The 72,089-nt window shown below is 40.3% G+C and overlaps 1 protein-coding gene and 1 pseudogene across 1 annotated transcript; both read right to left on the reverse strand.

The window, feature by feature from the left end:
• Nucleotides 1-24,288: 24,288 nt before the first annotated feature.
• On the reverse strand, nt 24,289-24,915 carry LOC113305972 (uncharacterized protein Mb2253c-like). The gene has a single exon (XM_026554963.1). The coding sequence runs from the start codon at nt 24,913-24,915 to the stop codon at nt 24,289-24,291; it is 627 nt and encodes a 208-aa protein (XP_026410748.1).
• Nucleotides 24,916-28,957: 4,042 nt separating this feature from the next.
• Nucleotides 28,958-30,981, reverse strand: LOC113304585 (annotated as a pseudogene).
• Between the last annotated feature and the right edge of the window lie 41,108 nt (nt 30,982-72,089).

The following is a 72,089-nucleotide window of genomic DNA, read 5'->3' on the forward strand; positions in this document are numbered from 1 at the left end:
TAGGACACATGATTCCACCATTAATCATTCACACAATTCATATATTTATTCGAAACAATTGTAGCTCAAATCATAAGGACTCTCATTCTTGCCAAGGTAGATTTTTAGAATATTTATTGTATATCACTAGCATGACGCATCAAAAGCACTACGACCAAGCATACATCATCATACAATATCACAACCAATTAAGAAAAATCATAAATCTATTAATAAAAAGTGCAAGTAGTCAAAAAAAGAATTAATATAATTATCATATGCGTAAAGAACGGCTTCCTCCATCATCCCAGTGTTGGGGTTTAGCTAATCATAATAATCATGTTCTCAAAATATATATTTGATGCTCAAAGTATGATTAAAAGAGTCAAAAGTTATAAAACAGTGGTTCTGAGACTCACAAAACACGTCCAGAAAGAAACGATACCAGAAAACTGCCGCTAAACTGCGACACTTCTCCACTGCTGCTGGAACTGTTGAAAAACGACGGTCTTTGGCCGTCCGTTCTTCGTGTTCTTGAGATCCTCCTTCTTCTTCAGCAGCAGCAGGTGAACATTGCTGCTGGTTCCATTGTCTCGCTCCTCCTAGCTCTGGATCGACCCCAAACTCTTCATCCCCTTCTATGAGACCCTAGGATGCTATTTATACACAACAGGAGCAACGAATCACTCACAATAACTCTACATAATTCTCATTTACTCGGAAAATATTTTTTTCATTTTCTTCACTGTCAGCCGAGATACGATCTTTTCCACCTCTTATGCCTGCGCAAATGAGCTGTAATACTTCCATAAGTCACATACAAACTTTATAAGAGAAGATATCTTCCCCTGTTTGTCCACAAACTTTCCAAAATCCGCTCAAAGTGCACCCGATAATATCTTCCCCTGTTTAACTTTGATTTCCTCCCACGGCTTATCTGGCCCATTTTGATCGATCAAATTGCTTACAATAGCCCTGTTTAGCTCTATCAAGTTAAGCCCAACTGATTCTTGGTATTGAATCTCTTTAGAAATCTTCCAAAATCAAATCGAAAATTCAACAGCGTCTGCATGCATGTTTCCCGCCATTTTGAATTTTCAAATCGTGAAGAAGGGTGTCCCCCTAACCATTGTTGGGTGTCCCCTTAGCAACTGGGGGTGGAAACATCCTTTTTGGGGTGTAAATATCCATGGGGTGCCCTTATCCAACCAAGGGGTGCCTTTAGCAATTCTTCTGGGATATTTTCCGCACTTTTTCGGGGTTCCTCCGGGACATTTTCGGGGTACTTCCAGCACACTTCTGGGGCACTTCCGGTATACCGTCAACGGAGCTCCAAATGTCGCATTTTTAACCAATTTCGCCGCAAAACCTTATTTTTCCAAAAACACCTATAAATAAATAAAACACCATAATAAGTACAAAAACGGGCACTAACAGTATATACAAATGAGATATATTAGACACATAAATGCGTCTATCAAATATCCCCAAACTTATTATTTGCTAGTCCCGAGCAAATCAAAACTACAAAATAAAATCCTAACTCACTTTCGCAGGCATCGTCGATTGCATTTAGCGTATGCAATAAGCCTTTAAACCCCTAGGTGGCCCTAGCGGCCGAGTTATAGTCTCGGGAGGGCTTACCAGAGATATACCCACAAAATCATTACTCCAGACCCTAACTATCTACGCAAAATCTTGGAAAGCACTAAAGAACCTCCTTGGTTGGCATACTTATTAATTACAGGAGGAAGTACCCTGACGCGAAATTCCAATTGTTGTATACGAGTTTTCACTCAAGCATACTAAAATTCATAAAAGTGACAGAGCTCTACTAAGATAGTTCACGATGGACATCATACTCGGAGTCAGACTAATCATATGGATAGATTAAGAGATGGATATATAAAAAATATAGATGGTTTTGATGTTAACTAGGTGAACGATGTTTCTCATATCTGTCTGAAGGCCACTGCCAAAATAAACCTATCCTAAATGACTGAGATAGTCTGACTAATATCAAATCACTTGCATATACAAGGGAACCAATGTTCGATAATCCTAACTCTAAGTCAACACAACTGGCATATACAAGGGTTCCAGTGGTCGACTTTATTGAATTTTATTCCGTTTGGTCAAATGGTCTGGTCTAAAACTTTTTTTTTTTTAATAATTTGTTTTTTTGTTAATAATTTTTTTTTTCAATACTCAGTCACTCTATTTTACCCTAGCAGTGGTAACAACTTGAATCGTGAGCCCCACCTAATCACCTAGAGAAACATAGTTTAAAAATAAAAATAGAAACAGAAATGAAAAGGACTCAACGAGATATGGCGAAACTATCATGTTATTTCTAATACCTGAGCTCTGTGCTTTTATGAATAGACTCTTTAGATGTTTCCATCTAGTCAGATTGGTCCCTCAACTCCTAAAACCAAAATGCTTACATCCACTTAGATTGGTTAGTGCTATCCTAAATAAGCATAAATTTCTAGGCTCTGGAGTTTATTTATTATGCAACTAAAAAGTTTCTCCCATACCCCCAAACTTAAACCTAACATTTTTTAGGTTTAACCAATCTAATAAATTCCAGATCCTAAAAATTTATGCTTATTTAGGATGGCACTAACCAATCTAAGTGGATGGAAGCGTTTTGGTTTTAGGAGTTGAGGGATCAATCTGACTAGATGGAAACATCTAAAGAGTCTATTCATAAAAGCACAGAGCTCAGTTGTTAGGAATAACATGATAGTTTCACCATATCTCGTTGAGTCCTTTTCACTTTTTTTTTGATGTTGTTTTCTTTTTAAATATGTTTCTAAGTGATTTGGTGGGGCTAACGATTCAAGTTGTTACCAATGTTAGGGTGAATTAGAGTGATTGAGATACCATGAAAAAAAAAAAGAGAAATTGAGACCAGACCATTTGACCAAAAGGAATAAATTCAATAAAGTCGACCACTGGTACCCTTGTATATGCCAGTTGTGTTGTCCTAGAGTTAGGTTATCGACCACTGGTACCCTTGTATATGCCAGTGTGTTGATATTAGTCAGACTAGTATCTCAATCCATTAGGATAGGTTCATTTTGGCGGAGGCCTTCAGACAGATATGGGAAACGCCGTTGACTTAGTAAACATCAAAACCATCTATGATTTTCTATATCCATCTTCTTGATCTATCCATGTGATTAATTTTGACTCCGGATATTGATGTCCATAGTGCGACTATCTGAGTAGAGCTCTGTCACTTATATATGAATTTTAGTATGCTTGAGTGCAAACTCGTGTACAACAATTGGAATTTCGCATCAAGGTACTTCCTCTTATAGTCAATAAGTATGCCAACCAAGGAGATTCTTTAGTGCCTTCCAAGGTTCTGCGTAGATAGCTAGGGTCTGGAGTATTGGTTTTGTGGGTACATCTCTGGTAAACCCTCCCGAGATTAAGTCGGTCACTAGGGAAACCTAGTGAGTTAGGATTTTATTTTCCATATTAGTTTTGCTCGAGGACTAGAAAATAATAAGTTTGGGGTGTTGATAGACACATTTATGTGTCTAATATGTCTCAATTGTATGTATTGTAAGTGCTCGATTTCGTATTTATTGTGTTATTTTATGTCTTTGTAGGAAATTTTAGAGAAATAAGCCCTTGCGGCGTAATGGGCTCAAAAAGTGGTGTTTTACACCCCCAGGATAAAGTGTTAAAGGCACCCCAGAAATGCACTAAAAGCACCCGGAGGAGTTGTTAAAAACACCAGAAAAATTACTGTTTCAGCCCCAAAATTACTATTTCCGCCCCAATTGCTAAAGGGACCCCAGGAATGGATAAAGGGGAGGTCCCTTTCTTCCAAAATTTGAAATCAGAAAAAGGCGGGAAAAATGACGCATGCAACTGGCAAAACTTTGGGAAGAATTTTTTGACGTGTTTTAGTGAGATTCAATCGCTGAAACTTTGTTGAAAGATGTGGTATATCATAACAGAGCTGGTATGGGTGTTTGTTGCGATCAAATTTGGCTAGAAAATTCAACAGATGAAATCAGAGCAGACCCGTACGGGAGGAAGCTATTCACGGGATTTCTTGAGTTTTGTGGAATTTGAGCGTGTTCAGAACATGTGTTATGACTCTATCAATAGGCAGAGGCGTGACAGAGATAAATGAGGAGAGTTCTGCAGCTGTAATACGCGTGCAGGAGACGATAAGGGAAAGAAAATATTCCCAAAATATTTTCATTTAATGCCCGAGTAATGAAGATTATATGGAGTGAATGAGGGAGATTTCTTGCGCCTGTTGGGTATATATAGAGTTATAGGGTCAAAGGAAAGGGGGTGTCGAGAGTTTGGGGTCGATTGGGAGACCACAGGGAGGTTGCAGAGGCGAAGAGAAGAACTGCAGGAAAGTTTCCTGCTGCTGTTGAAGAAGAAGGAGAAGACGAAGAACAGACGTCCCAGGACCGTCGTTCTTCAACAGTGTCAACAGCAGCAGCTAAGTATCGTTGTTTTACAGCAGTACACTTCTATCGTTGATTTCTGGACGCCTTTTGTGGGTCGTAGATTCACTGTTTTATACTTTTTCACTCTTTTAATCAAATTTTGAGCATCAATTATGTATTTTGAGAACATGATTAATATGACGAGTTAAACCCCAAGCACTGCGACGACGGAGGAGGCCGTGTTTCATCCATGTGGTAATTTAAATTAATTCTTTATTTACTTTTTGCACCAATTTTAATTGAATTAAGATTTTAATTAATTATTTGTGATTTTATTTGATGGAGCATGCTTAGTCTTAGGGATTCTTGATGCACCATGCTCATAAAATACAAGTAATATTTTATAGAATCTACTTTGGTAAAGAATAGAGTTAATATTTGTTTTGTTTTGAACTACAATCGCCTAGAATTAAATTCTGAACCACTTGAAAATGAAAAATGGCCGAATCTTTTGTCCCAGTTTCTCGCACCAGTGTTAATATTTTTATTGTATATATTTTTTTTTATTAAGTTTAAAAAATTATCCTTCACAAGTCCGAGAGTTTGAACCTCATTACTACAACCCACGAAAAATCATTAATCATTTTGATGTTGATAGACACATTTATGTGTCTAATATGTCTCAATTGTATGTATTGTTAGTGCTCGATTTTGTATTTATTGTGTTATTTTATGTCTTTGTTGGAAATTTTAGAGAAATAAGCCCTTGCGGCGAAATGGGCTCAAAAAGTGGTGTTTTACACCCCCAGGATAAAGTGTTAAAGACACCCCAGAAATGCGCTAAAAGCACCCGGAGGAGTTGTTAAAAACACCAGAAAAATTACTGTTTCAGCCCCAAAATTACTATTTCCGCCCCAATTGCTAAAGGGACCCCATGAATGGATAAAGGGGAGGTCCCTTTCTTCCAAAATTTGAAATCAGAAAAAGGCGGGAAAAATGACGCATGCAACTGGCAGAACATTGGGAAGAATTTTTTGACGTGTTTTAGTGAGATTCAATCGCTGAAACTTTGTTGAAAGATGTGGTATATCATAACAGAGCTGGTATGGGTGTTTGTTGCGATCAAATTTGGCTAGAAAATTCAACAGATGAAATCAGAGCAGACCCGTACGGGAGGAAGCTATTCATGGGATTTCTTGAGTTTTGTGGAATTTGAGCGTGTTCAGAACATGTGTTATGACTCTATCAATAGGCAGAGGCGTGGCAGAGCTAAATGAGGAGAGTTCTGCAGCTGTAATACGCGTGCAGGAGACGAGAAGGGAAAGAAAATATTCCCAAAATATTTTCATTTACTGCCCGAGTAATGAAGATTATATGGAGTGAATGAGGGAGATTTCTTGCGCCTGTTGGGTATATATAGAGTTATAGGATCGAAGGAAAGGGGGTGTCGAGAGTTTGGGGTCGTTTGGGAGACCACAGGGAGGTTGTAGAGGCGAAGAGAAGAACTGCAGGAAAGTTTCCTGCTGATGTTGAAGAAGAAGGAGAAGACGAAGAACAGACGTCCCAGGACCGTCGTTCTTCAACAGTGTCAACAGCAGCAGCTAAGTATCGTTGTTTTACAACAGTACACTTCTATCGTTGATTTCTGGACGCCTTTTGTGGGTCGTAGATTCACTGTTTTATACTTTTTCACTCTTTTAATCAAATTTTGAGCATCAATTATGTATTTTGAGAACATGATTAATATGACGAGTTAAACCCCAAGCACTGCGACGACGGAGGAGGCCGTGTTTCATCCATGTGATAATTTAAATTAATTCTTTATTTACTTTTTGCACCAATTTTAATTGAATTAAGATTTTAATTAATTATTTGTGATTTTATTTGATGGAGCATGCTTAGTCTTAGGGATTCTTGATGCACCATGCTCATAAAATACAAGTAATATTTTATAGAATCTACTTTGGCAAAGAATAGAGTTAATATTTGTTTTGTTTTGAACTATAATCGCCTAGAATTAAATTCTGAACCACTTGAAAATGAAAAATGGCCGAATCTTTAGTCTCAGTTTCTCGCACTAGTGTTAATATTTTTATTGTATATATTTTTTTTTTATTAAGTTTAAAAAATTATCCTTCACAAGTCCGAGAGTTTGAACCTCATTACTATAACCCACGAAAAATCATTAATCATTTTGATGTTGATAGACACATTTATGTGTCTAATATGTCTCAATTGTATGTATTGTTAGTGCTCGATTTTGTATTTATTGTGTTATTTTATGTCTTTTAGGAAATTTTAGAGAAATAAGCCCTTGCGGCGAAATGGGCTCAAAAAGTGGTGTTTTACACCCCAGAATAAAGTGTTAAAGGCACCCCCAGAAATGCGCTAAAGCACCCAGAGGAGTTGTTAAAAACACCAGAAAAATTACTGTTTCAGCCCCAAAATTACTATTTCCGCCCCAATTGCTAAAGGGACCCCAGGAATGGATAAAGGGGAGGTCCCTTTCTTCCAAAATTTGAAATCAGAAAAAGGCGGGAAAAATGACGCATGCAACTGGCAGAACTTTGGGAAGAATTTTTTGACGTGTTTTAGTGAGATTCAATCGCTGAAACTTTGTTGAAAGATGTGGTATATCATAACAGAGCTGGTATGGGTGTTTGTTGCAATCAAATTTGGCTAGAAAATTCAACAGATGAAATCAGACCAGATCCGTACGGGAGGAAGCTATTCACGGGATTTCTTGAGTTTTGTGGAATTTGAGCGTGTCCAGAACATGTGTTATGACTCTATCAATAGGCAGAGGCGTGACAGAGCTAAATGAGGAGAGTTCTGCAGCTGTAATACGCGTGCAGGAGACGAGAAGGGAAAGAAAATATTCCCAAAATATTTTCATTTACTGCCCGAGTAATGAAGATTATATGGAGTGAATGAGGGATATTTCTTGCACCTGTTGGGTATATATAGAGTTATAGGGTCGAAGGAAAGGGGGTGTCGAGAGTTTGGGGTCGATTGGGAGACCACAGGGAGGTTGTAGAGGCGAAGAGAAGAACTGCAGGAAAGTTTCCTGCTGCTGTTGAAGAAGAAGGAGAAGACGAAGAACAGACGTCCCTTGACCGTCGTTCTTCAACAGTGTCAACAGCAGCAGCTAAGTATCGTTGTTTTACAGCAGTACACTTCTATCGTTGATTTCTGGACGCCTTTTGTGGGTCGTAGATTCACTGTTTTATACTTTTTCACTCTTTTAATCAAATTTTGAGCATCAATTATGTATTTTGAGAACATGATTAATATGATGAGTTAAACCCCAAGCACTGGGACGACGGAGGAGGCCGTGTTTCATCCATGTGGTAATTTAAATTAATTATTTATTTACTTTTTGCACCAATTTTAATTTAATTAAGATTTTAACTAATTATTTGTGATTTTATTTGATGGAGCATGCTTAGTCTTAGGGATTCTTGATGCACCATGCTCATAAAATACAAGTAATATTTTATAGAATCTACTTTGGCAAAGAATAGAGTTAATATTTGTTTTGTTTTGAACTATAATCGCCTAGAATTAAATTCTGAACCACTTGAAAATGAAAAATGGCCGAATCTTTAGTCTCAGTTTCTCACACCAGTGTTAATATTTTTATTGTATATATTTTTTTTTATTAAGTTTAAAAAATTATCCTTCACAAGTCCGAGAGTTTGAACCTCATTACTACAACCCACGAAAAATCATTAATCATTTTGGCGCCGCCGACGTAGATTTGTGCTTAGGTAGAATCTTTAGGTTTTTATTATTTTTTATTATTCCATTTGTTCTTTTTACGTCTCTTTGGTTGTGTCTTTGTATTACAGGTTTGAAGTTGGATACTAAAGACCTTGGAATCAAAGCTTAAAGCTAAAAGAGAAGGAAAAAAGACAAAGCAAAAAAATAAAGAAAAAAAAGAGAAAAAAAAGAGAGATTTTTTTATTTTTTTAAGAGACTTTCCATTTTATTTTTTTTGTAATTATTATTATTATTTTTTGTATTTCTTTTCATTGGACTGGACTTTGGACATATTATTTTAATTTTAAACCCTACAGAAGGGTTATATAAAAAAATTAAAAAAATAAATAAATATAAACTGTTTACAGGGAAGGACGACGATTACAATATCGTCTCGGCCCCTCGGGTTCGTACATGACATAGGAGTCGTGGCCCGAGTCGACTTCAACGGTTCATCCCCCGTCTGGTACGGGAGGTAAGTCCATTGAAACACTCGCGAATCTCCTGTAAGCGAGTTACTGTATTCCTTAAGGTTTGGATTTAAATTCCAAACCTTAAGGAATTTGAACTGTTTTTAAATTCCTAGTAAAGGGAAAGGCCTGGCCAATACAAGATAAGGGTTTGGATTTCATCACCGTTCCCTTCTTGCCCGCCTTAGGAAAACGAAACCAAACGCGAAACTAAGCCTAAACTTTTGACTAGAAAGAGACCGATAGGGTAACGAGCTTAATAGGAAACTCGTTCGAAAAATATTGGTTGCTCTTTAAGCACACTTCAAAGTTCATGATGGTTTCTGTGAGTTGAATGCGTGACTGCGCCGCCTTCTAATACGGTGAGGCCTTGGGTATCAAAGCTCTACTAAGCTTTCCTCGCCTCTATTCAACTTACTTTGACTCGGATTGATTCCAGAGGGGTTTGCTCAAATTGCAACGAATTCCCTTTTGAAAGATAGAAGCTGGTCTAGAAACAATCTAAGTGGAGCCATCATGCTTTTTGTTTGCTAGAAATCTTTAGGTTTGTTTTGGTGGAGTTGACTCGGCCTTGTTTGTGGTTGTGTAGAATTCCCTTGCAATTAAGAATGTCGAACTGGTATGATAGAAGCCAATACAATGAGTATCGACCTGATATTGAATATGGACATCATCAGTTTTATGACCATGGTGGGAATAGTAGTTGGGAACGCCAACCTTTTCAAGGTTATGGCTCATACCATAGTGAGCCCAATTACTATCCACACACGAATTGGTCTTACGAGCAAGAAAATCAGGAATATTATAGTACTAGTCATGCGTTTTTGGAAAATTACTTAAAAAATAGTCCTGATTATGACATTTCTAAACCTGTTCAGTCTCTAGAAGAAACCTACCAACAAGTTCGAAGGGAGTATGAACGTGCAGTTAGTTCAAGAGAAGAGAGTACACAACGGTCTAAGATATTCAATGAGACTTGTGAACGTATAAGTGTTACGCTCAGTGAAATTCAAGCACGTTTAGAGGCAGAAAATGAACAGTTAGCTAATGTTGCTCGAAATAATCTAAATTTCCAAAATAGTGTTTCCAATTCTACCCTTGATATCAATAGTGAATATTTTCCCAATCTAGAGGACGAGGTTAGAATAAAAGACACTATTTTAGATGAGGTTCATGATGATTATGATGAAGATATTATTGATGAAGAATCATACATTTGTAGGCATAGTGATCCGGAACTAGTTACTCCATTTGAGCTTCATAATGATAATATTATTTCTGGTTCAGATCCCAATAATTTTAATGATTATTCACCTATTCAAAAGGATGTGGATCTGACTAGAGATACCACCGTTTTAGACGATGTAGTTCATGATCCTTTAGCCTACAGAGTATTGGACAATCCATTATTTGATGAACTTATTAATGGATCGGAGGAAGTAACTTTGATTAACACCTTAGTTAATGAGCTTTTATTAGAAACTTTCTCTTATAATCCTTTATATGATGATGGTTTAGAGGAACCGGTTTATCTTGAGAATTCTGTTTTCGAGTCGAACGATTTGGAAACAGTAGTCTTAGATGAACTCGTAGAGATTAGTGAGGATGAACCTGACTTAGAAGAATCAATTGCCCATTTTCAGGAATCTGATGACCTAGAAATTAGGAAGATTGTGACCAGTCTATCTAGAGACGCCGAAAACTCTAAGTTTGGGGGTGATTATCGTTCTCCGTGTGCTTTAACTCTTAAAAAGGTCCCTCACTTGGGACTTGACATCAATGCCTCGACCATTCTAAAAGATTATCTTCATACACGTTTTCCTAAATATAATGGTGTCCATAAGGAAATTCAGTCTTTAGATCCCATCCTCTGGTTGATGTGGTTTACCCAGGCTATGATTCCAAGATCGATTTTGTTTTCCCACCAAAAACTTTTCTACCAATTGTGGGAACATATGAGTTTAAAATGTGTCAATTTTTAAGTTTTGAGACTAAACCTAATTATTTTAGGAGATTAGGGTCGACACATCTGTTTAAGGAAGACTATCACTCTCTGGCTTGTGGCAGTCTCCTTTTGTCAGCTCTTTTTGGTTTTGAATACCCACAGTTATTCCGATTACTGTTATACGGTTCGAGTTGACTAAACCTTTCCTAAGTCTGGCTGAAGACTTTAAACTTAGCACTTATTGGGAGGTAACCCAATCTCATGCAACCTGGTAATATCCTTCCTTAACTCTTTTACTTCAAATGGTAACAGTTTCTCCTTGTTCATGTTTTTAATTTTATCTTTAGAACATTGAGGACAATGTTAGATTTAAGTTTGGGGGTATTGGGAGAAACTTTTTAGTTGCATAAAAAAAAAACTCCAGAGCCTAAAAATTTATGCTTATTTAGGATGGCACTAACCAATCTAAGTGGATGGAAGCATTTTGGTTTTAGGAGTTGAGGGACCAATCTGACTAGATGGATACATCTAAAGAGTCTATTCATAAAAGCACAGAGCTCAGTTGTTAGGAATAACATGATATTTTCACCATATCTCGTTGAGTCCTTTTCACTTTTTTTTTTTTTTGATGTTGTTTTCTTTTTAAATATGTTTCTAAGTGATTTGGTGGGGCTCACGATTCAAGTTGTTACCAATGCTAGGGTGAATTAGAGTGATTGAGATACCATGAATAGACTCTTTAGATGTTTCCATCTAGTCAGATTGGTCCCTAAACTCCTAAAACCAAAATGCTTCCATCCACTTAGATTGGTTAGTGCCATCCTAAATAAGCATAAATTTCTAGGCTCTGGAGTTTATTTATTATGCAACTAAAAAGTTTCTCCCATACCCCCAAACTTAAAACTAACATTGTCCTCAATGTTTTAAAGATAAAATTAAAAACATGAACAAGGAGAAAATGTTACCAATGAAGCAAAAGAGATAAGGAAAGATATTACCGTGTCGCATGAATATTGGGTTACCTCCCAAGAAGTGCTAAGTTTAAAGTCTTCAGCCAGACTAAACAGGGATTAGTCACCACGTAGAATCATATAGTAACAGTCGAAATAACTGCGGGTCTTCAAAACTAAATAGAGCTGACCAAAGGAAACTGCAATGAACCAAGAAAGTGAACAAGACTAGCATGCCCTTACTTAGTTTCCTGATTAAGAAATTTATATCTAATTGTGGTTCAGGTTCAGGTTCTATGAAAGGGTCTAAATAGAAAATTTTCATTGGCTGCGTTTCTTCATAGGTGGGATCCAAATCATTAGGTCCTAGAGTCTGGAAAAACTCAAATATGATCTTAGAAGCGCACAATAATAACCTAAATAACTGAGGATCCTCTAAGTCAATAATATTTGACTTACATAATTGACCACAATGAGAGTAGTGGTCATTCTTAAGCAAATGTGTCGATTCTAATTTCCTAAAGCATTTAGGTTTAGTCTCACAACTTAATATTCAACACATTTGGAATATAAACGTTCCCACAGTTGGAAGAAAACTATTTGGTGGGAAAACAAAGTCAATCTGGGGATCATAGCCTGGGCAAACCACATCAACCAGAGGATGGGTTTCTAACAACTGAGCTTCTTTCTGGACATCATTAGGTTCGGGAAAACGTGTATGAAGATAATCTTGTAAGATGGTTGAGGCAAAAATGTCAAGTCCTACAGGAGGGTACTTTCTAAGAGTTAAAGCACACGGAGAATGATAATCACCCCCAAACTTAGAGTTTTCCGTGTCTCTAGAAAGACTAGTCATAACTTCCCTAATTTCTAGGTCATCAGATTCCTGGAAATGGTCAATAGATTCTTCTAAGTTGGGTTCATCCTCACTCATTTCTACGAGTTTATCATCTTCTAAGACTAGTGTTTCTAAATCGCTAGATTCTAAAACAGTATTCTCAGGGTAAACTCTTTCCTCTAAACCATCATCACAATCATATAAAGGATTATCAGAGAAATTTTCATATAAAGGCTCATCAACTAAGGTTTTAATCATAGTTACCTCCTCTGATTCACTGATAGGCACATCAAATAATGGATTATCCAACATACTGCAGGCTAAAGGATCATGAACTACATCGTCTAAAACGGTGGTATCTCTAGTCAAATCCACATCCTTTTCAATAGGTGAATAATTATTAAAATTATTTGTATTTGTATTAGAAACAACACTATCATTATAAAGCTCAATCGGAGTAACAAATTCCTGATCACTATTCCTACATATTTCATGTTCTTCATCAACACTATCCTCATCATAATCATCACTATAATAACATGAAAATGATCGAACCTTATCAAAACAAGTAGTATTACCAATTCTAACCTCGTCCTCTAAATTAGGAAAATATTCACTATTGATATCAAGGGTAGAATTAGAAACCCTATTTTGGAAATTTAGATTATTTCGAGCAGCATTAGCCAACTGTTCATTTTCTGCCTCTAGACGTGCCTTAATTTCACTGAGCATAACACTTATACGTTCACCACTCTCGTTTATCATCTCAGAATATCGTGTACACTCTTCTTTTGAACTATTCATTGCAACTAAACGTTTATACGTCCTTTCAATCCGTTGTTGGGTCTCTTCTAGAGATGAAACATGTTCAAAAATATCATAATCAGGACTAGTTTCCAAAAACGAGTAACCAGTACTACAGTGTTCTTGATTTCCTTGATCGTAAGACCATCGCGTGTGGATAGTAATTGGGCTCACCATGGTATGAACCATAACCTTGAAAAGGTTGGCGTTCCCAACTACTATTCCCATCATGGTCATAAAACTGATGATGTCCATATTCAAATTCAGGTCGATACTCATTGTATTGGCTTCTATCATACCAGTTCGACATTCTTAATTGCAAGGGAATTCTACACAACCACAAACAAGGCCGACTCGACTCCACCAAAATGAACCTAAAGATTTCTAGCAAACAAAAAGCATGATGGCTTCACTTAGATTGTTTCTAGACTTGCTTCTATCTCTCGAAGGGGAATTCGTTACAATTTAAGCAAACCCCTCTGGAATCAATCCGAGTCAAAGTAAGTTGAATTGAGGCGAGGGAAGCTCAGTGGAGCTTTGATACCCAAGGCCTCACCGCTATCACAAGGCGGCGCAGTCATGCATTCAACTCACAGAAACCATCATGAACTTCGAGGTGTGCTTAAGAAAGTAACCAATATCCTTCGAAAATTTTTCCTGATAAGCGCGATACCCTATCGGTCTCGTTCTAGTCAAGTTTTAAGCTTGGGTTCGCGTTAGGTTTCGTTTTCCTAAGGCGGGCAAGAAGGGAGCGGTGATGAAATACGAACCCTTATCTTGTATTGGCCAGGCCTTGCCCTTTACTAGGAATTTAAAAACAGTCCAAATTCGTCCTCAATCAATGAATCACCTTAAGGAATACAGTAAACCCGCTGACAGGAGATTCACGAGTGTTTCGATGGACTTACCTCCCGTACCAGACGGGGGATGAACCGTTGAAGTCGACTCGGGCCACGACTCCTATGTCATGTACGAACCCGAGGGGACGAGACGATATAGTAATCGTCGTCCTTCCCTGCACACAGTTTATATAATTTTTTTTTTTTTAATAATACCCTTCCGTAGGGTTAAAAAAAGAATAAAGTCCAATCGTCCAGAATAAAGTCCAAATAAAAAGTCCAAATTATGAAAAATAAAGCCTATTTACAAATTCTAAAAATAAATAAATAAAAGCTATATACAAAAAAAATAATAATAAAAATTAAATCCTAAAAAAAAATTATGTCTTTTTTTCTTCTCTTTTAGCTTTAAGCTTTTTGTTCCCAAGTCCTTAGTATTCCACTTCGAACCTGTAAATCAAAGACACAAAAAGAAATGTAAAAAGGAACAAATAATAGTAAAAAAAAAACCTAAAAACAAATCTATAAAAAAGTCCGCGTCGGCGGCCAAATTTTTTGTAGTATTTCGATTGCGGTAAATAAGGATTCGTTGCTCGGACTTGAAAAGATTTTTAAAACAAAAATATATACACAATATTTGTCACAGGATCAAGAGACACTAGGACACGGGATTCCACCATTAATCATTCACACAATTCATATATTTATTCGAAACAATTGTATCTCAAATCATAAGGACTCTCATTCTTGCCAAGGTAGATTTTTAGAATATTTATTGTATATCACTAGCATGACGCATCAAAAGCACTACGACCAAGCATACATCATCATACAATATCACAACCAATTAAGAAAAATCATAAATCTATTAATAAAAAGTGCAAGTAGTCAAAAAAAGAATTAATATAATTATCATATGCGTAAAGAACGGCTTCCTCCATCATCCCAGTGTTGGGGTTTAGCTAATCATAATAATCATGTTCTCAAAATATATATTTGATGCTCAAAGTATGATTAAAAGAGTCAAAAGTTATAAAACAGTGGTTCTGAGACTCACAAAACACGTCCAGAAAGAAACGATACCAGAAAACTGCCGCTAAACTGCGACACTTATCCACTGCTGCTGGAACTGTTGAAAAACGACGGTCTTTGGCCGTCAGTTCTTCGTGTTCTTGAGATCCTCCTTCTTCTTCAGCAGCAGCAGGTGAACATTGCTGCTGGTTCCATTGTCTCGCTCCTCCTAGCTCTGGATCGACCCCAAACTCTTCATCCCCTTCTATGAGACCCTAGGGTGCTATTTATACAAAACAGGAGCAACGAATCACTCACAATAACTCCATATAATTCTCATTTACTGAATTTTTTTTTTTTTTTCATTTTCTTCACTGTCAGCCGAGATACGATCTTTTCCACCTCTTCTGCCTGCGCAAATGAGCTGTAATACTTCCATAAATCACATACAAACTTTATAAGAGAAGATATCTTCCCCTGTTTGTCCACAAACTTTCCAAAATCGGCTCACAGTGCACCCGATAATATCTTCCCCTGTTTAACTTTGATTTCCTCCCACGGCTTATCTGGCCCATTTTGATCGATCAAATTTCTTACAATATCCCTGTTTAGCTCTATCAAGTTAAGCCCAACTGAATCTTGGTATTGAATCTCTTTAGAAATCTTCCAAAATCAAATCGAAAATTCAACAACGTCTTTAGAACTTTTTGTAGATCTAAAGACGTCTTGTGATAATCCATTGTTAACAGACTCCGTTCTGTGAGTGATTGATCACAAGAGATTCAAATTGTGGTGTGCGGGTGTTTATTGAAGATTTAAGAAGATTTGAAGACTAAGAAGATTTCTGATTTGGGTTCATAATATTTGGTGTGCACAAAACTTGATCGGCTGGGATCCAACTATAATCGGTTTATCCTCGATAGATTTGATTGATTAATTGCATAGGTCGGCATCAATATTTAACATATTGATAGATCCTATTATTGATTGCATAATCTAAACTCTGTTACTTTGGTAGTAGTTGGATATATTGATCTAAACCCGATAAAGGAATTTATTGGATTAAACAGAAGAGACTTTGTCTAAATCATATCACTGAGATTGAATAGAGTTGTTACCGAACAAATTTGTTGTTCTTTTACTGTTTGGAATACGAACCAAAGGAATTGTTCCAGTGCATGCACTTATTGAATGTCGGAAGCGCAGGGATACTGAACAAACTAGGTGAACTATAGGTTTAGTTGCTTGGTCTCAACTATACGAAGTTAGGTTGATTTTGTATAACGGCTTAATTCTGAGAGTATTCAAATATGGACTAGGTCCCGGGGTTTTTCTGCATTTGCGGTCTCCTTGTTAAAAAAAGCTTGCTGTGTCATTAACTTTTGTTTTCCGCAATTATAATTGTTGTTATTGTAATCTAATTTAAAGTACACAAACGTTAACTCCGTATTACTTGATAGTGATCCTATAGAGTTTGGTTAAGTCCGAACATATTATCAAGTAATCACACTTTGATAGTTGTATTGTCTCGATCTCATATCCATAGACGATCACACAAAGTGTGAATAACGATTCGTTGTATTTTCTCCACTCAATCCATAGACAATAACTTTCGGTAAGAGGACTTATAGGTGGAAAAGTTTAAGATTGTGGTATATTTGGGTACCCTCGTCTTTTCAAAACCTTAAAAACATTCAACAATGATGATAAGCCAGAGTGGACAAGATAAAAAAGAGTAAAATAAGAAAAGAAAAGAAAAGAAAAGAAAAAACCTCCTAACGCGACGACACATTGGAGAAGCAATAATAGCAGAAGGAATCGGAACAGTCAGAGCAACGGAAACCCACTTAGTAGGAAACAAAAGCGTGCAACCAGAACCACGAACCTGCTTAAATGTTAAGAAAATACTTGAAGGAACATATAAATGTATAATTGTACGCCCATAATCGACCAAGACGAAGATACTCAATGTTAATACCAGAATTCTCGTTGGGTTCTACCCGTCCTAGTGTACCAAGATGACCTCACTTTTCTGAGAATAGTATGAGAGAGAGATCCCTTTCCATTGTACCTTGTCCTTCCTTATATAGACTTTCCAAAAACCTCTTCTTTTTATGACATCTTCCCATGTGTCCTAAGCCTCTTTAATTACTACTAATGCCATCCTTTTTATAATATGACCCCCTTCTTCCTTGGTACTTCCTTTATTGTCCATTCCATCTCATGGATACTTCATTGGTGGACTTGGGATCTAGTCCCCGAGTCCCCATGTCCCACGTGTATCCTTTCCCTTCTTTTGGGGCACCCTAGCCCGGTTAAGGGGATTTATTTTTCATGTATCAACATTAGTCCCCTGACTATGAGGTTAGTCGTAAGATAACCTTATAGTCATACTTATATGGTCGAGTCAGCATACACATTTCTTTGCGCATAGAGAAGATCACCGGTTACTGCCTCGTGAATGGTGTCTCTCTCTCATATGTACATATATATATATACATGTACAGCTGGTATCTTCTCATCTCGTTCCTTGATTTATTCTTCCCTTTCCTTGTGAGCTACTCGGCTCGCATGACTGACTCTCTCCACGGGTACGTGCTAGTTTTAGCGCCTATTCCCGTGTTAACCTCTGTAATGTTCAAGCGTGATGAACTGAAGCGTCTACTGCTCGTGAAGACTGAAGTCAATGCGCTACGGGAGCGGATAATTAATAATAGACATGGCGTGAATACTAAGTTTAGGGAGGTATCTGAAGCTTATCAAGCCGAGCTAGACACGTAACCATCGGGTCATGTGTCACCGGAGACTCAACGCGCTCTCAATGATGCCGCTACCGCACATGGTGCAGCCAATAAGTTGTATGCAGATTCTCTGACGATGGTGGCTAAAATAGACCGGGATATTTCAGATTGTCGCCTCTGGATTTCCAACCTAGTAATGCAGACACTCCTCGGTCACACTTTGGTCTTAACAGTGACCACTTTGCTTGTTCCTCATCCTTATATTGAGGATGAACTAGCCCGTCTGCTAGTTATAAGGGAGGAAGCGGGAATGTTATGGACCCTTCGTTCATTCCATCGAGATAAAACGCTTAGAGAATATGATGAACATGAGGACACCCTTTCACTTTCCCAAGGGACTGGGGCCGAGGACAGGATTATTCAGGCTATCATGAAGCGAGTTCACGAGGCTGATCAAGATTTACTCTTGGCTGACCCACAAGTCAGCGACAGTCGCTTGATGGTGGAGGCTCTGGATGTAAATATTGCTTACTGTCGTTCATTATTGGAAGACTAGATTATATATATTTTTTTTACTTCTCCCCTTCTCTTTTTTTTGGTATTTCTCTAGAATTTTAGGATTTGAAATTGTGAGAGTATCCGATTCTCCAGAGACACGGTTTCTCGAGATTCGGTTTCTCGAGATTCTGTTTCCCTTTAGTGTTGTCCACGTGTCATCTATGGCTCTTGCGGTCGTTGTAACCGTTCGTATTTTCGTAGCTCTCTATAAATGTACAACATTGGTTTATTTAAGCTCCAACTTGTCTGCTTCTTTCTTTCACTCTAGATGGCATATGTTCTTCACGGTTACGTTCTTTTATTGTCACCAATACCCTCGTTGGTTGACCTCCGGTACAAGGAGGAGGAACTCGCGAGGCTTTTTCTAGTAAAAGCGGAGATTGAAGCGCTCAAGACGCGAAGTGAGGTTGACATAGATGCTAAAAGTGCCTAATTTTCTGACCAATACGATACTTTCCAGATGGCAGAAAGGGTTCAGGCGAAGGGGAGCGTGTACGTCCAGATTCCACGTGCATTAGACGAGACTATTAAGGTCCGTCAAGCTACAGATCATCTCTTTGAAGAGTCCGTTGTCATGACGACAAGTATAGATCAAGCTATCGCTGACTGTCGTCTGTCTATCTCTGAGCGGGCTTTTCCTCACTTGCACGGGTATACTTTAACCCTTGCAGCGGCTTCCGCGCTTGTTCTCTCCTTCGATATTCCTGGTGAATTGAGGCGTTTAATTCTTCTGAGGGGGTAGATAGATATGTTATTGGCTTCTCGGGTAGTGCATGTGGATAAGATGCGCACGATTTATCATGATCGAGAGAAAGAGCTAACTTCTTCTCGTAAATCAAAAGTTCCCAGCGAGATGAAGGGACTTGCTGAATTGGCTAATGAATCCGATTATGCATCGGCTACTGCTATTGATCAGCGTGAGGAAGCGCTCTTGATGGTGTAGTCCATAGATGCAGATATTCCTCATTGTCGCGTGTTACTATCAGATGATGAGTGACATACGACTTTTTTTTATAAAGTTTTTTAGCTTTCCTTTGTACTCGGGTGTTCATTCTATATACTGTATGTTTAATTAAGGATATGCTTATTTCGTACCCATTCCATCCCCCTCTTTTTTTTGTTAGCGGGATGTATGTTAAACGCGCCTACTCCCCCATTCGTTTTTCTTGACAGGGTTTGTGTGTGGGGTGTGGGGGGTGGGGGGGGGGGGGGGGGAGGGGGGATGTATGTTAAACGCGCCTACTCCCACTTCGTTTTTCTTGACAGGATTTGGGAGGGAGAGATGTATGTGAAACGCGCCTACTTCCCCCTTCGTTTTTCTTGACAGGGTTTGGGAGGGGGGATGTATGTTCAACACGCCGACTCCTCCCTTCTTTTTTCTTAACAGGGTTTGGGAGGGCGGGATGTATGTTAAACGCGCCTACTTCCCCCTTCGTTTTCTTAACAGTGTTTGGGAGGGCGGGATATATGTTAAACGCGCCTACTCCCCCTTCGTTTTTATTGACATGGTTTTGGGGGGGGGGGGGGGGGGGGGGGGGGGAGGGCGGTGGAGGATGTATGTTAACACGCCTACTTCCCCCCCCCCCCCCCCCCCACACACACACACACACACACATTGTTTTTCTTAATAGGGTTTGGGAGGGCGGGATGTATGTTCAACGCGCCTACTCCCTCCTTCATTTTTATTAACAGGGTTTTGGAGGGCGGGATGTATGTTAAACGCGCCTACTCCCCTTTTTTTTTCTTGACAGGGGATTGGGAGGGCATGATGTGTGTTACATTGGTTGGTTAAGAGCCATTGGCATTCCCGTAATATTTTTCCAGCTGATCGGGTGCCATTGGCACTCCCGCAGCCTTTTGTCAGTCGATTAGATGCCATTGGCATTCCTGCAACCTTTAGTAAATTTGTCAGCCGATCGGTTGCCATTGGCTCTCCCGCGGCCTTTTGTCAGTCGATCGGGCGTCATTGGCATTCCCCCAACCTTTTGTCAGTCGACCAGGCGCCATTGGCATTCCTGCAACCTTTAGTAAATTTGTCAGCCGATCGGGCGCCATTGGCACTCCTGCAGCCTTTTGTCAGTCGATCGGGCGCCATTAGCATTTTCGCAACCTTTTGTCAGTCGATCAGGCGCCATTGTCATTCCTGCAACCTTTAGTTAATTTATCAGTTGATCGGGCGCCATTGACCCTCCCGCGGCCTTTTGTCAGTCGATCGGGTGCCATTAGCATTCTCACAACCTTTTGTCAGTCGATCTGGCGCCATTGGAATTCCTGCAACCTTTAGTAAATTTGTCATCCGATCGGGTGCCATTGGCACTCCCGCAGCCTTTTGTCAGTCGATCAAGCGCCATTGGCATTCCTGCAACCTTTAGTAAATTTATCCGCCGATCGGGGGCCATTGGCACTCACGCAGCTTTTTGTCAGTCGATTCGAGCACCATTGGCATTCCCGCGACCTTGACAGATGTTACGAATCATATATCAAAAGTTGGTCTTTATTCGAAAAAATGGTTTTACATTGATCTGTTCATGCATAAAACTTCTTTAGCCATTAACCATTGATCGGTGACTTGATCTTCGTGCCATTCATGCGTCTGAGCTTATAATACCCGCTCTTTGCTACCTTTCTTACTCTGAAAGGTCCTTCCCAGTTTGCGGCGAATTTTCCTGCACTAGCATTCCTTTGCACATGAGGAGCGATCTTAAGGACCAAATCGTCTACCTCGGATCTCCTTTCCTTTACATTTTGATTATAATAATTTGATGTGCGCTTCCTGTATGCCTCAGCAAACCGTTCTTCCCGGGCTATCCTCTCTTCTATTGTATCTAAATGGGAAAAACGACTTACTTCGTCCGAAGTCGTATGACTAGCCATTGCTACCCTCGCGGATGGAATTGCAATCTCTGCCGGCAATATCGCGTCCTCCCCATAGATCAGAGAATACGGTGACGCCCCCGTGGAACTTCATTTCGAGATTTTGTATGCCCATACTGCGAGCGGGAGATGCTCATGCCACTCTCTGGGGTGGTCTTCCACTGTCGTGCTCAAGACCCGGATCAACGTCTTATTGCTCGCCTCGTCTTACTCTTTCTCTTGAGGATAGTAGGGGGTCGACGTATGAAGCCTCATATTATATTGATGTAGCAAATCTATCACGTCTTTGTTTACGAACGATTTTGCATTATCTGCCCTGATAATCATGGGCGCGCCGAATCTGCAGATGATGTACTCTTTGATAAATGCTACGATGGTCGCCTACTCCTCCTTCGTTTTCCTTAACAGGGTTTGGGAGGGCGGGATGTATGTTAAACGCGCCTACTCCCCTTCGTTTTTCTTGACAGGGACGCGCCTACTCCCCCCTTCGTTTTTCTTAACAGGGTTTGGGAGGGCGGGATGTATGTTCAACGCGCCTACTCCCCCCTTCGTTTTTCTTAACAGGGTATAGGAGGGCGGGTTGTATGTTAAACGCGCCTACTCCCCCCTTCGTTTTTCTTGACAGGGTTTGGGGGGATGTATGTTAACGCGCCTACTCCCCCCCACCCATTGTTTTTCTTAACATGGTTTGGGAGGGCGAGATGTATGTTCAACGCGCCTACTCCCCCCTTCATTTTTCTTAACAGGGTTTGGGAGGGAGGGATGTATGTTAAACGCGCCTACTCCCCCTCTTTGTTTTTATTGACAGGGGATTGGGAGGGAAGGATGTGTGTTAAATTGGTTGGTTAGGAGCCATTGGCATTCCCTTAATCTTTTGTCAGCTGATCGGGTGCCATTGGCACTCCCGCAGCCTTTTTTCAGTCGATCAGGCGCCATTGACATTTCTGCAACCTTTAGTAAATTTGTCAGCCGATCGGTTGCCATTGGCGCTCCCGCGGCCTTTTGTCAGTCGATCGGGCGCCATTAGCATTCCCGCAACCTTTTTTCAGTCGATCAGGCGTGGCATTCCTGCAACCTTTAGTAAATTTGTCAGCCGATTGGGCGCCATTAGCACTACCGTAGCCTTTTGTCAGTCGATCGGGCGCCATTAGCATTCCCGCAACCTTTTGTCAGTCAACCAGGAACCATTGGCATTTCTGCAACCTTTAGTAAATTTTTCAGTCGATCGGGCGCCATTGGTACTCCCACGACCTTTCGTCAGTCGATCGGGCGCCATTATCATTCCCACAACCTTTTGTCGGTCGATCAGGCGCCATTGGAATCCCTGCAACCTTTAGTAAATTTGTCAGCCGATCTGGCGCCATTGGCACTCCCGCAGTATTTTGTCAGTCGATCAGGTGCCATTGGCATTCCTGCAACCTTTAGTAAATTTGTCAGCCGATCGGGCGCCGTTGGCACTCCCGCAGCCTTTTGTCAGTCGATTCGGGTTCCATTGGCATTCCCGCTACCTTGGTAGATGTTACGAATCATATCATCAAAAAGTTGGTCTTTATTCGAAAAGATGGTTTTACATTGATATGTTCATGCATAAAACTTCTTTAGCCATATACCATTTATCGATGACTTGATCTTCGTGTCAGTCATGCGTCGAAGCTTGTAATACCCGCTCTCTGCTACCTTTCTTACTCTGAAAGGTCCTTCCCAGTTTGGTGCGAATTTTCCTGCACTAGCATTCCTTTGCACATGAGGAGCGATCCTAAGGACCAAATCGTCTACCTCGAATCTCATTTCCTTTACATTCTGATTATAATAATTTGTTGTGCGCTTCCTGTATGCCTCAGCAAACCGTTCTGCCCGAGCTATCCTCTCTTCTATTGTATCTAAATGGGCAAAGCGACTTACTTCGTCCGGAGTCGTATGACTATCCATTGCTACCCTCGCGGATGGAATTGCAATCTCTGCCGGCAATATGGCGTCCTCCCCATAGACCAGAGAATACGGTGACGCCCCCGTGGAACTTCATTTCGAGATTTTGTATGCCCATACTGCGAGCGGGAGCTGCTAATGCCACTCTATGGGGTGGTCTTTCACTGTCCTGCTCAAGACCCGGATCAACGTCTTATTGCTCGCCTCGGCTTGCCGTTCCCTTGAGGATAGTAGGGGGTCGATGTATGAAGCATCATATTATATTGATGTAGCAAATCTATCACGTCTTTGTTTACGAACGATTTTGCATTATCTGCACTGATAATCATGGGCGCGTCGAATCTGCAGATGATGTAATATTTGATAAAAGTTGCGATGGTCGCCCCGGAAAAGTCTTTGAGAGGTATCGCTTCGACCCATTTCGTGGTATACTCGGTGGCGGTTATGATGTTCTTATGGCGCTTCGAGGACATCGGGTTGATATGCCCTATAATGTCTAAAGCCCAACTGTGGAACGGCCATGGCGTTACCACGCTATGCAGTAGAGTGTGGGGTGTTCTGATTAGGTTCCTATGTGTTTGGTAGTTGAGGCATTTTCTGACGTGTTCTGCGGTATCATTTTCCATGGTGGGCCAGTAAAACCTTCCTTCATAGAGCTGCAGGTACAACTTCCGCATTCCTTAATGTTATGTATTGTGTGACCGAGTCATTACATTAGCAGTCTCCTCGTATGATAAGCACCTTAGTACTGCGTTACTGTAGCTTTTGCGGTAGAGGATCCCCTCATACATGAAAAACGCGCCATTTTCTTTTGATTATTTAGGGACGCTTGCCTGTCGCTGGGTAATTTTCCGTTTTGGATGAAATCCTTGTATGGTTGTCTCCAATACACCCCGTCAACTATGCAGACATCTGCGGGTTGTGGTGGGGCTTGGCAATCAGCAAAACTGTCTTGGAGGGCCGCTGCTTGTGCCGACATGCTGGGCCAGTATACCCCCCTCCTCTGAAGCTTTCTGTAGAGGTGAACCGCTGCGGTTTTCCCACATGTTGTCGCATGTAGCTCCTGGAGTATTTTTTCCGCTTCTCTCTTACCCACACATCTGACAAGAGATCTCCCTGCTTCTCGATAGTAAAGAGCTCCTTGGATCAATATGAACTGTTTCAAGTTTGGGTAGGTATTACACGATCCTCCTCTGTTTTGGTCAATTCGTCGATGTAAGTCCTCCTCCAATCATATGCTTCTTCGAAGGCCATGTCTTCTTTCCAGGTGTTGGGAAACTCCTTCCTTTGGACTGTTACTGTACCCTCTTCCTTATCATTTAGATGTATCTTGCTAGCTAGTGTTTCCAGGACATCTGCGTGTTTGTTCTTGCCTCTACCTGTATGATCTAGGGTCGACCCTGTTCGACTTATCAGGTTTTGAGCCTCTGCTCGATATGGGGATAAATGTGGTTGTTTGACGTGGAAGTCCCCGTTGACTTGATTGGTTACCAACCTCGAGTCGCCTTTTATCTCGACGCCTCCTAGGCCAAGCTCCTTCACCATCCTGAGCCCTATGATCAAAGCTTCATATTCAACGACATTGTTACTGCAGGGGAAGTCCAACTTGAATGAATATGAGAACAATTCTCCTTGTGGTGCTTTGAACACTACTCCCGCTCCTCCGACGGTATCATATGACGACCCATTGAAAAACATGGTCCAAGGCTTGTTAAAATTGGCGGCGGCTACCTCTCCTGGCGCTCGGTCATGAATTTCGTCATCTCCTTCCCCAAGAAACATGGCCATTAGATCGGCGATCGCTTTTCCTCGCACTCCTTTAGGTCACTGATAATCGAGTTCGAACTCTGATAATTGTAACAGCCATCGAGCCGTTCTCCCAGTCAGGACAGGCTTAGAGGCGAGATACGCTATGAGGTTTGCCGCGGCTACGACGATCGTCTTACGTGTTAGAAGATGCGACCTTAGCTTTTGTGTTGCTTAGATGAGAGCCAAGCATGCTTGTTCCACTCGTGGGTATCTCAATTCCGCGTCTCTTAAAACGCGACTCACATAGTAGATAGGTGATAATTCGTTTCCTCCCATATCTTGTGCCAGGATCGCCTTATGTCCGAGTTTGTGAACGTCGTGTATAAGTAAAGAGGCACCCATTATATTGGTGGTTTGAGGACTTGGGGGCTGACAAGGCATTGTTTCAGTTTTTCAAACGCGACCTGTTGAGTTTTTTCCCACTTGAAAATAGTTCATTTCCTTAGCAGGGGCAAAAACTCCGATATTATCTGGGCCAAACCAGGAACGAAACGCCGTATATAAGATATTCATCCTATAAACGCCTGGAGCTCTTTGGTATTAGCCGGTGGTACCATAGTCATAATCGCCTCGACCTTACTTGGATCCACCTGAATTCCTTCATTGGTTACAACGAATCCCAAGAACTTCCCTGATGTCACCTGATGTGATTTTCAATTGAGTTGTAGTAAAAAGTTCGTTGAGACTTGTGAAAGCAATAGATTTTAGACTTAATTTTAAAGCAAAGAAAATAAAGCAAATAAATGTTGATATGTTGTGAAAATTATGGAGAGGCTGGAGCTAGGATTTCACCATTCATCAATACTTATGTGGTTCTAAGTTAATTTATATCATGCAATTTAAACAATTGAGTCGATTCTAAAGTATTGCCAAAATCAGATTCCCAAAATATCAAATGTTAGTCGCAGGTATAACGCATCAAGAGTCTAAAACTAAGCATGCATCATCAAGAGAAAACACATTTGATTAATAAGAATCAATTAATTTATTTTTTATCAATGCAATTAATCATATAAAAATATTGCATAAATTTATAAAATAAATATTACCACATAATTCTTGAGAGAATGGCTTCCTCCGTCGCCCCAAGGATTGGGTTTAGATCATCATTAGGAAAACACGCTCAAAATTCATTTTTTATTGCTCAAAGGTGGTGTACAAATGATGAAATGGGAGAAACTATTATAAAACCGGGTTTGTAACAGTTATATGTGTTGCAAATTGAAAAGAACGATAGAACAGTACTGTCGCTGATTCTTGACCCACGCATGTGTGTCGTTTCCACTGTTGAAAAACGACTGTCTTGGATGGTCTGGTCTTCGCGTTCTTCAGATGAGCAGCAGCAGAAAAATATTTCTGGAACTTGATTTTCTCGACTCTGTGATGCTCTATAATCTCCCCAAACTCTCCGTCCCTTCTAAGATGCCAGAACACGCTTTATATACACAACAGCTTCAAAATACCTCGTAATAATGTCTCCAAATTCTCTCACAGCAAAACCATTACTCGGGAATATATTATTTCCAATGTTATGGTTTTAAATCCTTCTTTACATTCTTTACGGGTCTATTGAAACTCATAGTTCTCCATACATGTGCAGTACACGAATTAGAGTCCCAGCAGAACACGAAATTCTTAGCAAGTCCCATGAAATCTCTCCCACGAACGTGTTACTCTGTTTGCTTCAAACCCACGATTCAGTCAACTCTAACCGAAACCATCGACCATACCATCCCTGTTTGGTCCAAACAGGCCCAAAGCAGCCAAACCCAATGATTGATTCTCGCTCAAACTCCTCGGAATTCGAAACAGAGCTTTCCGTTTGAAGATAAACCCGAGATTCTGTTTTTCTTCAACTCCACTATTATAGCAAATTCTGGTCGAAACCATTGATCATACCATGCCTGTTAAGCTTAAACAGGCCTTCCCATGAAATTACAACCATTGAGTCTCCTTGAATCTTATCCAAAATTGAACTGTTGAAGAAGAACCAAATTTCCCACCAAAAACATAATTTGAATGTTGAAGATGAAGTGCCCTGAATCCGTTCTGCGGGTGCCTTTAACACCGGGTGCTCTGGGGGTGCTCTTATCCAAAATGAGGGTGCCTTTAGTAATTTTCAGGGTGCCTTTAACACCTTTTCAAGCCAAAATTTCCAAATATGTTTATTTCCCAAAAATACCTACAAACACATAAAACACCAAAATAAGTATGAAATAGAGTACCAACAATATAGAAAATTGAGGACAACTTAGAAACAAAAATGTGTCTATCAAATACCCCCAAACTTATTATTTGCTAGTCCTCGAGCAAATCTAATATAAAATGATTACACTTAGCACGTGCAGCAAGCCGTTAAACCGCTAGGTGGCCCTAGCGGCGTAGTGTTGTCTCCGGAGGGTTTACCAGAGGTGTACCCACAAAACCTTTACTCCAGACCCTAGCTATCTACGCAGAACCTTGGAAGGCACTAAAGAATCTCCTTGGTTGGCATACTAACATTGACTATAGGAGGAAGTACCCTGATGCGAATTTCCAATTGTTGTACACGAGTTTGCACTCAGCATACTATAATTCATATATAAGTGACAGAGCTCTACTCAGATAGTTTCTAGACATCATAACCGGAGTCAACCAATCATCTGGAAAGATTAAGAAGATGGATAAAGAGAAAAATAGATGGTTAAAGTGAACGGTGTTTCCCATATCTGTCTGAAGACCGCTGCCAAGATGATCCTATCTTAATGGACTGAGATACCGGTCTGACTAATATCAACACAACTGGCATATACAAGGGGACCAGTGGTCGATAAACCTAACTCTAGGTCAACACAACTGGCATATACAAGGGCACCAGTGGTCGAATTTATTGAATTTATTATGGTTGGTCTGATGGTCTGGTCTCAAACTTTTTTTTTTTATCTCAATCACTCTATTTCACCTAGCAATGCTAAAAACTTGAGTCGTGTGCCCCACCAAATCACTTAAGAAATAAAAACAGAAGGGATTAGGATTCAACGAGTTATGGCGAAACTACCATGTTTTTTTAATTCTAACACCTGACCTCTGTGCTTTTATGAATAGACTCTTTAGATGTTTCCATCTAATCAGATTGGTTCCTCAACTCCTACAACCAAGATGTTTCCATCCACTTAGATTGGTTAGTGGCAACCTTAATAAGCATAAATTTCTAGGCTCTGGAGTTTATTTAATGCAACTAAAAGCTAACAAAAAGTTTCTTCCCCACCCCCAAACTTAAATCTAACTTTGTCCTCAATGTTTCTAATGAAAGAGCAATACCAAAAAGTAAAGTAACATGAGGAATCAGTAAAGAGAAGTCGGAAAGATAGTACCTGGGTGAAGAGAGAAATCAAAAACTAATATACAACATACAATCGCCTCGATGGTCAATCAAGGGTAAACAGGGTCCTCCAGAGGGACCTCCTCAACATCACCTGTAGGAAAGGGCTCTAAAAAGGGTTTCAATCTCTGACCGTTAACCTTCGAAGAACTACTACCATCTGGTGTCTCGATCTCAACAGCTCCATGAGGAAAGACAGTGCGAACAATAAAAGGACCCGTCCACCGAGAACGTAACTTCCCAGGGAAAAGATGCAAGCGGGTATCATACAGAAGAACTTTTTGACCTGGAGAAAATGACTTTCTTAAAATATTCTTATCATGCACAAGTTTCATTTTGTTCTTATACTCCTTCGCACTATCGTAAGCATCTATACGAATCTCTTCCAACTCATTGAGCTGGAGTTTCCTATGGGCTCCTGCCTTGTCAAGTGAAAAATTTAGCTGCTTAACAGCCCAATAAGCTCTATGTTCTAACTCAACAGGTAAATGACATGCCTTTCCATACACAAGCCGATAAGGCACATTCCAATGGGGGTCTTAAACGCAGTACGGTAAGCCCATAAGGCATCAGTAAGCCTAGACGACCAGTCTTTCCGATTAGGATTAACTGTTTTCTCTAATATACGTTTATCTCCCTATTGGAAACCTCTACTTGACCACTAGTCTGTGGATGATACGGGGTAGCTACCTTATGTGTAATACCATATTTCTTCATCAAAAGCCTAAAAGGTCCATTACAAAAGTGCGACCCTCCATCACTAATTATAGCTCGCGGTGTACCAAAACGTGTAAGTATATTATTTTTCAAGAACTCAATCACAACCCTATGGTCATTGGTTTTACACGCAACCGCCTCAATCCACTTAGAGACATAGTCTACAACGACAAGGATGTAAAGGTTACCAAAAGAATTAGGAAACACCCATAAAGTCAATACCCCACACATCAAAGACCTCAACAACTAAAATAGGGTTCAAGGGCATCATGTTCCTACGGGAAATGGTTCCTAATTTCTGGCAACGCTCACAAGTAACACAGTGACTATGGGAGTCTTTAAACAACGAAGGCCAATAGAATCCACACTGCAATATCTTAGCAGCAGTCTTCTTAGCACTAAAGTGACCCCCAAGCATGATCATGACAAAAGGAAATAATACTGGACTGGTCACTCTCAGGTATACATCTCCTAATAATCTGGTCTGGACAATACTTAAACAAATAAGGATCATCCCAAAAGAATGCTTCACCTCGGCTAAAAACCTAGAACGATCTTGTTTACCCCAATGTTGGGGCATTCGACCAGTAACAAGATAATTCACTATATTCGCATACCAAGGTGCTTGGGTAACAAAGAACAGTTGTTCATCAGGAAAACTATCCCTAACAGGAGGAGAATCATTAAGGGTATCCACAACAAGCCTAGACAAGTGGTCTGCTACTACATTTTCTGCACCTTTTTTATCTCTAATGTCTAAGGAAAATTCCAACAATAGGATCCATCTAATCAATCTAGGTTTAGTATCCTTCTTGGAAAGAAGATACTTCAAAGCAGCATGATCAGTAAAGATTATGACCTTAGAACCTAAGAGGTAGGATCTAAACTTGTCTAAGGCAAACACAATAGCTAATAGTTCCTTCTCCGTAGTGGTATAGTTCAACTGGGCATCATTCAGAGTTTTGCTAGCATAGTAAATCACATGAAGTAACTTATTTTCTCGCTGACCTAGCACAACACCAATAGCATAATCTGAAGCATCACACATGATCTCAAAGGGTAGGTTCCAGTTGGGTGCCTGGACTATGGGGGCGGTAGTGAGTAAATTCTTAAGCTTCTCAAAAGCCTCTAAACAAGCATCATCAAAGACAAACTTAACGTCTTTTGCAAGCAAATTGCAAAGAGGTCTAGAAATCAAGCTAAAATCCTTAATGAATCGACGATAAAAACCTGCATGCCCTAAGAATGACCTAATATCTCTTACGGTTTTTGGGACCTGTAAAGTTTTAATAAGGTCAACTTTGGCTCTATCTACCTCTATACCCTTCGAAGATACGATATGCCCTAGAACAATTCCTGAACGAACCATGAAGTGACATTTCTCCCAATTAAGCACTAAATTCTTTTCCTTACACCTAGTCAAAACTAATGACAAATGATGCAAGCACTCATCGAAAGACGAACCAAACACTGAAAAATCATCCATAAAGACCTCTAAGAACCGTTCTACCATGTCAGAAAATATGCTCACATACAACGCTGAAAGGTCGCAGGGGCATTACATAGCCCGAAAGGCATGCGTCTATACGCAAAGGTACCAAAGGGACAGGTAAAAGTGGTTTTCTCTTGGTCTTCTGGGGCATAAACTGATTATAACCGCAGTATCCATCTAAAAAGCAATAATGGCTACGTCCAGCTAATCTCTCTAGCATTTGGTCGATGAAGGGAAGGGGAAAGTGGTCCTTCCTAGTGACCTTGTTCAATTTCCTATAGTCAATACAGACACGCCAACCCGTGGTCACCCGGGTTGGGATTAACTCATTGTTATCATTCTGGACTACAGTAATACCGGATTTCTTGGGAACAACCTGAACGGGGCTGACCCACTTACTGTCTGAAATGGGGTAGATAATGCCTGCATCTAACAGCTTAAGAACCTCGGTTCGAACTACTTCTTTCATATTAGGGTTCAGTCGACGTTGCATCTCCCTAGAAGGTTTGGTGTCACTCTCTAAATAGATTGATGCATACAATCAGTAGGACTTATACCCTTAATGTCTGTATGGTCCACCCTAAAGCTTCCTTGTTATTCTGAAGGACGGTCACTAGCCTACTTTCCTGATCACTATCCAAGTCGGATGCTATAATCACAGGTAAAGTTTCAGATGGGCCTAAAAAACATACTTCAGGGAATCTGGTAATGGTTTAAGGTCCAACTTAGGAGGCTTTTCTAACGAAGGAACTAGGGTAGACTCAGAAACGGGTAGAGGTTCGAACTTAGGTTTCCAGCCATTACTAGTGTCTATCAAAGGGGTTGAATCTAACAAAGCATTCACCTCATTAATCACATCGTCATCATCAAAATCAATCCCAAAGTGGGCTAGGCATTTCTCTAATGGATCTTCTAACAAAGTGTTTGGTAATGACTCCTCGACTAATGTTCCTATCATGTTCACCTCTTCTATGCTCGAGTCATCTAGTTCAGAGGGTAGCTTACTAATATTAAAAATGTTCAGCTCAATAGTCATATTACCAAAAGACAAATTCATAATACCATTTCGACAGTTAATGATCGCATTGGATGTAGCTAAAAACGGGCGACCTAAAATCACTGGTATTTGGTTCTCTGGGTCAGGGACAGGTTGGGTATCTAGGATAACAAAATCCACTGGATAAATAAACTTGTCGACCTCAATAAGAACGTCCTCGATCACACCACGAGGAATTTTAACGGACCTATCAGCTAACTGAAGTGTCATCTGGGTAGGTTTCATCTCACCAAGTCCTATCTTAAGGTACACATGGTATGGTAGTAAGTTCACACTGGATCCTAAGTCAAGCAAAGCTTTCTCGACACGATATTTACCTATTGTGCAAGAAATAGTAGGGGACCCTGGGTCTTTATACTTAGGAGTAGTGGTATTCTGAATAATGAAACTCACATGACTAGCTAGGAAGGCTTTCTTCTAGACACTAAGTTTTCGCTTTCGGGTACACATATCCTTAAGAAACTTGGCATAAGCGGGAATCTTCTTAATCGCATCTAACAATGGGAGGTTGATAGTAACCTGCTTAAAAACCTCCAATATATCATTAAAGTTGGACTCCCTCTTAGTTGGAACTAGCAGCTGGGGGAATGGGGCTCTGGGAACAAAGCCGGGCTCAGCATGACCCTCATTGGTCTCTTTGGAGACTCTATCAGTCTCCTCATTTTCTGGCTCAGAAGGGTGAACTACAGCATGTTCAATCAGGCATGGAAACCTTATTGTCAACTTTCTTTCCACTCCTAAGGGTTGTTATAGAATTCACATGATTGTACGATTTATCTCCCTTAGGGTTAGGGTCAGTTTGACTAGGGAATCTTCCATCTTGTCTTTCACTAAGAAACTTAGCTATTTGGCTGACTTGAAGTTCTAAATTAGCAAGAGACTGGGAATTATTCTTAAAATTCTGCCTGGTTTCTTCTTGAAAACCATAGTGGTTCTTTGATAACATCTCATGGTTCTTTGATAACATAGTAAGAGTTTCTTCTAAGGTGGAGATATTTTTCTCATTCTGAAACTGGGGTTGACCTGAAGAGTTCTTAGCATAACCAAAACCTGGGGGAGGCTGAGAATTACTAGACTGTCCTTGATTCTGACTCTTAGACCAAGAAAAATTAGGATGGTTTCTCCAACCAGGGTTGTAAGTCTCTGAGTATGGGTCAAACTTTTGTCGGTTCTCAAACCTAGCATTGTTATAGACAGCATGTGCTTGCTCTTCACTAACCTGACTGATAAGCACGTAAGTGCTACATTTTATACCCATATTTATATTAGCTAGGACTCGATATTATGGCTAACAACATTATTTTAGTGCTTTTGTAGAAAGTACGAGCAAATCGGATCATCCGAAGATAAACATCTAATTTGGAAGCTAAATGGTGTTTACGAGGAAAACAATTGGTTGGCCTGGTATTTCTTTATATCAGCAGCATGGAAGTCATTCAGTTTCCAAAGGCTCAAAAATGTCAGTTAAGGGAGAAAATAATTTTTCTTCTTTGCCAGGCACGTGCACCCTCTAGTGGAGTAAACAAAAAGCATCTGTGGCACTAGATATTATTTCCAGTGGTGATTGTTTCGAGTTCCTGCAGCAACAAACGAAAGCAAGAAATGTTGGTGGTTGTATATGGAGCTGAAAACTTATGCAGTAGTGTTGTTCCAATGTGTCAGCTGAAACTGGCGTCGAGTCTGGTGGCCGTATGGGAAAATTTCTTCCATGAAATGAAGATGGATTTGAAGACCTGCTCCAATAACATCAACATGAGATTTTGGATATGGATTTACTGGCTGTTCCCATGGGGTTTTATGGATGTGTTATATGGGTTTGTATTGAATATGTATTATGAAATTTATGTCGTTGCTGCTGTTAATTGGTTGCAGGGAGAACGGAAGCTAGAGTTAAGGGCTTCTCACAACAGTAACACATCAACAGATATTGAGTTGAGTGTTCAGTTGGCATAAGTGAGACAAGGTATGAAAGGAAATGGAATTAAGCTTCCATTCGAGTGATGATGGGTTTTGACGTGAACTGTAGATGGCAGTGATGAGGCTCAGATGCCATGGACAGATGGGGTCGAGTTCTGGCTGCTTATCAAGGAGTCGAGAGTTGGGGGGAGCCAACAGAAAGCTACAGAGATCAGCAAAAGAAGTTGCAGAGAAGGAGTTTCTGATGGTATAGAAGAAGAAGCTACAGAACATAAGACACACAGAAAAAGTAGCAGAGAAATATCGTTGTTCAACAGCAGTACAAACATATCGTTTATAAATAGCAGTTACATTAGGTTTTTAGCCAATATTCTTCTTTGTAACAGCGACGTCTGTAACATCATTACAGCGTTGCAAATCTCTGTGTTATACAATTTCTCCAATAAAACACCCTTTTGAGCTATGGATTATTATTTTGAGCATGTTTTTGATATGAGGAGCTAAACCCCAACACTGGGATGACGGAGAAAGCCATGTTTCATGCGTGTGGTAATTATATTTAATTCTTTTTATGACTTTTTGCATTAATTTAATCGTTTTATGATTTTTCTTAATTAGTTGTGAAGTCATATGATGATGTATGATTGGTCTAAGTGCTTTTGATGCATCATGCTAGTGATTTACAGTTAATCTTTTTAAAATCTACCCTGGCAAAGAATTAGAGTCAATAAACAAGAGCTATAATTGTCTAAGAATTGATTTTTGAACCACATGATATGAGGTTTGGTGGAATCCTGAGTCTCAGTAATCTCTCGACATTGTGACAAAACTTGTGTATATATTTTCTTTATTTTTATTGTTTTCTATTATTAAGTCTGAAATCGAGTCTACACAAGTCCGAGTTGAACGAACTTTATTTACCACTATAAAACTACATCAATTTTTGGCGACCACTGGTACCCTTGTATATGGGTCAAACTTTTGTCGGTTCTCAAACCTAGCATTGTTATAGACAGCATGGGATTGCTCTTCACTAACCTGACCTTCCCAAAACGAGTTATTGGGTTCTACTCCACAACTAGACACTTTAGAGGCTCTAAACCTATCATCAGGTTCAACAAGAGACCTGTGTTTAGGATGATTCAATTTCAAAGCTTCTAACCTTCTAGACAAAGCATCAAACTTAGCATCAGACCCGAAGCTTGTATTTACCACATTGGTGCTACTTCTATTCACCAAGAGTATTTTGGAGGGTTCAACACAAGACTCCCACTGTTGGGATTTTTCAGCGACAACTCCTAAGAAGGTAAAAGCATCATCAACACTTTTACTAGTGAACTCACCAGCGTACATAGACTCAACCATGGATTTGGTTGAATAGTCTAAACCATCATAAATAATCTCTACGAGTTTCATCTTATCAAATCCATGGTGAGGACACTGGGATAGGAGATCATTGAATCTCTCTAAAAACCTATAAAGAGACTATCCCTCTTGTTGCACACTAGCACTAATTTTCTGCCTAACAGACGCAGTTTTATGCTTAGGGTAGAATTTCATATAGAAAGCAGCAATAAGTTCCTGCCATGTTTCAATGGATTCAGATGGTAGGTTGTTCAGCCAGGTCTTGGCTTTATCTCTCAAAGAAAAGGGAAACATCTTAAATTTCAAGACTTCATCAGTAAGGTCTTTTATTCTAATTGTCCCAAAAATTTCCTCAAAGTCCCTAATATGAAAATAAGGGTTCCCATCATCTTTCCCTAAGAATATAGGGATCATCTGAAGAATACTAGGTTTTATCTCGAAATTAGCCGTAGTGGCTGGCAATTTAATGCACGAAGCTCGGGTGGACCTAGTTGGGAACATGTAATCTTTCAAAGTTGCCATCGCTGGCACAGATGAAGTACTATGGGTATTTTCCTCACGAAGAGACAGATTCTCAAAACTGAAGTTTCCAAAAACAGGTCTCTCAAAAGAAGAGTCTTCGAGCTCCCTGCTTCCACAAGAAGAACTACTAGGTTTTTCACTAGTCAATCGACCTAGAGTATTTCTTTTCCAAGCCCGCTCTTTAATAACCTTGGGCATGCACTAGAAAAACAAAAGAAAAAGAAAGAAACCCTAAAAGGAAGGGAAGTTCTATGCAAACATAAACAAGGATGACTCCACCACAGCAAACCTCCTGATTTCTAGCAAACAAAAAGCATGATGGATCCACTTAGATTGTTTCTAGACCAGCTTCTAATCCTTCGAAAGGGAATTCGTTACAATTTAAGCAAACCCCTCTTGAATCAATGCGAGTTTAAGTAAGTTGAATCGAGACGAGGTAAGCTCAATGGAGCTTTGATACCCAAGGCATCACCGTCGTTACAAGGCGGCATTTTAAACTCACAGAAACCATCATGAACTTTGAAGCATGCTTAAAAGAGTAACCAATATTTTTCGAATGACTTTCCTATTAAGCTCGTTACCCTATAGGTCTCGTTCTAGTCAAATTTTAGGCTTAGGTTCGCGTTTGGTTTCATTTTCCTAAGGCGGGCAAGAAGGGAACGATGATGAAATCCGAACCCTTATCTTGTATGGCCAGTCCTTTCCCTTTACTAAGAAATTAAAGCAACCGTTTTCAGATCCTCAGCATATATGTAAACGAAGGAATACAGTAACTCGCTGACAGGGGACTCGCGAGTGTTTCGACAAACTTACCTCCCGTACCAGACGGGGGATGAACCGCTGAAGTCGACTCGGGCCACGACTCCTATGTCATGTACGAACCCGAGGGGCCGAGGCGATATCGTAATCGCCGTCCTTCTCTGCAAAGAGTTTATATTTAAACTACCCTTCCGTAGGGTTTAAAAAAATAAAGTCCCAAAGTCCACAGTCCACAGTCCAAAAATAATGTGCAAAAGAAAAAGATAATCTAAAAAAGAAATTCTAAAAAAATTGTCTCTCTCTCTCTTTTTTTTAATTAATTTTTATTCTTCTTTTCTTTCTTTCGCTCGTTTCGCTTTGCTTTTACTCCAAATCTTTAAGTATTCACCAAAAACTTTGGCAAATTTTTCTTTCGCTCCAAACTCCAAAATCTGTAAGGAAAAAAACAAAAACGTAAAGAAGAACAAATAAAGTAAAAATGAAAAACAAATAAAAACCTAAAAAAAAAATAATCTAAAAACTCTAGCCTAAAGACAAGTCCGCGTCGGCGGCGCCAAAAATTGATGTGATTTTCAATTGAGTTGTAGTAAAAAGTTTGTTAAGACTTGTGAAAGCAATAGATTTTAGACTTAATTTTAAAGCAAAGAAAATAAAGCAAATAAATGTTGATATGTTGTGAAAATTATGGAGAGGCTGGAGCTAGGATTTCACCATTCATCAATATTTATGTGGTTCTAAATTAATTTATATCATGCAATTTAAAAAATTGATTCGATTCTAAAGTATTGCCAAAATAAGATTCCCAAAATATCAAATGTTAGTCGCAAGTATAACGCATCAAGAGTCTAAAACTAAGCACGCATCATCAAGAGAAAACCCATTTGATTAATAAGAAACATTTAATTTATTTTTTATCAATGCAATTAATCATATAACAATATTGCATAAATTTATAAAATAAATATTACCACATAATTCTTGAGAGAATGGCTTCCTCCGTCGCCCCAAGGATTGGGTTTAGCTTATCATTAGGAAAACACGCTCAAAATTCAATTTTTATTGCTCAAAGGTGGTGTACAAATGATGAAATGGGAGAAATTATTATAAAACCGGGTTTGTAACAGTTATATGTGTTACAAACTGAAAAGAACGATAGAACAGTAGTGTCGCTGATTCTTGACCCACGCCTGTGTGTCGGTTTCACTGTTGAAAAACGACTGTCTTGGATGGTCTGTTCTTCGCGTTCTTCAGATGAGCAGCAACAGAAAAATATTTCTGGAACTTGATTTTCTCGACTCTGTGATGCTCTATAATCTCCCCAAACTCTCCGTCCCTTCTAAGATGCCAGAACACGCTTTATATACACAACATCTTCAAAATATCTCGTAATAATGTCTCTAAATTCTCTCACAGCAAAGCCATTACTCGGGAATATATTATTTCCAAAGTTATGGTTTTAAATCTTTCTTTACATCCTTCACGTGTCTATTGCAACTCAGAGTTCTCCGTGCAGTACACGAATTAGAGTCCCAGCAGCACACAAAATTCATAGCAAGTTCCGTGAAAACTCTCCCACTACGTGTTGCTCTGTTTGCTTCAAACCCACGATGCAACCAACTCTAACCAAAACCATCGACCATACCATCCCTGTTTGGTCCAAACAGGCCCAAAGCAACCAAACCCAGTGATTGATTCTCGCTCAAACTCCTCGGAATTCGAAACAGAGCTTTTCGTTTGAAGATAAACCCGAGATTCTGTTTTTCTTCAACTCCACCATTATAGCCAATTCTGGTCGAAACCATTGATCATACCATGCCTGTTAAGCTTAAACATGCCTTCCCATGAAATTTCAACCATTGATCATGCCAAATTTCCCGCCAAACATAATTTGAATGTTGAATATGAAGTGCCCTGAATCCGTTCTGCGGGTGCCTTTAACACCAGGTGCTCTGGGGGTGCCCTTATCCAAAACGAGGGTGCCTTTAGTAATTTTCAAGGGTGCCTTTAACAACTTTTCGAGCCAAAATTTCCCAAAATGTTTTTTTTCCCAAAAATACCTACAAACACATAAAACACAAAAATAAGACGAAATCGACTACCAACAATACAAAAAATTGAGGATAACTTAGACACAAAAATGTGTCTATCATCACCCAAAAGGCGCACTTGAGTGGGTTCATCTTGAATTGGTATTTCCTACATCTTTTGAACATCGTATTCAGGTGAGATTCTGAGGTTTTAACAACGATGTCGTCTACATATACCTCTACCGCCTGATGCAGTAGATCATGGAATATGGATGTCATAGCGCGCTGATATGTGGCACCGGCATTTTTTATCCCGAAGGGCATCACGACGTAGTAGAAATTTCCATATGGAGTATGGAAGGTAGTCTTCTTTGCATCTTCTTCGGTCATCTTTATTTGGTTATACCCGCTAAACCCATCAATGAATGAGAAGCGCGTTTTCCCTCCCGTCGCGTCCAGCGTCAGGTCGATATTGGGTAGTGGGAAATCATCTTTTGGGAAGGCCCGGTTGAGATCCCTATAGTCTACGCAGCATCGTATCTTTCCATTCTTCACCACCGGAACGATGTTGGCTAACCAGGTCGGGTGCTGGATAGGTTTGATAAACTTGGATTTCAGCAATCGTTCCACTTCTTCTTTTATTGCGAGAGCGGTAGTCCTCGGTAACTCTCTACTTCTTTGTTTTATTGACTGGAATTCAGGGGATACCCGAGGTTATGAGCTACGAGGATGCTATCTAGGCCCGGAATTTTGACATAATCGTAAGCAAAATGTCTCTGTATTCCCTGAGCAAGGTGATCAATGCTTCCCTTTCTTCCGCGCCCAAGCTTTTACTGATCACGATCGGCCGCTTGTCTTCCTCTGTTCTGATGTTGATTTCTTCTATACCGTCCATCGTGAGATCTTTGGGGGATCGCTCTTCTGCGGACTGCTTGCTCGTATTAAGTAATTCTCGTAATTCCTCATCATCGATTTTATTTTGTGGGAGCTTGCTGAGGTTTTGCTCGTCCGAAGGGGCCTCTACATCAATTGTGCCGGAGTTTTGCATGCTTGTATACGCTCCCTCGGTTAATTGCTATAAACGGTACACGTGTCCCCCATCTGGTCTTGAGAAATGCTGGAACCTAGGTTTCTCTTCGTGTTTCCGCTGGGAACGTCATCCTGGACGGGCTGAAGACTGACTTAGTCGGCTCCGTTGTCTCTTCCTCGCTCCATTTCGGTAGCGGGGTAAGTTTTACGTCAGGGATTTCATCTTCCTCCGTAGTCAAATCATAAAAAACTACATCTTCCATGTAAGCTTCTTTCGGGTCAAAGGGGTGGCTCATAGCTGGTATCCGAAATTGACTTCCTCCTATGTTAGTTTTGACACACTGATGATATGTCGACGCTACCACTTTATGGTTGAGTAACCACCCTCGCCCTAGCAGTACATGGAATGTCGTGTCATCTTCTAGTACATAGAAATGGGTGAGCCCATGAATGGGACCAATCTTCATAACCAAATGGACAATCCCAATCGCCGTTTGAGTTTTCCCTCCAAATCCTTTCACCTCGTGGTTCGCATTTTAATTGCCGACCGCTGTACTCCAAGGAAGTCTAGTGTATGTGTAGAGATTATATTTCAAGATGCGCCACCGTCTACGAAGGTCCTCTTCAAATGAACCTTATTGATATACGCAGTCAGGTATAAGGGTCTAAGGTGCTCTCGCGGATAGCAAATATCCTCGTTTGTGAATACGATAGCTTCTTTGGGGAGGGAATTGTAAGGCTTTCCTTCCGCAATTGCTGCATAGCTTTGGCCGCTTCCCTGCTCTGATCCTCGCTAAAACCCAGCGAGTCAAAAAACTGCTGGGCCAACATTATACCCGCGAATTTGCTAGCGACACCATCTGTATTTGTAAATGTGCGGCCTTCTATGGTAACCTCGCATGCTTCTTCATCCTTTTCTTCCCATGGTTGTCATTCGTCTCCGCTGGGATCATGAGAAATCATCATTACATGATTTTGAATTGCTTTTCCTCCCTCGGGATCTCCCATTTCGATTTCGCCCACTTCCAGTTTCTTTTGAAACATACTTCTTAGGTTATAGAAGTCGACCGTGGGGTGATGTACTCTGCGATGGAAGTGACAGTATCTGGCGTTGATCTTCTGGGTATCGCTGGTATCCGCCCTCGTTGGAAGCAGTTGGATTTCTTTTTTCGCCACCCACTGTTCTAGGAGCCCGATAATCTTCTCTTTATTACAGGGCAATGGGGGAGAAAGCAGTTAATCCCTATATGACTGATTTATTTGCGGGCCCCAGCCTTCTTGGTTGTTGTTTACACGGGTGTTCCTTGGTGTTGCTGAGACATTGTTGACCGCGTTGCGCCAAACATAATCCGAGTTGTTTTCTTTGACACAATCGGCGATTCTTGCTGCCGCTTCTTCTAGCTCAACAAAGGTTGGGAATCGGAAGTTCACCGGGCTTTTTTTGAAACACGGTATCATTCTGCTTATGCATATCTCCACTAGTGCATCTTCTTTAACGTCCTCATGGAAATCCAGCGCGAAATAACGAAACCGAGTGATATACTTGCCTATGTCTTCCCCTAACCGTTGGTTGCATTTACTCAAGTAAATGGTCGTGACTTTCCTTTTTGCAAAGTAAAATTTTCTGAGAAAGTGTGTGGACAGGTCCTTCCATGAGCTGATGCTTCCGGGCTTTAGGTTGTCATACCAAGAGAAGGTCGTATCAGTCAACGAATTCAGGAACTCCCTTAGGCATAACTTCCCATTAGAGGCTCGATCGTTAATAGAAGCGACGAATCAACTAAGATGTTCTCGCGCATTCCCTTGTCCATCATACACTTTGAACTTTGGTGAAGTATAATCCTATGGATATTGATATTCCACGATCTCAGGGGTGTACGGGCTTGCCATAAAATCGTAATTGTTCTATTTTACCACTTTGTAGTTTGTCTCGAAAAATTTGGCCATCGCCTCCTGCATCATCATTCTGTGATCCTCTCCTTTATCCCCGGCACTTTCCAAGGCTTCTTTGGCGCTTTGCTCGTTGCTAGCTTCTTTCAGCAATCTTCTCAACTCTCTTTCCCTGTGGATGTGTTCCTCCAACTCTTTCTGCATTTCCTTTAGAGTGGGCTGCGCGAGTGACGTGCTTCCGCCCTCTAGTTGCTTATCCTTATCCTTCGTTGCTTCAGGTCTTCTCGCTTTTAAGATTGGGTCCGTCACTATCCCTATCCGCTCCCCTTTTAGATTAAGGGCGGATTGTTCAACTGACCGTTAGTCGCGTTTGGGCTAGTACCACTCCGCTGCATCATGATAGACTAGGCACGAGCCTCCGGGTGTGGTCTCCAAATGTTAATACCGGAATTCTCGTTGGGTTCTACCCGTCCTAGTGTACCAAGATGACCTCACTTTTCTGAGAATAGTATGAGAGAGAGAGATCTCTTTCCATTGTACCTTGTCTTTCCTTATATAGACTTTCCAAAAAACCCTTCTTTTTATGACATCTTGCCATGTGTCATAAACCTCCTTAATTACTACTAATGCCATCTTTTTTCTAATATGACCTCCTTCTTCCTTGTTAATTCCTTCATTGTCCCTTCCATCTCATGGATACTTCATTGATGGACTTGGGCCCTAGTCCCCGAGTCCCCATGTCCCACGTGTAGCCTTTCCCTTCTTTTGGGGCACCCTAGCCCGGTTAAGGGGAGTTATTTTTCATGTATCAAAACTCAACAATCGAACCTTGTTGTGGAAGAATACTCTCAAGTACCATAGCATCAGGAGATAAAACCTGAAGCCAGGGGACACGAACAATGAAAATTTTCTTCTGATAATCCGATTCACCACTATCCTTTGCTAGGAATGCCTATAACAATCTGTGAAAGGTAACATAACAAGAACTGAACCCGGCCAGAGAGAAAACACCAATATGCAAAGGTGCCATATCGCTAACCATATCTCTGGGATAATCAAGATACCGCCTAGTCGCTTTTCTATATACTCATGAAGAAGAATCCGACAGTTATTATGATACTGAAAATAAGCTCTTTGATGAGAAGAGTGTCGAGAACAAACAACACAAAAAAATATACAATGTTAAATGCGAGAGTGGCATTCCAGAATCAACGTGCGAAAAGACCACCAACCAAAATTGAGAGAAACAAAAGGAAAGCGCTTGAGGATCTAGAGTGTTTGAACGGAAATACTCAAAAGAGAAGCATGTGACTTAGTATCAGTCCACTTGCGGATATTTGGTGAGTGTTGTAAGCGCAACCAATTACTTTAGATATTTCACCATAATACCAACGACTAATATGGTGGTAAGGATTGTTCACACGATGAAATGTGCAATTGTTATTTATTTTCAACATCTTATGCAACCACAAGGGGGTTTGTGAGTTTAAATTAAAAAGTGAAAACACAAGTAAGTAAAATTTGAGATCAGGGTGAGAAAAATACTGGTTAAGGATTTCATCTTCCATCACCAAACACGTTCATAAATTGATTAAAATCAACATTCAATCCTTCTCATACCAATAACTCTAGAGCATCCCACCGCGGGCTCACTTCGATAAAATTCCTTGTATCATCAAGAGCATAAGAGGCACTACTTGAATCCTTCTTGATAAATAACTTGGTAAAAGATCCATTTTAACCTTGTGAGAGCATTGATTTTTGCAAATTAAGGTTATTCTAATCAATCTAGTGCAAGAGACACACATATTTAAATTAGGTTAAGCTTCTACACTTTGCATGGTAACATCCCATCGTTAAAAACTATACTATGCTACTTGTTTCTAGAGTTCTTGGACAATATCAGATCCCAAACCCTAGTATAGGTTTAGATATGAACACATGATCATTCAATTTGCAGCTTAAACAAGCAAGTCTTTAATCACACATGACGGTATTAACAATAGAACATAAACGATAAAGGAGATCATTAAAATTAAAACTAACCATCCGAATTGATTCACATGTCTAGAACATCCAATTACATCCCTAGTCAATAGGAAAATAATTTATTCTTGAATTTACTAAAACCCATGGAAAATGTATAGAAGAAGAATAATGGTTTCCCTATAAGAGGAAACCCTAGCTTTAAGATGTAGAAGATATGATATGAGAGGTAGAAGGTGATCCCAAGATGTAATATATCTTGTTTAATACTTAGATGTATTATTTTATAACCTTCAATGCTTGGACCTCAAGTATCTTTCTTTTTCAGGGTTTAAAATCCCATTGGAACTAAATTTTCATTGTTTTAGAAGTCCAAACGCGTGTTAAATACCTTATCTACGACTAGGTTTTTCTCCCACGAACCAACCACAAGTAAATAAGAGTTTTAAGGCAATTTTTTAGGATCACTTACGGCTAGGTCGAGTAGGCCAAAACCTGGTTGTAAGTGACTAAGAGTTTCGTTTCTTATTTCACCATTTTACTCATAATTCATTTGTCCGGCGTTCGATTAACTTCTTTTCTTTGCGTGGCTTCGACTCTCCATCATCTAAAATATGGAGGTTTTTAATCTTTATATATATTTATTTCAATATAACCTTAGGTTGAATGCCCCATACCTAGCCGTAAGTAAATCTGAAATTTGGTGTTGAATCTTCAACTTGTCTACAACTAGGGTTCTTTGGAATTCCTAGCCGTAAGTAATCCTAAAACTTATTGGAAAGTCTTATTTCTCCTTTTTATGATCGAATAAATTCCTTTCTTCTTCTTTGGTTGAATTTAATTCAAAACTCCTAAAGAACTTAAATCTACGAAATCAAAACGTAATGACATGAAAGCAATAAATTAGCGTATCAAACTAGAAAGCATCTGGAGGATCATCGATTAATATCGACACTATTCGTAGGAACAAAGGTTACAACATCATTCATCTCGTGAGTCGAACGATCGTCATCAGATACTGCGAAACCATTGACAACGTCGGATGAGTCTACTCAGAATATTAATAAGATGATAGAGAACCACCATCACCATTAGCGGAGAGACAACCGGCAACAAACGCCTAATTCACCACAACATCAAAGTCGGAGCCCACAACCGTAGAAACAGAATCCATACACAACTCATTAATCATAATATTGGCCTCAATATATCCGTCAAAAACATGACCTGCCAAATCAACCAACAAAAAAGATCAATCTCTGATGAAAGCAACTGTGTGCTCAGTATTCTATGCCAAAAGAACAAAAAGAAGAATCAGTAAAAGGATAAGATTTTCCATCTTCGAAAAAAAATGGAGAAAGATAGAGGAAAAGAAGAAATGCGAGTCTCTAAATAGCTTCCAAGCGATTCCGTAATTTTACGAAGACTCTCAGAAGAAATGGTATCCTTTGTTCAAGTATTAATATCATTAAATAGACTATCGTTCAGAGAAACAGAATTCCAGAAGGAATAAGTGAAGCCATCGAAACAAAAAAAGAAAGAAAGAAGAAACACAAAAAAGAGAAAGACGGAGATGTAAATTATACTAGGAAAAAAAGTAAAGACATGACTGTTCAATCTCAGAGAGAGGTGAATTTTCCTAATGTAAAAATTATATGCTACGCAATGTTGGGCATAATCGTAGTATTCTTACCCCAAATGACCTTTTTGGGTAATGAAAAAAATGTTAAATGTAAATAGCATATTCCATACGCTCACTTAATCCCAAAGTCCATTATTATTAGGAACTAATCCCTGGTCCAAGTATAGGAATACTTTAGAATGTATATAACTTCATTAATGTACCCTTGAGGAGCACGGGATCATTGATGAGGTATTCTTTCAAGCCTATAAATATGTAATCTGACCTCAAAGTTAAGGACCCCAACTTGAAGATTCTATCAATGAAGTGGAAGTTCGCTCTCTAGTGTTTCTTTACTTATGTTTTGGCTTAGCAGTGAGTTTATTTCTACTTAGGTATGGTGGTTAGATTTTAAGAAACTACATGCTTGACTTGGAGTTTAAAGTTTATTCTGAAAACAGTTTCGGCACCTATCTTTCCATATATTCCAACATGTGATTCTACAATTGGATAATGTGTACTTAACCTTGGGACTCAAAATATTTTTCATGTGCTTATTTCTGAGTTGGGTTTGAATAATGATGTGGATAATGGTTTTGTTGATAATGAAAGTGGAATGAAGAAAAAATTCAACGCTGAATCCGACGGTAGTATGGGTTCCAAAAAATGGGGTGACTTTGATGTTGGTATCCTTACCAAAAGAGAAGCAAATCGTGTCAAGATTTTGGCTAGAGCAGCAGAAAAAGAAATAAATAGTATAAGGAGATGGACTTAGAAACCAATAGGCTTGGAAATAAGGTTATAAAGGGAGTTTCTCCCAGGCCTTTGAAACAACAAAGTGAGATTGGTATAGGATGACGATAGTACTTCCATGGTAACTAAAGTAGAGCATGAAGAGGTTGCTAAAACTATGAATAATGAAGTTCGTTCTAAATTCATTAGTCACCCGGTATATCAAAATGAGCATTTCAAAAAAGAAACAACCACAAACCAAGAAGAAAACTCAATCTCCTATTAATCTAGTTCCTGGTAAGAATTCCTCTGAAAAAGATGAATATGATGTATGAAGAATATGAAGAGTATGGGGATGAAGAAAGTGAAGATTATGAAGGTTTGGAGGATATGGATATTATGGCTACTATTTTTCTCGAAAGTAAACCTTATAAAATTAGTAATCATAGAGGAAGATTGAGGACTTGTTACTAGGCATAGGTAGCTATTTCTCTCACTTTTCCTTTAGTGATATTGTTTATTTTAGGTTTAACTCTTTGGCTTCGTACTTAGGGGACTTTCTGGCTCTTATTGAAGTTATTTATGTTTCCTCTTTGGTTTGTGCGGGTGGACCTGTAATTATGTTTTTTGCTATAAAAAACTATTGGACTTAACAAAAAGAAAAGAAGAAAAGTACTTAGCTTAGTGTTGATGGTGGATTTTTGACGAAGGAAAAAATCGTAAAATCGCCTCTACCGAGCTGTAGAAACATCGGGATTTTATATTTCTTTTTTCCGCATCAGAAGTATAAAATTCATATTTCATATTCAGCAAGCCAACTGAAATAAGACTCTCGCTACAAGCATATCCAATTGATCAGGTAACCTCTTCAATCAAAAATATATACGGAAATAGTAAATCCTCACCCGACTGAGCTTTCAATCTTCTATATATTTTACATTTATACTGAACGACTTCGTATTTTGAATCTATATTCAAAACTCACTCCGTTGAGACTTTGAAACAGTACTGCTGCTTGTTGCAACACTTCCTCGATGTTTTATAATTATACAAAATATTCATTCAGAACCCGTATGATGCTTCTTCCATCATGTACCTCGTTGTCGAATCAATACAATGCTCCTAGATAAATTGCTTACTAGTATAGAGCGTCTCATCAATCAATTCTAGTGATATATTCACCAACTGAGTTCCTAAAAATATTACTCCCTCAGTCCTAAAATTTATGTCCTGCATTCCATTTTCGTTTGTCCTAAAATACTGGCCAGCTTCTGTTTATAGTCATATGTTTTAATCAAACTTTCAAATATACCCTTCAATTTTTTATAATTATAAATGTATTTTTAATTATAACCAATGTATAATCTTTAATGATATATCCTAGATAGGAAAAAAATATGCTAAATCAATCCATAAAATTATTTTTAAATATAACCAATCTATAATCTTTAATGATATCTTCCGGAATAGGAAACAAATCTACTAAATCAATTCATAAAGATTTTTATTTTTATCTTCTATTTAAATATTTCTATAAACAATAAAATTATTGAATATGTATTTCTTCTTACATACTCAATGATCCATATAATCTTTTTAATTTTGGTAATAACATAACATTTAATAAGGGTAATTTTGTACACTCTTCCAGTCTCCTTAATAGCTTGACTTAGTCAAAGAGGATTAATAATTTAGGACGGAGGGAGTATATCTTCACCAAAATATATCGCTACTTCAGTTTATAGATTTTCTCAGCATAATTCTATAAAGTAATGGTGAATATTCGCCTTTCGTATATATGGGCCAACACCGATAAGGCCCGAGAAAATATCCTGGGTGTACATAACAATAATGCTCTAAGAATCATAAAAATAATGATGGAAGGAGAATAACAATAAAAATAAGGCGGATGTGTGTGTGGAACCGGTGCCGGACAGTCGACCATGTCACGGGGGCGCAGTCGGTTTCATACCACCTTTTCTTATTATATATATATACATATATATATGTATATATATATACACACATATATATATATGTTATATATTTTATTCCTTTACCCGGGATTTTCCTTTTTCTACCAAATCTTGCTTCAAACAGCATATGATATACAAAATGAATGGTCCCGCTACCAAATTAGGTCTTTCGCAAATTCTTCTGAAAAATACCAAGATATACTTTGAAGACCAACAAAATACGAAATAATTAGGAATGGTCCGTGCACCACGGCCATCATAGTCGGTCCCATCACCACCATGGTCGGTCCCTCCTTACACCATTAGCTGGTCCTTCTACCACTCCTTGATATTCCTTCTACCATAATATTAGATTTTATTAACTAATGCTCTGATAAGTATAATTTTAACTAGGTCTAAACATCAATCTTTTTATTTTTTTCTAGCTACCAATATTTTAAATTAATTTTTTTACATTGGTCTTGCAACGAATATTTTTCATCAATAAATCAATTGCTCCTGCTAGAAATATTGCTTTGGCTAACAATACTTAATTTCTCTGACAAACAATATTCCCCTGACTAGCAAAATTGCTCTAATTAGCAATATTTAATTGGTCTAACTACCATCATGAAATGTTATAATTTCTCTAACTTGCTGCTCGAACCATTTTCGATATGGTAAATCGAGATTGAATATTCTACAATTACTGCTAACATTTGTACTTTTGATATTTACATGGATTCTTATCAAATGATTGACATATTATCATATTGATTTATGTTCGATCCAGCAATCCCATCAGACATATGCCTCTTGATCCAAATCATTTAAATATCATTGATGCCTCAGCTGACACTATGATGTGCAACAACCATTAATATCAATCAGATTCTCTATGTTTAGGATATGAAAAATGTCATTGCAGTTTTATGCGTTTTATGCTTCAATCACCAATATAAAGAGTCTCTACGAAGTATGCCAGACTCATCACTGAGAACCATTCTAGACTCATCAATATGCTAAGACTAGCATCTAGGTAAAATAATTGACCAAATAAAATACACTCTGCAAATCATACTTCACCATGATTGAGACATCAATAACGTCAGATGAGGCATATTCATTATGGTTTTCTTCTGGTGACCTATAGCACGTGCGATGCAGCAATTAATGCATCCACGATGAGAAAGTCAGTAAGTTGTGCTGGCAGTTGAAGGAGTAAATGGAGTAGTGGTCTGTCAACCATCAAGTCTCCCTAACGAGGCGCAATTGGTTTCACCACTATTTTCACTTCTTTACCCTTCCACTTCACAACTGTCACCACTTACACGAGATTTATGTGTTAACAAATATGTTCTTTAACCTATTGACATGATATGACAGCCATATCCCAGAAACATCATACATAAGATTTCTCTCGTTATAACACAGAGAAATCATCTTCAGTTGATTTTCGTTAAATCGATTCTCCTTGATCTCAATGCATTCACAGCTTTCCTCCATACATATCGACTATTTTCCTTCCATTGTGACGATCCCAAAACGACCATTTCTTGGCTTAGGTCGGGATCGTACAAATTGATCTCTCGAACCCAAAGCAATTATATATTTGTATACAGTGTATCTATTTAAGGTTTTTAGATGGTTGGTTCTCTTTAGCATCTACCTACTCCACCATTTTATACCTCACCCACTAAAGCGTTTTAACTGAGAAACACATAGGGACCTAGCTGAAAAGCGGGGGTCTAACAACCTCACCCAATATTTCGATTAGCAATCTGTATAGACTAACTCCAATATACTTTCTAGAGAATCAACTAGACAGTCAAACTCAATCTAGAGTAAAGTATATCAAAGAGTTAATATTTCGATCTCTCGATTTGATCTATACTCGGGCAAATTGAAATCTGCGAGTCTTTATTAAATACAAGAGAGGTAACTTGGATGGTACCAAAGACCAATATCCAAGTATCAATCAATTTAAATCAACAACTAAAGGTTGGATATTCTAATTGATTGATTTTAACGCAAAACCTGTGATATTTCAATTATATAACAAAATATAATGCAGAATAGAAATAATACAGTCACCAGAAGTTTTGTTAACGAGGAAACCGCAAATGCAGAAAAACCATGGGACCTAGTCCAGATTGAACACCACACTGTATTAAGCCGCTACAGACACTAGCCTACTACAAACTAACTTCGGTTTGGAATGTAGTTGAACCCTAATCAATCTCACACTGATTCAAGGTACAATTGCGCTCCTTACGTCTCTGATCCCAGCAGGATGCTAAGCCCTTGATTCCCTTAGCTGATCTCACTCACAACCAAGAGTTGCTACGACCCAAAGTCGAAGACTTTAATAAACAAATTTGTATCACACAGAAAAGTATACGATAATAGATAAATCTGTCTCCCACAGATAAACCTAAGAGTTTTGTTCTGTCTTTTGATAAAATCAAGGTAAACAGGAACCAATCGATAACTCGGACTTATATTCCCGAAAAACAGCATAGAATTATCAATCACCTCACAATAATCTAAATCGTATGGTAGCTGTTGATGGTGGTTTTTAGCTTAGGGTTAAAATCGTAAAACCTTACATATGACATGACGTCACTACAACCACTAGCGCATTTATTGAATCATTCAACATACCTACGATAAGAATTACAAGGGTACCTTTTTTTATATACATGTGTCATGTTCCACGACAGATCCCTTAGTATTGACCGACATCATCTTCGTACATAACAAACCCTAATTCTCATGCAACCACGCCAAGGCATGCCAACCATGCCAGCCGCACCAATGTGCCAATGGAAAACCATGCCAACCACATCTCCGCGCCAAGGCATGCCAACCATGCCAGACGCACCACTGTGCCAATGGAAAACCATGCCAGCCACATCTCCGCGCCAACCATGCCATCCACATCTCCACACCAAGGCATGCCAACCATGCCAGCCGCACCATTGTGCCAATGGCAAACCATGCCAGCCACATCTCTACGCCAAGGCATGCCAACTATGCCAGCCGCACCACTGTGCCAATGGAAAACCATGCCAGCCACATCTCCGCGCCAAGGCATGCCAACTATGCTAGCCGCACCATGCGCCAATGGCATGCCAAACCCTTGGCCCCACCATGCCAAGCCAACCGCACCTTGCCTTGGCCCCAACCATGCTAGTTGCACCATGTTCCAATGGCATGCCAAACCATTGTCCCCACCATGCCAAGACAACCGCGCCTTGCCTTGGCCCCAACCATGCTAGCTGCACCATGCGCCAATGGAATTCCAAACCCTTGGCCCCGCTATGCCAAGCCAACCGCACCTTGCCTTGGCCCCACCATGCCAAGCCGTCCGTACCAAACCCTTGGCCCCACTATGCCAAGCCATCCGCGCCATTGGCCTTGGCCCCACTATGTCGGCCTTCCCCATGCGGCTACCAAAACGAAGGCGTGCGATGATCAACGGCCACCCTTCCATCCTGGATGCAAATCCTAGCAATCCAAGGTCGCCAAACAATGCATGGTAACCTTTGGCCCAAAACCCTAGTTTTGGCCATGCCAAACCGCACCAAGGCATGCCATGCAACATGTGCCAATGGCATGCCAACCACCTTGCCGCGCCACACCATGCTGGCCTTCCCTATGCGGCTACCAAAACGAAGGCGTGCGGCTATCGACGGCCACCCTTCCATCCTAGATGCAAATCCTAGCCGTACAAGGTCGCCAAACAACGCATGGTAACCTTTGGCCAAAAATCCTAGTTTTGGCCACGCCAAGGCATGCCATGCCACATGTGCCAATGGCATGCCAACCACCTTGCCGCACCATACCATGCCGGCCTTCCCTATGCGTCTACCAAAACGAAGGCGTGCGGTGATCAACGACACCCTTCCATCCTGGATGAAAATCCTAGCCGTCCAAGGTCGCCAAACAACGCATGGTAACCTTTGGCCCAAAACCCTAATTTTGGACACGCCAAACCGCGCCAAGGCATGCCATGACATATGTGCCAATGGCATGCCAACCACCTTGTCGCGCCATACCATGTCGGCCTTCCCCATGCGGCTACCAAAACGAAGGCGTACGACGATCAACGACCACCCTTCCATCCTAGATATAAATCCTAGCTGTCCAAGGTCGCCAAACAACGCATGGTAACCTTTGGCCCAAAACCCTAGTTTTGGCCATGCCAAACCGCACCAAGGCATGCCATGCCACATGTGTCAATGGCATGCCAACCACCTTGCCGCGCCACACCATGCTGGCCTTCCCTATGCGGCTACCAAAACGAAGGCGTGCGGCGGTCGACGACCACCCTTCCATTCTAGATGCAAATCCTAGCCGTCCAAGGTCGTCAAACAATGCATGGTAACCTTTGGCCCAAAACCCTAGTTTTGGCCACGCCAAACCACGCCAAGGCATGCCATGCCATATGTGCCAATGACATGCCAACCACCTTGCCGCACCATACCATGCCGGCCTTCCCTATGCGGCTACCAAAACGAAGGCGTGCGGTGATCAACGGCTACCCTTCCATCCTAGATGCAAATCCTAGCCGTCCAAGGTCGCCAAACAACGCATGGTAACCTTTGGCCCAAAACCCTAGTTTTGACCACGCCAAACCGCGCCAAGGCATGCCATGCCACATGTGCCAAATGGCATGCCAATCACCTTGCCGCACCATACCATACCGGCATTCCCTATGCGGCTACCAAAACGAAATCCTGCAACAGCCACTTTTTCATCTAAGATGAAGATCTTAGCCGTCCAAGGTTACTAGCTAACGCATGGCAACCTTTGGTCCTAGTTTGGTCATGCCTAAACAAAGCCAAAACCCTAACTTTTGGCCGCGCCTAAACTGGGTCACCTTAAAGCCATACTGATCATACTTTCATGCCACTGGATACCAAATGAAAGGTTGCAATAATCAACGGCTACCTTCCTCTTAAGATGCAAAATCTCGACTGTTGAAGGTCACCACCAAGCTGGAAAGTCTCCCAAGCTCAACTTGCCAGACAACAACAACATGCTAAATGTTTTCCACGAAAACACTCGAGACATCAACACATGTCACAAACTGGGGGATGCTCATTGGGTATTGGTTTGGAGGTTTACATCGTGCGGCGTACACTACGCTCGTTATAAGAAAGTGTCATAAGGATGAGGCGGTTAGTAAATACAGGGAGTAATGGTGAAACGATTTCTTTTATGGAACATCAATTCCAAGCGTTACCGGTTACCACCTCCTCCCATTTACTCACCCGTTTTCCATTTCTTATTTCTTAATGAGACTACAGTACGTTTCACTTCGACTTGTATAAATAGGCATTACCTATTTCCACCGAACAATAAGTTCTGGTCAGGAGCATACAACACTCAGAAAACGTTTGCTAGCTTTCCCATCTGTTAGCTTCCCACTTTCTGATACAAGTCACAAAACAAATACTCTTCCAGAATCAACTATTCTGGTCTCAACACTCTCTTCGCTTCCCTCCCCAAAGCCAACCCTTCTCCTCCTCTTTGTGACCGAAGCAATTCTGGAATGGCCATTCTTGGTTTAAGACGGATTTGTACAGATTGATCTCTGGAATATAAAGTACTCCCTTGCGGTAAATTGTTTAGGGTTTAGACTCGTTTCTCACCCACACGCCCGAAATTACCGAAATTAGCAGAAACCGTTTTCACCCTCAAAGAATTGGCGACCACGGTGGGAGATTGATCTTTCGGTTACAATGTCAATTTTCGACCATCGATCTCATGCTTAAACCCAAACATCAAGGCGGTAAAAGCAGGCGATCTGCTCAGGGATCGACGACTCGGTTACCAGACGACCGATTATTAGTCTTGACACGACGAGGGATGACTAGGGACTGCCTAGAGGTTAAAAACAAACGATCCAACCAGGGATCGATGACTCGATTATCATATGAGACGACTGGGGACTTTCCACAATCACGGTGGTGCCTCCCATAAAACTCGGTCTTACACCCGGAAGATTCCCTTTTCATCAGGAGACCTGAAAAATCGAGTAAGTCTTACCTAGACAAAATACATGGTTTGTTATTTCAAGTTTTCACGGGAATGGTAAAACCGATAGCCATGTTATGTTTCACCCATGTCATCTACCGACACGCAACGCTCGCGGTTCCATGGTTTTCCTAGGATGTTTGCTTCACTTGCAACCGTAACCAAGACAACATCATTCCCAAAACAATCCATTCCAAAACAATTCATTCCAAAAGAATAATCCAAAACCCTAAAGGTAACATTTGTCTATCAACCCAAAAATCCAGGAAATCAAAACCATAAACTAGGCGTTTCATTTGCCTTTCAAAAAAAAAACCTAAAAATAAGAAGTTCAGAAGATAGAAATAAATTCAAGGAAAGTTTTTCAACAATGACTTGATCTTCTTAGTAAGATCCTCCTTCGTGCTCTGGAGAGCCGCCCTCTTCAACTTCAGCTTCCTGGACAATTTTTCGACTTCGGCTTCCTGCTTCTTCACCATATCCGCAGAAGGACTTTCGAATGTTTCGACCAGCAACTTTTCAACCTCAGAGAAACTGTCAACGAACCAAGGAACATTGAACTCGAAGTTTACACACATGTCACGATGGAACCTCCAGCTCGAGATTACATCCTCAGAAACAGTGTTACCGGTCACGTTGCACATGTCGTCAATCGAAAACAAAGCTTTCCACACACGCTTAACCAACGCAAATCGACTAGTAACCTTATTGGTCGTGGCAATATGTTCGTCGCTTTCCCATATCTTGTTGTATAGCGCCGCATGTTTGGTTGGCACGCTAAATCCCCCGATCAACACATGATCCAGATAAGGAACCAGGTATGGATGGTTGAAAGTGGCGCCCGTGTCTATATCGGCAACCGGCAAGGGATTCCTAACGACAATTGCACCTGCGGCCAATGGAGTACTCTCCATTTTCTGAGTCACAATGACGTTTTCATCTCGATCAACATCCATTTCAAGGTCGCCCGGTGCGGCTGCCACAATTGGAGACAAATATGTATCACCACCAGTCTCCGTCTAGGGCCATCTTCAGAAACGGTTTCCTCCTATGACATCACGGATTAGATATTTTCCAAAGAGAAAGAAAAAAAAAACATGCGGGAGACTCACTGATTCGCTTTCAGACTGGCTAGAGGAAGATTCAGCACTGCTGTCGGAAGAAATACTCTCGCCATCACTGAAATCTGAGCTTTCATCCTTCTCGGGTTCCCCATCGCCACGGATAGGCTAAGCACCGCACCCTCCGTCTCGAGAAGCGATGTTTTCTGACTACTTGCAAGTTTGGTAAAGGCGTTCACGCTTCCGAGACCCTAGGCAAGATACAAAGACGGATACTCAAGAAAGAAACAAGGATATACACGATCCAACTAAAGTCAAGAGGAAAATCACACTTACCTGCGTATTGGACGAACTGAAAGTTGGTAAGGCTGTCGAAACTGACTAGGAACCATTTGCACGACTTTTAGATCTTCGCTCCTTAACTTGGGGACTATCTGCATTCGGTCTAACGGATTTTCGCTTGGGCGAAGAAGGATCTCTCAGCAGTTGATGCTCCGCTAAAACCGCAGGAGAAGGCTTACCGCGACGGTTTTCTACCACATCATTCATGAATCCATGGAAAACGAGAAACTCATCCTGCCAAAATATGTTATATTTGGAGGTTGTTGATGGATTTCGTTCCGTAAGCATGAAAGGGAGACTTTTACCCGACACAAGAACAGTAACATCGAGAACAGTTGGCAACGATACTTCTGGAACAACCGGTTGACGAATAAGTGGGACCCCTTGGTCAAAACCCATATGCCGATCCGCCCTATCGATATTGTAAGAGACTGCTTTGAAAGATCCTCGAAAGAAAGACGACACATAACCGGGCGTGCAGCTTCGTATGAACACCATTTCTCCAACACTCATATCCTCTTTATCAGAAGACAAAGACATGCTCGGAGCATGAGCAAAGGTACTGATCTGAGTTATGGATGCATGCACCGGAGCCCATGGAAGAAAATTGATCGTCTGCGAGTTGTCAGGGAATCCAACCAGTTTCGAGCCAATCTTTGGGTGCTTATTAGACCAGCGCAGTATCCTAGAGCCACCCTAATACTCGAGAAGTACGGCCAACGTTTTTGGATCATACCTTTCGAAGTGCTCCTATAGCCATGCTTTGAGAAAGGAGGCATGAATATACGAATCCACTTTCATGTAACCATTTGAAGCGCACATGTCCGCGACCAGCTGATCCAAGTGTGTATACAGAGAACCAAGAAACAAGCCGCCAATAGGGAGAACGACACCTTTTGCCAATTTTATGGCAAAATTGATAAGTTCATGTCTTATATCCTTCTTACCCGAGCCGTCATCGAAAATATCTTTGGATAACCAAAGAGCCAAGAACGCCGCGACATGAAGCGTACTATTCTTCTGATTCGGCTCCAACCCATCGGGAAACCACTGAGACACCCACCAGCCATAGAAGCACCTCGTCTCGTTTTCTTTTCGAACGAATCCTTTTGATTTCTCAACCAGAGCGGCGTGCATTTCTTCTTCATCTGCAGATAATTTGACATCGAGGTTTCCTATTACAGGAAGGTTCAACAACACGGCCACGCCCTATAAGGAGATAGTCATTTCACCCCACCTGCATATGGCCGTGTGAGTGTCTGGATACCACCTGGAAATAAAAGAAACCAAGCCTGAAATATCTTTCCCAATTTGAAGCACTGCGGAAGCCACGACAGCATTAATGATCTGCGTCTTGGTCAAACTAGCTTTTACACATTCCTGGCTCATCATGAATCTCATCCATTTCTCAAAGGGACGCAACGGACTCACAGAGATTTTAAAGTCAATAGGAAAAGCATGATACTCTTTCCTCTGAAGACAAAACCTTATTACACCTCCTAGCCGAACCGACCGGGCCTCTCCTTCACTTTCCAGATCAGTCAGAAGAATCGACACATACTTGGGATGATTTCTCCTAATCGTGATGGATGTTGTAAAGAACTCCTCATCTATGTTTGTCTTGGAATTGCCAACATCTTTTGGTACTGCAGAACTTTTATCAAATGACATCCTAACGAAAATTCTCTCACGCTACTTCCACCTTCGAAATAACTACAATGGAACAATACGAAGAGAAATTATTACGGAAAGTGCATGGAAATTATTTTATCAGACACATGAGATCCATCCTGGACGCAAGCTAATTTGTTTCAAAGTCATAATGCGCATAGGCAAAGAAATGGGGACTGACAGACCCTGCGTCACCTCCTCATGCCAAGACCGTACCCTATAGCGGGAAATTTGCGCCCGGCCGAGGAGGCGCGCCCCACCATGGGAACCATACACACGGTCACACCAGGAAAAAGGAGTAAACCCTAGAAGCTAGGTTTTCTCGGGAAGGGAATGACAATTACCATCTCATGCATACCTACTTTGCACGGTAATTGAGGCGGCCAGCATCACTACGGTATTCACGCCTAAATGTTACTACAAGTTCGTGCAAAGAATACCTACGGCTAGGATTCATACCAATGCAGAAGGACAACATTTCTACAAGTTCACGAAAAGGTACACCTACAGTTAGGGTTTGCACTAACACAAAAAAAAAACTAGAAAAGCAAGTTAAAGAGGAAGTGTTGGAAGACATACCTGGGATTCGCACGTCCGCTTTACGGTTACCACACGGCCAGAATAAAAAAAAAATAGGTGTGAAGTAAAAGGAGAGGCCGGCCCTCCTTTTGTAGGTGTGATACTTGGGGGTTTGAATAAGGAAAGGACTTCCTATTTGAGTCAAGTAAGGAAAAGAGGAAATCGGGCCCGCGAAGACCAATCACCACGCCAAGACCGTCCGCACCATTGCCTTGGCCCCACCACGCCAAGACGTCTGCCATGCTTGCCTCACCAGGACCGCGCCATGACTTGGCCCCACATTCCAAGCTGTCTGCGCATGCTTTGCCTCACCAAACTGCGTCATTTCCCTGGACCCACATGCCAATTTGTCTGCATGCTTTGCCTCACCAAACTGCGCCATAGCCTTGGCCCCACCATGCCAAGTCGTCCACTCCATGACTTGTCGCACCAACACCGACAACTCGCCAAGCCAGCGTCATGATGTTCCCTAACCCAGCCAAGGTGATGCATAGCCAGACTAAGCCGACGATCTTCATCTCACCACTTCACGGTCTACACCACGAATAGAATCTACGCAAGGCCTCCAAACACGTGGATCACAGACTCTCCTTACCTCTCGAAAAATGTTAGTCGGACCTTCCTAACCATCTTTCCACGACTTGTCGTTTCGATTTTTGTCCTTGCCCGTCACCATCTTATGCTTACCTCGCAACAATGCTCCTGTTCCGAGCTAAGCATGGGACTTAATGTTGATGGTGGTTTTTAGCTTAGGGTTAAAATCGTAAAACCGTACAACTGACATGACGTCACTATGACCATTAGCACGTTTATTAAATCGGTCAGCATGCCTACGTAAGAGTTACCAGGGTACCTTTTTTTTATGTGTCATGTTCCACGACAGAACCCTTAACATTGACCGACGTCATCTATGCCAAACCCTAATTCTCATGCTACCGCGCCAAGGCATGCCAACCATGCCAGATGCACCACTGTACCAATGGCAAACCATGTCAGGCACATCTCCGCGCCAAGGCATGCCAACCATGCCAGCCGCACCACTATGCCAATGACAAACCATGCAAGGCACATCTCCGCGCCAAGGCATGCCAACCATGCCAGCCGCACCACTGTGCCAATGGAAAACCATGCCAGCCACATCTCCGCGCCAAGGCATCCCGACCATGCCAGCCTCACCACTGTGCCAATGGCAAACCATGCTAGATACATATCCGCGCCAAGTCATGCCAACCATGCCAGCCGCACCACTGTGCCAATGGCAAACCATGCAAGCCACATCTCCACGCCAAGGCATGCCAACCATGCCAGCCGCACCACTGTGCCAATGGAAAACCATGCCACCCGCATCTCCGCGCCAAGGCATGCCAACCATGCTAGTTGCACCATGCGCCAATGGCATACTAAACCCTTGGCCCCACCATGCCAAGCCAACTGCACCTTGCCTTGGCCCCAACCATGCTAGCCGCACCATGCTCCAATGGCATGCCAAACCCTTGGCCCCACCATGCCAAGTCAACCGCGCCTTGCCTTGGCCCCAACCATGCTAGCCGCACCATGCGACAACGGCATGCCAAACCCTCGGCCCGCCATGCCAAGCCAACCGCACCTTTCCTTGGCCCCACCATGCCAAACCGTCCGTACCAAACCCTTGGCCCCACTATGCCAAGCCATCCGCGCCATTGGCCTTGACCCCACCATTCCGGCTTTCCCCATGCGGCTACCAAAACGAAGGCGTGCGACGATCAACGGCCACCCTTCCATCCTAGATGAAAATCCTAGCCGTCCAAGGTCGTCAAACAACGCATGGTAACCTTTGGCCCAAAACCCTAGTTTTGGCCACGCCAAACCGCGCCAAGGCATGCCATGCCACATGTGCCAATGGCATGCCAACCACCTTGCCACACCATGCCGGCCTTCCCTATGCGTCTACCAAAACGAAGGCATGCGACGATCAACGGCCACCCTTCCATCCTAGATGCAAATCCTAGACGTCCAAGGTCGCCAAACAACGCATGGTAACCTTTTTCCAAAAACCCTAGTTTTGGCCACGCCAAACCGCGCCAAGGCATGCCATGCCACATGTGCCAATGACATGACAACTACCTTGCCACACCATACCATGTCGGCCTTCCCTATGCGGCTACCAAAACGAAGGCGTGCGACGATCAACGACCACTCTTCCATCCTGGATGCAAATCTTAGCCGTCCAAGGTCGCCAAACAACGGATGGTAACCTTTGACCCAAAACCCTAATTTTGGCCACGCCAAACCGCGCCAAGGCATGCCATGCCACATGTGCCAATGGCATGCCAACCACCTTGCCGCGCCACACCATGCCGGCCTTCCCTATGCGGCTACCAAAACGAAAGTGTGCGACGATCAACGGCCACCCTTCCATCCTAGATGCAAATCCTAGACGTCGAAGGTCGCTAAAAACGCATGGTAACCTTTGGACCAAAATCCTAGTTTTGTCCACGCCAAACCGCGCCAAGGCATGTCATGCCACATGTGCCAATGGCATGCCAACTACCTTGCCGCACCATGCCATGCTGTCCTTCCCTATGCGGATACCAAAACGAAGGCGTGCGACGATCAACGACCACTCTTCCATCCTGGATGCAAATCTTAGCCGTCCAAGGTCGCCAAACAACGCATGGTAACCTTTGGCCCAAAACCCTAATTTTGGCCACGCCAAACCGCGCCAAGGCATGCCCTGCCACATGTTCCAATGGCATGCCAACCACCTTGTCGTGCCATACCATGCCGACCTTCCCCATGCGGCTACCAAAACGAAGGCGTGCGACGATCAACAGCCACCCTTCCATCCTAGATGAAAATCCTAGCCGTCCAAGGTTACCAAACAACGCATGGCAACCTTTGGCCCAAAACCCTAGTTTTGGCCACGCCAAACCGCGCCAAGGCATGCCATGCCACATGTGCCAAATGGCATGCCAATCACCTTGTCGCGCCATACCATGTCGGCCTTCCCTATGCAGCTACCAAAACGAAATCCTGCAACAATCAACGGCCACTTTTTCATCTACAATGCTGATCTTAGCCGTCCAAGGCTACCAGCTAACGCATGGAAACCTTTGGCCCTAGTTTGGTCGCGCCTAAGCAAAGCCAAAACCCTAACTTTTGGCCGAGCCTAAACTAGGCCACATTAAATCCATACTGATCATACTTTCATGCCACTGGATACCAAACAAAAGGTTGCCATATTCAGCGGCTACCTTCCTCTTAAGATGCAAAATCTCGACTGTTGAAGGTCACCACCGAGCCGGCAAGTCTCCCAAGCTCAACTTGCCAGACAACAACACCATGTTAAATGTTTTCCACGAAAACACTCGAGACATCAACACATGTCACAAACTGGGGGATGCTCATTGGGTATTGGTTTGGAGGTTTACATCGTGCGGCATACACTACGCTCGTTATAAGAAAGTGTCATAAGGATGAGGCGGTTAGTAAATACAGGGAGTAATGGTGAAACGCTTTCTTTTATGGAACATCAATTCCAAGCGTTACCGGTTACCACCTCCTCCCATTTACTCACCCGTTTTCCATTTCTTAATGAGACTACAGTACGTTTCACTTCGACTTGTATAAATAGGCATTACCTATTTCCACCAAACAACAAGTTCTGGTCAGGAGCATACAACACTCAGAAAACGTTTGCTAGCTTTCCCATCTGTTAGCTTCCCACTTTCTGATACAAGTCACAAAACAACTACTCTTCCAGAATAAACTATTCTGGTCTCAACACTCTTTTCGCTTCCCTCCCCAAAACCAACCCTTCTCCTCCTCTTTGTGACCGAAGCAAGTCTAGAATGGTCATTTCTTGGTTTAGGACGGATTTGTACAGATTGATCTCTCGAATATAAAGTACTCTCTTGCAGTATATTGTTTAGGGTTTATACTCGTTTCTCACCCACACGCCCGAAATTACCGAAATCAGCAGAAACCATTTTCACCCTCAAACAATAGCACAACGACTTTTGTCTCAAGATAGGAGATAGAGTAGATACACTTTTGAGTGATAGATAAGTTCAAGTATCCACATACCTTTTAGTCGATGAAGATCCACCAGTTCCTTGAGTAATCCTTCGTCTTGTATGATGATCGCCATGGAGTTCTTGAGATCAACTACACTTTCTATCCTAGTCCGAGACCTCAGCTATAGTAGACTAGAAATCAAGACTTATAGTTTTGATCACTAACATTGATAAACATGCTTGAGATAGCAACGCATGCGAGGTCGACCGAGCAATGCTCTAACAATCCCCCCCATTTGTCAAATTTAGTGACAAAACTATTAATACATATGGAATACAAAAATAAATACATGAACTTTTGTAGCTCATATTACACATGCCTAATCTTCAACATTACTCGAAATCTTCGTCACTTCCAAGTACTCCAATGATCCCAAAGGTTGTAAGTTTAGCATCATCGTTGTTGAAAATCCGTAGCTATAACAATGAGAAAACAAAGTTCTCGATCATTGTTATACAGTGTCATAGTATCATTACACAATATCAAAGTTCAATTGTATCACAACTTTGACAACAATACTATGGTGATATTATCACTCCCCCTTAGTCAATACTCCATCTCACATGGAAACCACTCCCCCTTACATAATGATCCGAAAACCATATGTATTTTTAGTGTGAACTACATATTAATTCTCCCCCTTTTTGTCAATAAAATTGGCAAAGGTACAAGAACGGGATCCTAATGAAATTTCCGAAAGAGATATTTCATGACCAGAGGAAGCACATATCAACTTGTTTAGATGCAATCGTAAAGCCGAAACTAAATGCATTCATCAAGGAGTTTATAAAGATACAAGATAACCCTTATAATATTCCACAGTCGCGCTCCCCACAAAGATTTGGAAATTAAGCACAAGTTCAAAAGAACTCTCCCCCATTTGATGTCATTCCCGAAAGAACAACAAGAGCGACCTTAATTTCAAAAGAAAATAAGGATTTCTTTGGACATAACAAATCACATACAAGTATGAATTTGAATCCAAAAATACTCAATTAAATTAACCAAAAGATAACCTATGATTAATTTAATCGGAAGTACTCAACATAAGTGAATCTTATGGAGACTCAAAAAAATATTTAATTAGATTAATCACAAGAGAACCCATAATTAATCTAATCGGAATACACAACCAAACTAATCACAAAAGTAATCAATTTAATTGGTCATGCTCGACATAAGAGAATTTACGGAGCCTCACAGTAATACATAAAAGATTATGGATCATGGAAGATCAATACTGCGGAATACACAAGGATTCATTCTATTTTCCATCACTATTTGCACAATGACATACAATAGACATATCCTTGTAAACAAAAGATTTTAACCTATCTTCCATCAATAATTGACATAATAGGCTTAACTTTTGTATTTGTAAAAAGTCTATTCATTCTTTTACGTATATCGACTTACGAAAGACTTTACTTTTGACAAAGTATGGGACAATCATAGTTCAAGGACGCACACACACATATCACATAACACATTACAACGTATAAAATCATAAAGATTAATACTGGAAAAATCATCTTCCAAATAATTTTTTAGAATTTAAACAAATAAACCTAAAAACATGAAGATGAAAACATTGGACATAGCTATGTGTAATCACAATAATGGCTATTCCAAACTCTAGTTATTCTTTTAAATAAAACAAGAAAAATAGAAGATTTACTAGGAAAAACTTTCTCTTAAGAGAACATGATTTGAAAAATGCTAAACCCGGTTAGAAACTAGAGATTGAACATGGACAAGCTCCTCAGTTGCTTTCTTTAGTTCGTTTTTTCAGAAAATCAAGATTCCTTGTTGCAATCCCGAGTTGTTCATGAACGACCTCAAAATCCCGAAGAAGATTTACTACCAGTTGTGATGACATCTGAACCGGTAGCTTGTTTTCATGATCAACAGCATGAAAGCAGGTTATGAAAACAGGGTTCTTGTGAAACTCGATAGGTCTGTCATTCTTATCATTGTCTTCCTTGTTGCATCCATCCATTGTAAGTACAAAAAATAGATGAGCCTTGATGTTTCAAAATATATCTGTACCAAAGCTTAGCATGGTACATGTATATATATATATATATACAATTTGCTTAGGAAACCCTGGGAAACATGACGTTCGTGTGGGTCAGGTATACATGTACTTGTGGTCAAAAATTTTCATGACCAAATATAGTGGAGGACCAAGGCAGAACTTCTTAATTCCAAGAGAAACAATTTTAGAGGAAACAACTACTTGGAGGGAGGACGATTAAACAGGGAATTTTTCTCTAGAGAGGATGATCAGACTTTTCTTCAAGAAGAAAAAAACCTGGAGTGAGACTCAATAGATTTTTAAGATCATATATTATACAACCTTGACAGCTTTCTCAAGAAAAACTTCTTGAGATCTATAAGCATCCTTCTTTATCTAAAAGAGGGATGCTTCATTGAGCAGTCATGGTGTATCAAGATGAGCATTTTGCTCATCAATATTGACTTCTTCTTTCTCTCCTTCAAGGGGATTTATATACAAATTACTTGACATAGTTGAAGGAGTTTTATCAAGAGAAGAATTAGGAGTACCTGAGCCAACCGCTTTCCATGTTTTCTTGATGCTCTGTTTAAGTCCGTTTATGCTGATTTTAAGTTCCGAGACTCGATTATTGATACGTATGAAATCTAGAGCAGGTGTCTTGGATTTGCAGCCTTCTTCAGGGTGAGACAAGGAACTCGACCTCTCTTTCTTTCTCCTATGCCTTTTTATCTTTTCATAGTTATTTAAGAAGTCATTTACTCTTCTGCCTTTTTTCCTTCTACCATTGTAGGCATTTTTCGTTTCAAAAACACAATTAAGAAAAGACTTATCACAGTATTTTTCTTGATTGTTGAAAATACCTTTTACTCCAACAATGTGAGAGACGGGTTTGATAACTTCTTTAGATATCCATGCAAGAATTTTATGAAGTTTTTCATTCCTCAGACGATAACCACATCTTCTCTCAGAATATCCTTTATTCCCGCAATAATAGCAGTTGAAGGAATTATTCTTAACCGTTCTCGTATAAGTAGATTTAGAAGGAGAAAAATCCTTTTTAGGACCATTACAAGCTGCCAACTGTTTTTCACCTGGAGAATTATCAATAGCTTTAATGAAATTGATCTTACTATTTTTTGGAGCGTCTATTCCTGTATAGCCCAGACCACGTGTATCACGATGTTCTTTACATGCTCCAAGCATAGAAGATAATTTTGTAGAGCTAGAATTGAATCTACTCAGACTCTCTTCCAGTGATTTTATTTTATCAAGGGCAACTGCAAGGTCAGTCTCCAAGGATTTTTCTTTGGCGAGAAGACTGAGTTCTTTGTCGTCAAAACATTTTCGTTGAGATTCATATCTTGCTTCAGCTTATGCAAGTCTTTCTTTCAACATGAAGAGATTTCGAAGAAGATTATCACATTCGGACCTTTTTGTGCGTACATCTTCTTCAGGATCTTTAACGATAGATTGTAAGAGTTTATACACATCATCATATCCTTTAAAGAGTTTTCACAACTTTTTGTTTTCTTGACAAAGAGTATCCATGTATTTTCTCAAGAAAATTGTTGACTTCTTTTCTTTCAAAGCATCGTCAAACAGCTCGATATATTGAGAGACTTCCTCATCAATACTTTGTCCTTCTTCTGAATCACTATCATCCGAAAGCTCATCCAACTGTTCATCAAGCTATTTCTCCCAGTTGAGTGCAGATTCAGTCAGAGGACACGAGTCAGAGTTTTTCTCAGAAGTTCCAGGACTTTGAAACTTATGCGTGAGACTCTGAACTGATGTTGCGTTATCAGAGATAGTACTCTTGTCCATAGAGTCAGATCGCTACAAACACATACTTTTGAGGTCTTGAACGTGTTTTCCTGCTCTGATACCAATTGAAAAAGCGGGGGTCTAACAACCACACCTAATATTTTGCTTAGCAATCTGTATGGACACACTCAAATATACTTTCTAGAGAATCAACTAGAAAGTCAGACTCAATCTAGATAAAAGTACATCAAAGAGTTTTATATCTCAATCTCTCGATTTGATATATACTCAAGCAAATAGAAATCTGCGAATCTTTATAAAAGAGAGATAACTTGGATAGTACCAAAGACCAATATCCAAGTGTCAATCAATTTAAATCAACAACCAAAGGTTGGATATTCTAATTGATTGATCCTAACGCACAACCTGTGATATTTCAATTATAAAGATAAACAATATAATGCGGAAATAGAAATAACACAGACACCAGAATTTTGTTAACGAGGAAACCGCAAATGCAGAAAAACTGCGGGACCTAGTCCAGATTGAACACACACTGTATAAGCCGCTAAAGACACTATCCTACTTCAAACTAACTTAGGTATGGACTGTAGTTGAACCCCAATCAATCTCACACTGATCCAAGGTACAGTTATGCTCCTACGTCTCTGATTATATATTTTCTGTGGTTGTAGTAATGAGGTTCAAACTCTCGGATTTGTGAAGGATAATTTTTTTAGACTTAATAAAAAATAAATAAATATATACAATAAAATATTAACAATGGTGAGAGTTACTGGGGCTTAGGATTCGGCCAAATTCATTTCTTAAATGGTTCAGAAATTAATTCTAGGCAATTATAATTCAAAACAAAATGAATATTAACTCTATTCTTTTCCAAAGTAGATTTTATAAAATATTACTTGTATTTCTTAAGCATGGCATATCAAAAATCCCTATGACTAAGCATAAACCATCAAATGAAATCACAAATAATTAATTAAAATCTTAATTCAATTAAAATTAGTGCAAAAAGTAAATATATAATTAAATAAAATTACCACATAGATGAATTAAGGCTTCCTCCATCGCCCCAGTGTTGGGGTTTAGCTCATCATGGTGAAATACCTCTCAAAATATTTTATTAAGCTCAATTGGTATTTACAAGAAGAGAAAACAATGAAACAGGAAATATGCAACAGCGCATTTGCGTTACAGACCGACTGTTTCAAGTCTCAACTGTTATGCTGAAGATAATCGTTACAAATCTAAAGATAAATGTTGCAAACGAGGATGAAGGAACTGTTACAATGAAGATAAATGTTGCAATCCAGTTGAAGAAACTGTTACGACGGATGAATAAACCGTCGCCGTTTCCCTGTTCTTCACGAGCAGCAGGAGCAGCAGCAACAGAGTTCTGAAAACTCTTGATTCACGCCTCCTGAGCTCTCCTCTCGACCCCAAACTCTCGACACCCATTCTAGTCGACCCATAGAGCCTATTTATACTCCTAAGCTCATTTAATCTCGCCATAACTCCTCAAAAATCTTCACAGTGAAGAAAATTATTTTTGAGAATAATTTCTTATTTCTTTCTCTGTGTACGTTAATTTCCTTGAAAATCTTCAGAAACTGATTGATACGCAACCTAGGAAAGTATCTGGTCTTAACTCCACAACCATGCAGCATCTTTTACGTGATTTTTTTCCAAAAATGAAACCGATATTCTTCTCTCCTGTTTTGATCGGGAATTGATTTTCTGGCCAAAGTTGATCGATCCCAACCACCATAATATCTTCTTATACTAATACATATACCCATTAAGTTTCAGCTCTTTAATCTCCCAACAGATCCATCAAAATCTCGAACGAAATTCTGCCAGGGAAGAAAAAAATTTCCCGCCAAAAAAAAGAATTTGAATTTTGTTGAAGACCTTCCCCTATCCAGTTCAGGGGTGCAAATAGCAAGTGGGGTTGAAATAGACTTCTTGGGGTGGAAATAACCAAAACATGGGTGCCTTTAGTAATTTTTCTGGGATGTTTTCCGCACTTTTTCGAGGTTCCTCCGAGGTATTTCTGGGGTACTTCCGGTCCACTTCTGGGGCGCTTCCGGTATACTATCAACGGAGGTCCAAATGCCACATTTTTGAGCCCATTTCGCCGCAAGGGATTATTTTTCCAAAAACTCCTACAAATAAATAAAACAACATAATAAGCACAAAAATGGGTACTAACAATGTATACAATTGGGCTATATTAGACACATAAATGCGTCTATCAAATACCCCCAAACTTATTATTTGCTAGTCCTCGAGCAAATTTTATTCTTGAAAAGTGACCGAGTTAATCTCGGGTGGGTTTATCAGAGGTGTACCCACAAAAACCAATACTCCAGACCCTAGCTATCTACGAAAAATCTTGGAAAGCACTAAAGAACCTCCTTGGTTGGCATACTTATTAATTACAAGAGGAAGTACCCTGACGCGAAATTCCAATGTATACGAGTTTGCACTCAAGCATACTAAAATTCATATAAGTGACAGAGCTCTACTAAGATAGTTTCACGATGGACATCATACTCGGAGTCAGACTAATCACATGAAAAGATTAAGAAGATGGAAAAAGAAAAATGTAGATGGTTGAAAAGCGAACGGTGTTTCCCATATCTGTCTGAAGGCCTCTGTCAAGGTGAACCTAACCTAAATGACTGAGATACCGGTCTGACTAATATTAACACACTGGCATATACAAGGGAACCAGTGGTCAATAACTTAAATCTAGATCAACAAACTGGCAAATACAAGGGAACCAGCAGTTGACTACACATAACAATAACCATTTTTTTTTTTTAAACTTAACGGCATGAATAGATCTTTTGGATCCAAGCGCATGCTTCTTGTCAGCAGATTACACGATAGTTCCCACGGGTCCTGCATTCCACGCTTGCTTAGGCGACGGAAACAGGGAGAACACACGCATATTGCTATCCAAGTGTTAATACTTATTCCGATTGGTCTAACTGGTCCGGTCTTTTTTTTTTTTTTTTTTTTTTTGGGTAACTCAGTCACTCTATTTCACCCTAGTAACAACTTGAATCGTGTGCCCCACCAAATCACTTGAAACAAAAGAAAACTAAAAATAGAAAGTGAAAAGGACTCGACGAGATATGGCGAAACTATCATGTTATTTCTAACACATGAGCTCTGTGCTTTTATGAATAGACTCTATAGATGTTTCCATCTAGTCAGATTGGTTCCTCAGCTCCTAAAACAAAAATGTTTCCATCCACTTAGATTGGTTAGTGCTATCCTTAATAGGCGTAAATTTCTAGGCTCTGGAGTTTATTTATTGCAACTAAAAAGTTTCTCCCATACCCCCAAACTTAAATCTAACATTGTCCTCAATGTTCTAAAGATGAAACTAAAAGCATGAACAAGGAGAAACGATTACTATTTGAAGCAAAAGAGTTAAGGAAGGATATTACCGTGTTGCATGAGATTGGGTTACCTCCCAAGAAGTGCTAAGTTTAAAGTCTTCAGCCAGACGTAGGAAAGGTTTAGTCAACTCGAACCGTATAACAGTAGCCGGAATAACTGTGGGTCTTTAAAAACAAAAAGAGCTGACAAAAGGAAACTACAGTGAACCAACGAAATGAACAACACTAGCATGCCCTTACCTAGTTTCCTGATAACTATCGCTAATTGTGGTTCAGGTTCAGGTTCTATGAAAGGGTCTAAATAGAATATTTTCATTGGTTGCGTTTCTTCATAGGTTGGATCCAAATTATTAGGTCCTAGAGTCTGGAAAAACTCAAATAAGAACTTGGAATCACAAAGTAATAACCTAAATAATTGCGGATCCTCTAAGTCAATCAGATATGACTTACAAAATTGACCACAGTGAGAATAGTGGTCATTCTTAAGCAAATGTATCGATTCTAATTTCCTAAGGCATTTAGGTTTAGTCTCACAACTTAATATTCGACACATTTGGAATATAAACGTTCCCACAGTTGGAAAAAACTATTTGGTGGGAAAACAAAGTCAATCTGGGGATCATAGCCTGGGCAAACCACATCAACCAGAGGATGGGTTTCTAACGACTGAACTTCTTCCTGGACATCATTAGGTTCGGGAAAACGAGTATGAAGGTAATCTTGTAAAATGGTTGAGGCACAATGTCAAGTCCCAAGTGAGGGACCTTTCTAAGAGTTAAAGGTAAGGCACTAGGAAGGTGATAATCACCCCCAAACTTAGAGTTTTCAGTGTCTCTAGCTAGACTAGTCACAATCTCCCTAATTTCTGGATCATTAGATTCTTGAAAATGGTCAATTGATTCTTCTAAGTTATTATCAGGTGGTGCATCTTTACTCATATTTAAAATCTCTACGAGTTCATGTTCTTCGTCTAAGACTAATGTTTCTAAATCGCTAGACTCTAAAACAATATTCTCAGAATAAACTCGTTCCTCTAGACCATTATCGGCTTCGTAATCCTCGTCTAAAACTGTGGTATCTCTAGTCAAATCCTCGTCCTTTTGAATAGGTGAATAATTATTAAAATTATTTGGATTTGAACTAGAAATAACATTATCATTATAAGGCTCAATTGGAGAAACAAATTCCTGATTACTCTGCCTACATATTTCAGATTCTTCATCATCACTATCCTCATCATCATGATACAATTTTTGAAATTCAAGAATTCTCAATCTTTGTTCCAAACTACATGGTCTATGTTTATAATATTTCTCATAGATCGTTAGAGGTGATTCCTCAATAAAAGTTGGAGTATCCATATATCGCTGCCCACGCATATATTCACCAAGAGTCATTTCCGAAGACGTCTCTTGATAACGAGAATTTCTAGACATATATTCTCGCAACGTCATCGCAGGTGGCGTCTCCTCAAAAGGATTCATCACCGAAGAAATATAAACTACAGAGGGATTCTATACAATCACAAACAAGGCCGACTCGACTCCACCAAAGCAAACCTAAAGATTTCTAGCAAACAAAAAGCATGATGGCTCCACTTAGATTGTTTCTAGACCAGCTTCTATCTTTCGAAAGGGAATTCGTTGCAATTTGAGCAAACCCCTCTGGAATCAATCCGAGTCAAAGTAAGTTGAATTGAGGCGAGGGAAGCTCAGTGGAGCTTTGATACCCAAGGCCTCACCGCTATCACAAGGCGGCGCAGTCACGCATTCAACTCACAGAAACCATCATGAACTTTGGAGTGTGCTTAAAGAGCAACCAATATTTTTCGAACGAGTTTCCTATTAAGCTCGTTACCCTATCGTCTCGTTCTATTCCAAATTTTAAGCTTGGGTTCGCGTTAGGTTTCGTTTTCCTAAGGCGGGCAAGAAGGGAGCGGTGATGAAATCCGAACCCTTATCTTGTATTGGCCAGGCCTTGCCCTTTACTAGGAATAAAACAGTCCAAATTCGTCCTCAATCAATGAATCACCTTAAGGAATACAGTAACCCGCTTGCAGGAGATTCGCGGGTGTTTCGATTGGACTTACCTCCCGTACCAGACGGGCGATGAACCGTTGTCGTCGACTCGGGCCACGACTCCTATGCCGTGTGCGAACCCGAGGGGCCGAGACGATATAGTAATCGTCGTCCTTCCCTGCACACAGTTTATAATAATTTTTTTTTTAATAATAATACCCTTCCGTAGGGTTAAAAAATGTCCAATGTTCAATGTCCGGAAAAAAAAATGTCCAAAAATAAAAGATTACAAAAATAAAAACTTTAATTACAGTTTCTAAAAAAAAATATCTAAAAAATAATAATAAAAAAAAGTCCTTCGTCTTCGTTCCGTTCTTTTTGCTTTAAGCTTTGCTCCTAGTCTTTATGAATCGCCAAAAATCTTTGACAACTCTCTTCTTCTTTTTCTTTTCGATCCAAGCCTCAAAACCTGTATCACATAGACAAATACCCAAAGAACGTAAAAAAGAACAAAGAAAAATAAATCTAAAAAATAAAAAATTCTACCTAAACACAATTCCGCGTCGGCGGCGCCAAAATGATTTATATTTTCTGTGGTTGTAGTAATGAGGTTCAAACTCTCGGATTTGTGAAGGATAATTTTTTTAGACTTAATAAAAAATAAATAAATATACAATAAAATATTAACAATGGTGAGAGTTACTGGGGCTTAGGATTCGGCCAAATTCATTTCTTAAATGGTTCAGAAATTAATTCTAGGCAATTATAATTCAAAACAAAATGAATATTAACTCTATTCTTTGCCAAAGTAGATTTTATAAAATATTACTTGTATTTCTTAAGCATGGCATATCAAAAATCCCTAGGACTAAGCATAAACCATCAAATGAAATCACAAATAATTAATTAAAATCTTAATTCAATTAAAATTAGTGCAAAAAGTAAATATAAAATTAAATAAAATTACCACATAGATGAATTAAGGCTTCCTCCATCGCCCCAGTGTTGGGGTTTAGCTCATCATGGTGAAATACCTCTCAAAATATTTTATTAAGCTCAATTGGTATTTACAAGAAGAGAAAACAATGAAACAGGAATATGCAACAGCGCATTTGCGTTACAGACCGACTGTTTCAAGTCTCAACTGTTATGCTGAAGATAATCGTTACAAATCTAAAGATAAATGTTGCAAACGAGGATGAAGGAACTGTTACAATGAAGATAAATGTTGCAATCCAGTTGAAGAAACGTTACGACGGATGAATAAACCGTCGCGTTTCCCTGTTCTTCACGAGCAGCAGGAGCAGCAGCAACAGAGTTTGAAAACTCTTGATTCACGCCTCCTGAGCTCTCCTCTCGACCCCAAACTCTAGACACCCATTCTAGTCGACCCATAGAGCCTATTTATATCCTAAGCCTCATTTAATCTCGCCATAACTCCTCAAAATCTTCACATGAAGAAAATTATTTTTGAGAATATTTCTTATTTATTTCTCGTGTACGGTAATTTCCTGAAAATTATCGATTCTAATTTCCTAAGGCATTTAGGTTTAGTCGCACAACTTAATATAGAACATTTGGAATATAAACGTTCCCACAGTTGGAAGAAAACGATTTGGTGGGGGAAAACAAAGTCAATTTGGGGATCATAGCCTGGGCAAACCACATCAACCAGAGGATGGGTTTCTAACGACTGAACTTCTTCCTGGACATCATTAGGTTCGGGAAAACGA

Source organism: Papaver somniferum, chromosome 8 (assembly GCF_003573695.1).
Source record: "Papaver somniferum cultivar HN1 chromosome 8, ASM357369v1, whole genome shotgun sequence".
Taxonomy (NCBI): domain Eukaryota; kingdom Viridiplantae; phylum Streptophyta; class Magnoliopsida; order Ranunculales; family Papaveraceae; genus Papaver; species Papaver somniferum.

What these genes read in the sequence shown, in the direction of transcription:
- LOC113305972 (XM_026554963.1), bottom strand. Translation starts at nt 24,915, where the DNA reads ATGGCCATGTTTCTTGGGGAAGGAGATGACGAAATTCATGACCGAGCG.